Raw genomic sequence first — 72089 nt, 5'->3', positions numbered from 1 at the left:
TTACACTCTTAATTAATTCCATCAACCCTCAACTAGTTACCAGTTAGACACTGACACTGACACTGGGGATGGGTAGAGGAGGGAGGGGGGTCTTGGCATCTGAGGGAGGAAGTGGTGCAAACAGTTCACAGCCTAATTTGGTGGCATTTTACAGCAGCTGTGATTGGGTAATTGGGAATACACATTCATTTTTGACATGACAGTAACTGCAAGAATTAAGAGCAAACACACATGTTGTTCCCATTGGGTGATCAGTTTGGTTTAGGTGTCTCATGTATATATAGGAGTTTAATTAGCTACTAAAGTCGTGTGTGTGTGTGGAATTCTTTTACATCACTTTAATACTTTGTTAATATAATCTTGAAATAGAAATATTTAAGAGTGTTTTGCTACATAACATCAGAGACCATATAATATATTATATGGTCTCTGATAACATCAAGGTGAGATGAATATATTACATGTTACCTACTAGTGTGTTAATACCGCCAACCATGCACAGTACATTTTCACCACACAAAATGACTGTATTACCTAAATTTACTAACATTAGGGAATATACGTTTCATCCGGCGGCCATATGAACAACGTTTGAAATCTACGTATCATCTGGCTGTCAGATTTACACACGTTTAAAGGGGTGTTAAAATAAATGAACACTCAAGTCTGTATTTACTTGTATTTCACAGTTGTGTAAATCTGGCCATTATTTACATGTGTTTTCTAGCATATGTAACGTATGTAAATGCTGTGATTGTAGGACATGCATTTCAATACCTTTGAAATCTCGTATGACCAGGGTTAGGTTTGTCATATATTTAGTACACGCGTAAATGGTTGGTAATGGGTAAATATAGTGTTACAAGATTGACACGACTTTAACATGTATTTCAATGGTTCTGTAATGTAACTGTCACATCGGGTTCGTTAGCGCGTCGGACCACGCCATAATGCACGGAGATCATTAGAAACACATGGCGAAGTGATAGCCATGACTGAGCAACACTATTAACGTGCCTGCCTTTCTTGACATACACATGATGTCTGTTTAAAAGGTTACAATATTGGGTCTATGGGCCGGAGCGATATGCATGTTAGGGAGTGTGTGTGTGCATGTGTGTGAGAGGGAGAGGGTGTAGGATGGGGTAGGCCTAGGGTGGGGTGGTGGCGGTGGGGTACTGATAAGCCTTTCTGATCAGTAGGTAATACCGTTTATACTTTTTTGTAATGGAAATTACATTATACTTTAAATAATTTACCTTAGGTACACTTCTTATATATGACATACAAGGAGAGACAGCTTATTGCAATAAAACACAGACAGGTGTGTTCACATAGCTGCACAAATTTCATTATCTATTCTTTCGAAAAAGATGATTACAATGTATTACTGATGTGAAGAGCTGTGCTTCGTAGTCTAAGTGGAGAGACGATACATCCTGATACCAGTTTAATGAGGCGAGACGATATATCATGAGTGAGTGAGTGAGTTAAAGTTTACAGTCTCAGTGGCAGTATTTCAGCCATATCGTGACTACAAATAGTAATAAATTCATTAAAACCTGTGTTACTATCACACACACACACTTAAAGAGCTGTTGATCTCATAAAATTTCAGCATTTCATGTTGAAGAAGGTACAGTCAAACATGTTCAGCACACCTTAAAATACATTTGAAACTGAAGTTTCCTTTGGGAAGTTGTGTTTCCACACCAATTCTTTCACAAACAATTCAATGTAATTTATATCAGAATTCAGAATCACTGAAAAAACTATTTAAGTCTGTTGTCTAAATTGTATCTTATCTTTGTTCTCTTTCTTAACAAAGCTAAGACATCATTCATAGTTGTGAATAAATGGTGTTATTTGTCAAACAACTAAAACATATTTCAATTGCTTGAAGACAAGTATTGTACAGTTCACAGAGTTTGAAAAATGTTCACACTCTATCACTTCTACACCAACTGCTTTGTTCATGTAACAGATACAAACAAATATTCCTACTGTCCAACCAACATTAGAATGAGGTGCGCGAAAGACGCGTTTGTTAAAGGAGAGCTGGGAGTGTGTCGTGAACTGATCCACTACCTACTCGAAGGGGGAACAGGTGTGAAAACTTCGGGCACGTGATTTTTGTTATCCTTGCAGTAATCACTCTCTGCGCAATGATTCGGAAATGCCGTGTTTCTGCTCGAGCATGTGTATACTAGTATGTTGTAAAGTGGACTGTTAAAAGAGTATCAAACTCTGCAGGTATTTGAAACTTATCATGTCGCACTCTAAATTGGGTAAACGGGGTCAAGTCATTCCTTCACAAACACGTGAGGTTGCCTACAATGTCATTCAGTACATGTGTACTATTTCCGACAGCACACACAGTGCACTCAAAAAAGCCAGCGATGCTACTGGTATATCTGTCAGTACCTTGCGCAAAATAAAGGACGAAGGTAAACAGGGGCGTAGCTACCATTATGAAAAAAAGCCCGGGCTCACACATGATTTTGAAAAGTTGGGCAAGCTCTCAACACTAACTAAATACTAGTATAAAGCTTTGCAACCTACCGGGCTTACACGAAAAAAAATTAAAATTCTTTCTTTCTTTATTTTTCTTTCCTTTCTTTACACATCGATGTATTAGTTTGAACACTTCGATGTATTAGTTTGAACACTTCGATGTATTAGTTTGAACACTTCGAACACTTTGATTTGAACACTTCGATGTATTAGTTTGAGAAAAACATTGTCAACGTGCGATGTGTGCACATGATACTTAACACTGACGTAGTTTCGTAGGGGTCGTGTTGAACATTATTTTGGTCTGTGTACCTCAATGATAACTGTGCTGAGCTATGACACATCTGTGAACTGTTAATCAGTGTAATGGCATGTTATGGCTTTGCCGGGTTTAAAAGAAACCAAGTCAGAATCTCGCTGCTGGAATCAAGAGAGCTACGTGCTGTTGTAAGACCATACCCCTCTTTTTATACCTGAACTGGTATACATTTTCTGGACAAAGAGCTAAGTCATATTCAAGGTTGCGGTAATTCTTCTCATAGCTACATGCACAATTGTCCTAAAGGTGCCTCCACATGACGAATGTGAACCTTGCTCTCTCCTCTCGGTGTTCATATAGTACATTTGTTTGTCACAGGTGCAGTAGTTAAGCTGTCGAATGGTGTTTACAGGTTATTCATTGAAGACAAAAGATGTTTACCAGTCGTTGTCAAGTTAAGATGATATGTGCTCAGTGTAGGTATTTATGCAATATGGAAATCCGTAATGAATGGTGAATGCAGTGACATAATGGCTATATTGCACCCGCAAGCAGGACCATATGAGTGTAAATAGTATCAACAGGGCACACAAAGGGTCCTGTGTAAACTCAACTGACACCTTTCACACCAAAGTGTGACGAAGGTGGGTTACTTAGAAATACTAAGCTGTATACATGGTATACTTTGCTGTACATAACCAACGCATGCATACAAAACATCTGGAGTGACAAAAGACTTAGTGAGTGAATACGTAAATATTGCTTAAAGGTGAGTCAGCAGTATTGCAAGTATTTGCAGCTAAGTTTGTAAGAATATATGGCGAAACACTTAATTGTGTATGATTATATCAAAAGTGTGATATTTATTATCCAAAATGTCTTCTGGTGGAACTACGAAAACATAGACGACCCACTCTACTAAAATTCATTGTGTATGTAGAATATTTGTGCATATAATACATTGTGAAGCGGTTGCAATGGTATGTATGTATGTCCGCCCACGTGTTGGAAATAAACCACTCATACACTCACTTGACTTTCTATGGCATGTTTGAACAAACACAGCTGTTAACCTTAATGATCTTGAAGAATATCTCACTTGTAATCGGTGTGATGGTCTGAAACTATAATACGATAATGATCACGTGACCAGCTACCTTAAACTCTTTGTGATTTTTTCATTTGTTCCCATAATTGAATACAAGCATATAAAGTAAAGCAAAAAGTGTACATATGCATGATCAAAGTTCATCAACTGGTAGCATGAAGAAATTATAATGCAATAAAGTTATTCAAGATTGATTACAGATTAAGTCAGAGATTGAAAACTGAGGATAAAGGAAACCATTTCTCTGAAAATTATCAAAATTATTGTTCCTTCTGGATATGAATTTTTCAACCGTGTAAGTGTCTTTAAAAAGTTTTAAGACATTATTAACTTTGGAATTCTATTCTTTAAAGTGCAAGTATATATATATGACTTTTAGCATAAAAGATTATATGATTTAGCAATGGCTTATTACCAAAAAACCAAACCAAACCAAAGTCTTTCTTATTTCAAATTTCTGTTTGTTTTGGATTATCCAGTTTTCAAGTTCTTTCCAGAAGGTTTGGGTTACAACACATTCCCAATATACATGACAATCATACCTTTACAATTATTCAGTTTTGAAAACGTCTTTCATTGAGGACTGCTTACACTGGGTGCCGCTCCTTTGCAACACGACGGACAACATTTTGTCCAGGTTTTCACGGTCGCCATTGTTCTCATAGTAGCCGAGTAGGCCTTCGTAATATTTGCTTATGTTATCAAAGCTTACTTTGGGATTTTGTTCTTTGTAAAGACATATCTCTTTCTTTTCCTTGGCTGTCACTGCGTAGCGCTTGCGTTTAGTAGGTTGACTAGCCAGTTGGTGATCAATTGAAAGACCAACTGACTTGAATATCGACACACTGCACTTTTTTTGCTTTGACTGAATAAACAACTTAACAGTTAGAACTCAATGGTTAACTCAGTGTCAGCTAGGCCTTCTAATCACCACCAATACCTTGATCCGGATTAGCAGACCATGTGTCGTGTCAAAACACGTGGGACTCTCGCGCTTCCCTTCACACGGTTAGCGGTGGATCAAAGCTTCGTGCGGATAGGTGAGTCAATTTTGTGTTGATTTAGCCGGTTTGTTTGTAAAATGTACCGTCCGGAAACGGAAACCGAATATCCGTTATAGACAGTCACTTTTATAACGTAAGAGATTGTTTTTTCTAAAAATTGACCGGAAGGTGAGGTTTCCGGATATCTGGGTTCCGGGTTTCCGAGGTCTCACTGTACATGACATAAAGTTTCACTATCAACATTACAAAAACCATATATGTTCCTCCAATATCAAATTTGAGTTTACATTCAACACTGTTACACAGTAACCAAGACAATGCCAACACTGACAGTTTATCGCTTTACATACCCTTGGCACCTTAATGGTAAAATGGACTGTACCGCTATTCAGATGCACGGGTTCAAATGACAGGTCGGCATTATTCTTAAGTTCGTCTCACAGTACAAGGTTCACTTCAGAAGAATTTCAAAGAGACTCCCTTCCTTTTCATAATGCAATACTCCTTACAACTTTCAGTAGTACTTAAGTAGTATCGGGATATATCTTCTCTTGTGGCGATACATCGATGTATCACAGCCCTTGCGATATTAATATCCTGATGTATTGCCGTATCGCAAGTGTATGCAAACATTACATTGTATTGATGCATTCGTATCGCATAGTTGACTGGATGATTATGATTCACAAAACATCGATACTATCGATTAAGACAATAAATAGTATGCAAAATTATCGTTACCATGACAACCCTGTGACATTTCACCTTGTGTAAGAGAGAAATAAATACAATGCTGGGTATAGCAGTACTACTGCAGATGATAGTGTATGTCGTAAATGTCAATAAGTTGCTGCAGCGCTATCCCTAATCACTGGATATCTATACAATTATATGTGTGATGGAGGAGAACCTGCGTCGCTACTTTTCTCAGTAATCTGAATACATGTATGTAGCGTGAAACAGGCAGATACCTATAGAAGAAAGTGTTTGCCCTACCTGTAACAACCATGTCCCGAGTCTATAAAGGGGGATATAATGTTGGAATGAATGACATGTACTTTTATCTGGGCCCGTTTATGATGATACATATTGCGATCTTTCACAATAATCTCACTGGCTATCAGATTGAGGGTACGTTTCAAACATAACCGGTATTTCTATTATTGTATTTATACAGAAACATTCTTCGAACTTTTTCCATATACGTCCGCCAGATACATTGCACACTACCCCTTTCTCTCTTGATCTTCTCAAACGACTGTTGCAAGTTCGAAGAATCCTGGTCAAAGTAGAAAAGTCTTAAGACTATTCCCTACAAATCTGTAACTTACACATTGTACCATAAATGGGTAGAGCTTCCGTTCGGGGGAATATCAGGAAGACAACGATACCATTATCTCCAATGTTGTAGAAAGCACTCCACGTACTTAGGAAAACAATCAGCCACTGAGATATTGCATTCTTGCCGGAATCAATATTTTCGGCACCTGTCAGATCTGAACTTGAACATGCGAGGTCTGCGTCTATGTCAGGTTAAAGGTCTGCAAGATGTTTAGCAAAACTGGGGCGTAATAGTCATAGGCCTGCTCCAAACAACGGAATATATATCTTGTTAGAAGGACTTCTCCGACATGGAAAATTGCAGCAATGCAACATCACATTTACTTGTGTGACATTTGCTTTCGGACTCTGGGTTTATGGATCGTCAATTTAAACAGGACAATCAAGACAAATTTTACAAAAGGCACAGAGGCCCAACATGCCAATGGTATACTCAGAGAACGCACCCGCCTGTGCCATCCGGACATAATCGCTACACGATAAAAACTATTTTTGTGTGGCGTTATTACAGCAAAGGCTGAGCGGAAGGAGAAATAACATGGTTCAGGCACTGTGAGACTATTAAGAAAGGTCACATGCAGTGCAATAATATTCCAATTATGTACTGCCAAAACTTATTTTACAGTACTGATGCGCGAACTGAAGAGACTTAAGAAATTACGAGTTGGTTCGTGTAGCGTATTTGGCCGTGCTGAAAGAGAGATAGACTAATGCTTAGTCTCTGAATATATATAATTTTGATAGTAACAAACAAGCCCATTTAAATGGAAAGGTGCCCCAGGGAGACTAGAGATTCAGAACCTGTGGAAATCTAGACTTGCTTTATTTAGGGCTTTAGCACTGCAGAGAGGGCTTGGCAGCAGGGAAAATAATGTGGTTCAGGGACTGTGAGACAGACTACAAGAGAGATAAAGTGCTATTCTGTTGGGACAGCTAGGGACACTTGCAAGGACGAAGGGGCAGCTCATCGCCCTTTGTTCACCACTCACAAAATTTGCCAACACCGCAGACAAAGCGTAACTGATACTGGCAACAAGTGCGAGCGCAGCTTAATAAGCCATGTTAGCTTGCGTAATACCACTTTCTTAGTCAGGCTCTTTTGATGATAAGAATAATGAGGTCACGTGAACGTTGATTTCAAACGTACTAAAATGTGTGAAAATGAAATTACATGAACCAAGTAATTCACATGATGGAAACAAATGATCATCTTGCTTGAGCACAGGTAACATGAAGGTGTATGAACCGTTCATATACATACCCTGAAATCCGGTATGATACATAAATATCTAAGGTGTGTAAACATTTGCACATGTGAAAATTTACAAGTGTTTCCCCACCTAAGTAAATTTACATGTTTCCAACCTGGGTAAACTTAGAACGAAATCGTAAATTTCAGCACCCATTGAAATTCAAAGGAATGCATCAGAAATACTGTATGATCATGTATTTACTGGGGTATCTGTTTTGCAATTCATGTTTGGAAATACCTGACAATCCGGTCATGGCATACATGAACGAGGTTCTTATACAGTGCATACGAAAATGTACGATGAGCATGATGTTTCAAAGGTATAGATTCATATGAAATATATGCCCGAAGTTAGGAAATATCTGAAAACATACGTAAATCCGGTCATGGCATGTATTTCCTACTGTATTTACGTTTATTTCAATGGTTTACTATCCGGTTTTGGTCTATTGTGCACAGGGACAGGTGGGACAAATGTTATTCCATCTTAATGCAGTGAAAATGTATAGCTTTTTCCAAGATATGGCATGTTTTGGTATATAATGCACAATGTCATAATAATTAATGAAACATTAGCAGACCAGCATTTGTGTATTTATTGCTTACTATATTTAAGTTATTCTTTTTGAAAATGTCAGATCCCTACAAGGCTAAATATATTTGGGTATGACATGAAGCAGCATAGTGGCACATATGTTACTGATATTGAATATCTTAAGATATTCGGTAAAAGTGTAGGTCCTGGATGTGATTTTAATTGTTTCTCTTGCAATATAGAAATCTATAAATTGTGAAAGAATAGTGATAATGAGTAGTTTGGACTGCTTGGTATTCTTCAATAAAATATTTGTTATGCAGATCAGGAGCAGGTATGTGGAAATATATGAGATAACCAACTTATATCCAGTGCAAATCATCAACCATAGGAATGTTCAGTAATAGACGGTAGAAAAACGCCTATAAATGGGTTCGGTCATAGAAATACCAGCACGTATATATATGTCTAAAGTGAAATGGCGTGTGAGCATGCCCTTATGATTAAGGCACTTAAGAAGAAGAGCGAGTGAGTGAGTGAGTATGGTTTTATGTTACTTTTAGCAATATTCCAGCAATATCACAGCGAACCAGGGTCTTGGGTCTTCGGAGCCTTAACCACTAGGATACCCCACCTCGCCAGAAGAAGAAGAAATTATTTTCTCAAAGTGTCACATGCTGTGGTACAAATTGTATAGACATAGTATGATACATTAAAAAGAGCACCCAGCCAGTTGGCCTACGAGACACTAATTACTTGATGGTACAAATAAAATATAAAAGTGAATAAGATAGTTATAACCACACACGCACGCACGCACGCACGCACGCACGCACGCACGCACGCACACACACACACAGTAGGTAGGTTGTGTCAAACACCGATAAATGTTTTAAGCAGCTATGAAGATATATGTGACCTGCATCTGCATACATAATGCAGCATATCCAATACAACAAAGAAACCATTCTCTTCCCCGCCCCCACCCATCCCACACCCAATTCACGGGGTCATTTTGTAAATATTTCACTCTCTCTGACTTGTTAAGTTATAATAAACCCATGCCATGCCGATATTATCTTATTCTCATCTATTTTTGCAATCTTTTGCTCAGTTTCTACATTCAAATTTCGGGCTAGTGAATTATTTTGTGGGCTAGTAACTTTCAGGCATAGGTAGCCCGACTGGGTAACAAAATTTGGAAACCAGTTCGCACACTGACTTGTAATATACTCATGCCAATAATGGTTGTCCCCCCCCTTCAATTTTTTTAATTGGAGAGAGGGTGTGGGGTGTTGGTGTGATGTGTGTGGGGGGTTGGGGTGGGGAGGGAAGGGGGGTGACAACCATTATTGGCATGAGTATATATTAAACATGCTATGCACACCCTCCCTCACCTTCAGTCTGAATGAATAGAACATAGCCGGTGTACAACCTCTCCCGTCTTTCATTCTGTGGGGGTTAGTTTTATCTCCGATATACCCTTCCCGTCTTTCATTCTGTGTGGTGTAAGTTATATATCCGATATACCCTTCCCGTCTTTCATTCTGTGTGGCTTAGTTTTTTTATCCGATATACCGTTCCCGTCTTTCATTCTGTGGGGGTTAGTTTTATATCCGATAGACCCTTCCCGTCTTTCATTCTGTGTGGTGTGAGTTATATATCCGATATACCCTTCCCACCTTTTATTCTGTGAGGTGTAAGTTATATATCCGATATAGCCTTCCCACCTTTTATTCTGTGAGGTGTAAGTTATATATCCGATAGACCCTTCCCGCTTTTCATCCTGTGAGGTGTAAGTTATATATCCGATATACCCTTCCCGCCTTTATTCTGTGAGGTGTAAGTTATATATCCGATATACCGTTCCCGCCTTTTATTCTGTGAGGTGTAAGTTATATATCCGATATACCCTTCCCGTCTCTCATTCTGTGTGGGTTAGTTTTATATCCGATTTACCCTTCCCGCGTTTCATTCCATGTTGTGTAAATTATATATCCGATATATACCCTTCCCGCCTTTATTCTGTGAGGTGTAAGTTATATATCCGATATATACCCTTCCCGACTTTCATTCTGTGAGGTGTAAGTTATATATCCGATATAGCCTTCCCGCCTTTCATTCTGTGTGGTGTAAGTTATATATCCGATATATACCCTTCCCGACTTTCATTCTTTGAGATGTCGTATGATGACAATCAATGACTGTTTACCAACAACATCGCACACCTGTAATACTGCTGAAACAAATACATGCTCATGATATAGTCAGAATTGTACATTCGACTCTGCTTTTAGTAGAAATTACTTATCGACGTGGAAAAAGTTTGGCCTCTTCTATTAATATATCCGATATACGCCCTTCCCTCCTTTTATTCTCTGTGATGGAAGTTATATATCCGACACATAACCCCCCTTGCCTTTCAGGTTGAATGATAATTACAATATTTTGTTTTCAACACTTTTATCTAAGGGATAGTTCATAATTGATGGGTTGTGAAGCTGATCTTTATGGAGAAGCATGTGCAACGTGAATGACCCACCCCCCTTACAATTTATTTACAAAGTAAGTGACATCCCTCATGCAGCATGTAAAGTACAAAATCAATGACCGCTAACCCCGGCCCACACTATTCCCATAATGTTTAAGCATCGTTTTTAAAATTTGTCACGTACAGAATTTCTCTTTCTTTCTGTCTCTCTCTCTGTCTCTCTCTCTCTCTCTCTCTCTCTGTCTCTCTCTCTCTCTCTCTCTCTCTCTCTCTCTCTCTCTCTCTCTCTCTCTCTCTCTCACACACACACACACACACACACAACCCCTAGTATTTGTGTACAAAATTGATGTCCCTTCTACCTCCCCAGAACAAAGTGGGTGACCCCCCTAAAATCATCATCACCACCCCAGCCATAAATTATGAACGGTCCCAAATGTGATTTGTTTGGCTTCAGCTTTGAGCCGTACCCAATACAGCTGAACTATGCAACCAATTTAAAGTAAAGGATTATGTATAAATGCAGCAAATTCGGTCACAAACACCTGAATACACAATGGGGTGTTTGAACTATTTCCATTTCGATTATATGATATTTATTACGTGATGTAAATTGATGCTTGCATTACAAAACAACACAGTTAATGAAAATGAAACGTCGTACACCATGAGAGGTTTGCTTGAGTGGGAATTGCCACACGATATAAACGATTGAATAACTGACGAGTACAAAAATAATTAGAAACTCTTAAGGTGCTTCCAACCTATATTGGAAAATTAAATGTTAGCTACATATTTGCAGAGGAATATGGAAATATGTAACTGATAATTTTCAGTGTCTCCTCACAAAAACATTAACTAAATCATATTCCGCGCATAGATCGCCTTAAGTTTTAGAGTTAATCGGGAGCAGTACTGCAGTAAATAGGGTTTTACGAAATTGTGAACTGTTTATCCCAGTTCTGGTCGTATCCCAGTTCTGGTCGCTACACACGAGAAGTATGAAGAAACCAATTGTGCATTTTCCATAACTGAATTTGTGGAAATGATGATGAAAACTGTCAATTCCAACATTCTTATAGCTTGCAAATTTATGTAAGAAATTGAATAACTCACTACTAATGAACTGAGTGAACTAAACTCACTCACTAAACCTGCTGGTTCACATGTCAACCCGCTGGTACAAAAGTCATATTTCGTTTCCTGAGTGGAGACATTTTACATTTTGTAGAAAACCAGTGTATTGATCCCTTAAAACAACACCGTTTTACCAACATCAAACATCAACTAAATTTGACAGAATTGTTTACTTAAGGTGTTCTGGCACTAACCCCTCGATTAGTTTACTTAAATAAGTAGTAATGTTGAACATGAAATCAGTGATTAGAGATCAATAGCAGTACAACTGCATCACAAAAGGTTATTCCCCGATTTTCCAATATAACCATTTCTAAACACGACGTCGCCCGCGACGTCGTAGGCGACGTCGGCCTCGACGTCGTGGGTGACGTCGCCATCGACGTCGTGGACGACGTCGATTTTGTATTTTTGTCGTAGATCATTCTTGTGTATTTCTGCACGACGTCGTGAACGACGTCGTACACGACGTCGTGGTCGACGTAGTCTTTTTTTTATGCGACGTCGTGGGCGACGTCGCCCACGACGTAGTTCTTTTTTTTTACGCGCCACGCGATGGCAATTATAGGACACCATAAATTTGTGTATTGCATATTGCCATTAGCAGACAGGCAGGCAGACAAATAGGTGTCAATAAAACAGACATTGAGTTTTGTCTGTGACAGAGGCACATCTATATCACAGTTAGACATTCTGACAATGCTAAATATTGACGTTGCTTTAAGTATCGAACTGAGAAGTGACTCGGTAAGAAGAACATGTGGTGAAATAGTCAAATGAAATTATATAAACAGTTAAATCAGTAATCTACTGCCATAACATATAAAAAGCTCGCGCCTCTGAAATATCAACAAAACGTTAGAAAAATAGCTCACATCAAAGCCTACTCCGAGTATTCACCGCCAGTCAATGTTTTCCGTCTTGAAATGTCGCTTCCAAGCTGCGCGAACTTATTCACTGCGCATGCGCCATGAGCGCAGTGCAGCGCAGCACAGCTGTTGAAACCACTTTTCACCCCAGCTGGGGAGAATTTAGTGAATCGTTTGAACTCAGATTTCGCGGGTGTTTTTCATCGCGTTATGTTTCAACTTTATAAGTTGAATTTGCATTTTTGATAATTTGTTACTGTAAGTCCATACCGAAAGGTATCAGAATCTGCAAAGTTGTGTTTTACGTTCCATGTGACTTTTAATAATAATATCAGAGAAACTCAACCATTTATAGACACTAATTGCAATATTCGGGATTTGACTTACAATCTAATGAAGAACTCTGTACCTCTGACTTTCATGAGCTTTCCTCAGACACTGAGGGCGCAGATGGATAGCCTAGTGGTTAAAGCGTTCGCTCGTCACGCCGAAGACCCGGGTTCGATTCCCAACATGGGCACATGTGTGAAGCCCTTTTCTGGTGTCCCTCGCCGTGATATTGCTGGAATATTGCAAAAAACGGCGTAAACCACACTCACTCACTCACCCCATTATTTTATTATACGAACAATTTAGCTGACGAAGTAACTAATTCTCGCTCGGTTGAGAATTTAAATCCCGAAATAACCGTTCTTATAAATACCCTAGACTTACAATACGATTGTCTCGTGAAGATCCGGCTTACAACTGATCTTCAGCAACCCATGCTTGTCGTAAGAGGCGAGTATCGGGATGGGTGGTCAGTTTCCTGACTTGGTTGACACATATCATTGCTGAGTGCGGCGTAAAACTAAACTCACTCACAATCTAAAATATGATTCAAGATTCTGCCAAATTGTGCACTCTTACAAGGCTGCAGCGACTCACATGCTGACAAGTTTAGGCGACATGCACGTGCTGGTATCCCTTGGAGAATGCAACTCATTTGTTTCTTCACCTGTAAAAATACCACAATATCCGGAAGACATGTTTTCCACCAGGTAACGACTTCAATGTCAAAAGCAAACGATTTTAACAATTTAAATACAATGTATTATACATACAGGAATGTTAGCTACACTATCGATTTTACAGACGCCATTAACTGCAGTATGATGTCTTCCCATATTATTTTATTTGTGCACTGTATACATATTATTCATCGCTGACTTGTGTGAAACCAGCTGTTGGGAATTTAGGGCCTGAAGAGATATTTACATATGCACGTTTTGATAGAAATATGTTTGGATATTTAAATTGTGAAGAGTTTAGCATTTCATTTATTTAATAGCTGCTATGAAAGGATTGATCGATTGATTGGGACACGATGACATGTGACAATCAAGTCAGCAAGCCTGACCACCCGAAATCGTTGGGGAAACGAACACTAGCTGGTCTTCAGCGAGACGAGCGGACGCTTTGACCCTACAGCCCCCTCAACAATTACGTTGATCGATGTTCATGCTGTTCATCACAGTATTGTCTTTTCCATACTTGATTATTACAGACCGCCGCCATATAACTGGAATATTGCTGTGTATGGCGTTAAACAAACAAACAAACAAACAATACTATGAGAGTACATTGACACGTATAACCAAACAAATCCATATCTACAAAGCATCCATGTACCGTATCAACCAGGTAATAATACAGAGATTATATTGTTTGATAAATGGATCGTCAACCAATCTAATGCCAATCTGTTACCGATGTCTCTACTGAGTCACGTGACAACGTATAAAAGCAAGGCCATGTGACACAATTCAGACTCTCTCCCGAGAGCACAGTCAGACAGGGATAGCAACGAGGGTGTTTACATGGACTAACAGATCTGTATTGTGAATCAGATAACAGGTACGTTTACCGGTTAAGAACACTATTTGACCGCGAACGTTATAGGTCAACTGGCGAAAGATCCGTTGGTAGTATTCAGTATATATATGCAGAGGAGAATGTCCGAGCAACTGTTTAAAAATGAGGAGTAATGAGGATGTGTCCCTCTTTAAAACACATCCTTACTTTTACTAACATCTTCTGAAAGAAAAATGAAAAATAGATCTTCATTGGCCATAATTTTATAATTTGTAAAGTAGGTCGGCTTTGCGTGGTGTTTGTGGAATGTGTTTTCACTACCTCTGCCTATATTCAAATATTCAACACACGTTAAGCAGACGGTTTGGCTATTAGTTAAATTTACCATTTTTTCCGGTGATAATTCAAATTTTGGTGGATACTCACCTACGTGGAGCTCCGTGGCGTCATGATCATTACAATGCATTTTACACGTGTCTTTACACTTCAGTGGAGCCCTAAACGAGTATTTTAGCGTAAAGCCATACTCACTGCTCAAAGTCGTAAACGACCAAAGTCATATCTACCCAAGCTGACACGACTGACATACACGTCTTAACGATGGGATACCCCTATAATTTGATAGTTGTTTGTTTTTATCCTACATCCTCACGAACCCTCCGAGTTGGAATTAGTCTTCAACTATCATTGCGTGTTGTGAGAAACAGCAAAAACACCCCGAGGCTAGAAACAGCAGGTTTGCCAATGCTAGAAACAGCGCAGCTTTGCCAATGCTAGAAACAGAGCAGGTTTGCCAATGCTAGAAACGGAGCAGGTTTGCCAATACTACAGTGACAAGTACTCCGAGTTGAAAATGTGATTCTCCGAACGATATCAGAAAATAATCACCAATCCATAGGCCGTATCCACGATGGCAAATGTTTCAGAGAAATGCCATTGGCTCAGATTTTATGGCAATAACCTTTGCGAACAGATATTGGATGTCCTTTGCTACTATGTACGTGTACAGGCAAATGATACAAGTGCTTGTGTTATGACGAGTATCTTTGTGTATGTAAATGTGACATCCCATAATTAAGAACAGAGCCCCGGGGTGACTGGGGTTTCACAATCCATGTGAATGGTTGCTGAAGGTTTACTGACATAGTTGATACAAATCACTGCATCCCGGTTGAGTAGATCGACGATGACAGTTGAGTAGATCGACGATGACAGTTGAGTAGATCGACGATGACAGTTGAGTAGATCGACGATGACAGTTGAGTAGGCAGTTGAGTAGATCGACAATGACAGTTGAGTAGATCGACGATGACAGTTGAGTAGATCGACGATGACAGTTGAGTAGACAGTTGAGTAGATCGACGATGACAGTTGAGTAGATCGACGATGACAGTTGAGTAGATCGACGATGACAGTTGAGTAGACGGTTGAGTAGATCGACGATGACAGTTGAGTGGATCGACGATGACAGTTGAGTAGATCGACGATCGACGATGACAGTTGAGTAGATCGACGATGACAGTTGAGATCGAGATCGACGATGACAGTTGAGTAGATCGACGATGACAGTTGAGTAGATCGACGATGACAGTTGAGTAGACAGTTGAGTAGATCGACGATGACAGTTGAGTAGATCGACGATGACAGTTGAGTAGACAGTTGAGTAGATCGACGATGACAGTTGAGTAGATCGACGATGACAGTTGAGTAGATCGACGATGACATTTGAGTAGACAGTTGAGTAGATCGACGATGACAGTTGAGTAGATCGACGATGACAGTTGAGTGACGACAGTTGAGTAGATGGACGACGATGACAGTTGAGTAGATCGACGATGACGATGACAGTTGAGTTGAGATCGACGATGACAGTTGAGTAGATCGACGATGACATTTGAGTAGATCGACGATGACAGTTGAGTCGAGATGACAGCTGAGTAAGATCGACAGTTGGTAGACATCGACGATGACAGTTGAGTAGATCGACGATGACAGTTGAATAGAGATCGACGATGACAGTTGAGTAGATCGACGATGACAGTTGAATAGACAGTTGAGTAGATCGACGATGACAGTTGAGTAGATCGACGATGACAGTTGAGTTGAGTAAATCGACGATGACAGTTGAGTAGATCGACGATGACAGTTGAGTAGATCGACGATGACAGTTGAGTAGATCGACGATGACAGTTGAATAGACAGTTGAGTAGATCGACGATGACAGTTGAGTAGATCGACGATGACATTTGAGAAGACAGTTGAGTAAATCGACGATGACAGTTGAGTAGATCGACGATGACAGTTGAGTAGATCGACGATGACAGTTGAGTAGATCGACGATGACATTTGAGAAGACAGTTGAGAAGATCGACGATGACAGTTGAGTAGATCGACGATGACAGTTGAGTAGATCGACGATGACAGTTGAGTAGACAGTTGAGTAGATCGACGATGACAGTTGAGTAGATCGACGATGACAGTTGAGTAGATCGACGATGACAGTTGAGTAGATCGACGATGATGACACTGAACTGTCTGGTCCAGAGTCTGGACTCCAGACTAGACAATTTACAGACCGCAGTCATATACAGACCGCTAGGATATTCTGAAATATAATTTAGTCATGACAGGCCACAGCATTTAATAGCAAGTTCGTTCGTGAAGCGACAGTTGAGTGTTGTGATTATCATGTGATAATCATGTTAGTCACGGTCGTGTAACGTGATGTGCATCAGCGTGTTAAGCTCACAGACACTCATATAACAACGTACCTATTAAATGTGTGACTGGTTGTATCTACTGTTGCGGTAAATACTTTGCCGTGACAGCCGCTATATAGCTGGAATATTGCTGAGTGCGGGGTAAAACTAAACTCACTCACTCACTCACTCACTTTGCCGTGACAAAAGTCCCCTTTAAACCAGCAAAATATAACACAGACAAGTGTAAAATATTCAATAATATACTTAGGGAAACAAATAATAAGGGAACACATGAAAGCACAAGTGTTCCTTTATTTCTTTCCAGATTAATTAATAAACTTTGTATCGCACTGTGTGTGAAGAAATTTGGAAAAAATAAAGGAACACTTGTGCTTTTACGTGTTCCCTTATTTGTTTCCCAAAGTATATATTGAATAAACAATGAGCAAGTTACAATGAATGGCAGTACAGATTTCTAATACCATGTAATTGAGTCACAAATCTAAAATATTTTGGCTCACTAGAGTCTTGACATTCACAGTGAGAACAGATGTATTGACCGAAGGTTGTTGACAATGAAAGCAGTTGAAAAGACAGGCACGGTCTGTCTTGAAACGTTGATAAACTCGATGATGGCAGACTGATGTGTATAAATCCGAAGTCCCGTAAGACAACTCAACAATCATCCTTCATATAGCTCTTGCACAGTTCTCGAGCATTATAGCAAAGCTAGGCTACATCACTACCCTCTGAGAACGTTATAGAATGCCATAGAAAACACAAGACACCACGAGAACATCACCAGAAGTCAAAACAAACAATCCAGCCAAGGGCAGGTAACTCCAAAGCGCTATCTCAAAAGGCGTACCGCTAAAACCCACACTCAAAAACTTTAAACTTTGTGACCCATAATAACTATCAGTTAATCAATGTGATATTACAACTTACCAAAACACACTCTCATAACACTACTTACAACTACATATCATAAGCCCTACTTTCAGTCATGGTGATTAGTCGTAGTGAATGCGTAAACGGTACCAACTCTACGTAAGTCTGCATGACAAGTTAGTAACGATTTTTATCATTTTATCCATGACTGTTATCCACGAGCTGTGAAGGTTATGTCTACCTTATCGTAGATAGTGATGTATTAGGTGTGGTGTTAGACATTCATGATGACATTCATAACTCATCTGTAATGAACACAGACAGATTTATTAAATAATAATTAACTAATATGCCACTTGCGCGAGCGGTAATGGTTATGCCTACCTTATCGTATCTGACCAGCAAACGGAACGCAATTCAAGAAATCAAAACAATTGTATTAAAGTATCAAATCCAAACTCATGCTGAAAAAGTATAATTTTCATGAATTTTGTGTTGCGTTCTTATTGCTGGTCAGTATAGATAGTGACGATGCTTTCTGTGTGGTGTCAGACATTCATGATGACATTCATAACTCATCTGTAATGAACACAGACATATTTATTAAATAATAATATTAAATAATATCCCACTTGCACGAGCTGTGATGGTTATGTCTACCTTATCGAAGATAGTGACGATGCATTCTGTGTGGTGTTAGACATTCATGATGACAGGTATAACTCATCTGTAATGGTCACAGACAGATTCATTAAATACTATGCCACTTGCGTCAAATACAGACAGTTTACCAGTCATACGCTTTTTACAAATATGTTTTGTATCTAAAAACATCTTGATGAATAAACATCAATGTAAAATATTGAATATTGCAATATGTGAAATAGTCCTTAATATCTAGAACTGAGTCAACAACAATTGTTAAAGACGTTTATGAAGATATATTTAAATTTTATATCCACATGTCTGAGATATTAAAATATTTTTCAGTATGACATAATGTTATTATTATTTATTGCAAGGACAACCCTACCAAACGGATTAGCAAAAGCCTCATCTACTTTCAGGTATTAATGTATTGCGCAAAATCATCTTAAAACAGCGTCAGGTGACGCGTGACAATTAAATTATTATTATATATTAGCATTATCAAAAGCATTCTTTCCCCTCGGCCATAACCCTGAAAGGTTATTGCGGCTCCATGGGGCGTTATGGGTAGATTCAAGGTCCTCGTTGATGCCGCTTTATGGGTCACCGATATGAAACCGGGTTATCATGACCCCGCTGAGGCCACAGAGGAACACAGTGTTCTACTTACCGTTGGTAACATTGTATAATGGCGTTCTATTAAACCTGATTGTTGAAGAGGTCAACAGGTGTATCATATTTCTAATTGCGAATAGGGCATATATATATATTTGTATAATGTGCGTAGCACGTGTGACGTGCGCGTTTACCATTTTATCGCTGATACAATAAACACTGTGTCTATTCTGCTGATCTCATTGGCACAATACATCCGCAACCGCCATTATTGACGTCCACCGGAATCCTGCTTACTATTCATTTCTAGTGTGATCATTCTTAAAAATGATATTTATCCCAACAGAAAAGGGGAGATGGGGTAGCCTAGTGGTTAAAGTGTCCGCTCGTCACGCCGAAGACCCGGGTTCGATTCCCCACATGGGCGCAATGTGTGAAACCCATTTCTGGTGTCCCCCGCCGTGATATTGATGGAATATTGCTAAAGGCAATATATCAAACTCACTCACTCACACTCGTTATTTCAAAACTACATGCACCTGCCAAACTGATGGTTCTAATACTTACAGTAGGTCTAGTTTATATGAGAACCACTTGTGTCATGCATTAATATAGTTATGCATACTTTATTACTTTACTTTTAATATAGACTATATATACTTCAATGATATGGTACCCGTGAAGGTTCGGGTTAGAATATTGATCTTCAGTAACCCATGCTTGTCGTAAGAGGCGACTAACGGGATCGGGCCGACCAGGTCGACACATGTCATCGGTTCCGAATTGCGCAGATCGATGCTCATGATGTTGATCACTGGGTTGTCTGGTCCAGACTCGATTATTTACAGACCGCCGCCATATAGCTATAATATTGCTGAGTGCGGCGTACAACTTAACTCACTCACTCATTCAATGATATGGCCCCAAAAAGGGACGCATGTTGACTTAATCATCAGGTCACCAATCTAAGTTTCTGACGAAGATAAATGAAAGATTATCAAAGTATTGACCTGGCTTTCGTGAGATTATACCATAAGTACACTTCATAGCCTATCTTTACCCGTGGAAAGGTATCATAAGGTTACAGAAATAAAATACCTATTTGTGATTGGCACGGTTGGGCAAACTCTATGAACATGTACATTCTTTTAAATATTGCTCAGTGATTGGATAAAATACTTGCAAATACTGTTACCGAGACCAGTGTGAATGAGTGAGTGAGTCAGTCTGTCAGTCAGTATTGGGACCAGATAAATATGTTAAAACAATAAAGTTAAAAAGCCATTGTTTTGAAATATGTTGGAGAATGTATCGCGTGGTAGGTTAGTCAGTCATAATCGCATTCTCTTGTTATGCTAAGATGCTGTTTGATGCGATGTCGACCTGTAATCTTGTGATTGATTTTATATTCTATCGATATCTTGCTAACACAGATTCTGAAGCAGCAAATATGAAGATCCATTTGCTGACGTGTATAAACAGATTACATCGCCAAACCAACTAGCGATTTTCGTCAGATCTAAGAATTTGGGAAACATTTGCCGAGAAATATTTGTTCTATCTGGCAGCAGCAAATGAGCAAACACTTTATAGTATTAGGCCGCCTCCGTGGTGTAGTGGTTAGAGCGTCCGCCCGGAGAGCGGAAGGTCGCGGGTTCGATCCAAGACCGCGTCATCCCAAAAAACGTTAAAATATGGTACTTGTTGGTCCCTGCCTGGCGCTCGGCATTAATAGGTACAACATGGACTGTATAATGTGTCTGAGTGGGGTATTCATGCTTAACTGCGGCATGGTATCTCAGTGGGCTAGCACTGTAAAACCAGCTTAAGTCTGGGCTAATACCAGCAGCCACACATACACACACATGCACGTCGTCATATGAGCGGAATATTCTTAAGTACGACGTTAAACCCCCATTTCACCTCACCTGTATAATATTAGCGATCTACTTGACAAATAACATGTAGAAGTCCTTTTCCTCCTGTCTGGTGCCAAAAATAAATATGAAATTTATTAACAAAATGATCCAGAGTGTAATCTTTTCATTGAGAATCCTCCCATTTTATAACATAGCCCAGACATTATCGACAGCAAATAAATTGAGTTGAAGGTCCACTGGCTGTTGCATTACTTAATTATATACAAGACATAAAGATCAAGAAAGGCATCACCTGATATTGATCAGATGACGGTTATGGTATGAAATGATAGATCACTGAAACAGAAGGAAGAAATATTAAAGTGCTTTGTGATACTCGTGGTTCCTGGATATTGGTTGGTTGGAGATCATCTACTGAAGGGAGGAATTGGGTTTAGCAAATAAAGATGCATAAAAAGAGGCATAAAAGATAATGATCGATAAATGAATTAAACATGTCAAAATTTAATTCTGGACTCGAATAAGCCCAGAAACTCTCCGCACTATGGCCCCTTTCTGATAAAGGATTTGACAAGATTAAACATGCAGTTGTTATGAATATATGAATAGAAAAAAGAATAATAGAAACATGAAAAAGTTTGTTTTCGAAAACTTGAAATATAAACTCGTTCGCCCATGGGCCGGCCAATGGGCGAGAATGTTTAGTTTAGCTCAAAATTCATGTTTTGGAGTTTGTAAATGAATGCAAGTATGTTTATAAGTATCATGACAGAAAATTCAACTCATTTTGACTTAATTTGGCTAATTTAGAGTGATATTAAAATATCTCGCCCATAGGCGAGAATATTTACTTTAACTCAAAATACATGTTTTCCCATGTTTTGGAGGTTATAAATGAATGAATAACAACTGCATGTTTAATTTTGGCAAATCCCTTGTCAGAAAGTGGCCACAGGGCTGAGAGCTTTTGGACCTTTGTGAGTCCAGAATTAGATTGTGACGTGTTATTAGCTTTTTATCATGAATACCTATACCTGTTCGTAAGCAGGGAACTAGGATACAATATGAACATGACTGACATAAGTTGTAGGTTGACAGACATAACAGTACACAAATACAAACATGTATACCACCTTATGAAGCCTTCATAAGAAACCTCCATTTGCGATTACAGTCAGAGAGACCTTCCTAGCAAAGTAGAATGGGTCACAGGGAAGAGGTTACAGATGAATTGATCTTCTTCGTCAATGGTCTTAAAGTAAGTATAATTTGAGATAAGTATGCTGCAAATATTTAAAATCGTAATTGTCCATCTACTCAGCCGATAACGATTCTCTAAGAAATACTGAATTAATACGTTGTCTTGTACACAGTTTACACATTTTATTCAATGTCGAGTAGACCACCTATTTCTTCGTTGTTGTCACATTGGTCCCTTGAGCAAAAAATTGTCCACTAATTCACCCTGTGGATTTTTATCATTGTCAACTTCATATGTTTACAGATCGTTGAACAGAATCCCGATCCTCGTGTCACACTCCTACAGTATTTGAGAAATAGACGTAAGTTCAGCCATGCACAATGTTTACTTTAATCCGAGAGAAAAGATGTGCTCAAGTTTTCTACGATAAAAGGCTAAACATTCAAAGCCTAATCTACCTAAGGAGGTTGTTCAGTCCACTCGTAACAGTTTGCATCTGATAGGCTGCATTTAAACAAATTCATAACTCTAACATACAAGTGACTAGGTATCCTCTGTTGAATATAAATGGTCCTAATTTGCTATGGTGCTGTCAACAAATATCTCCAGCTGAAAGGACATACAAGTGAACAATCACCCATACGGATATGTTGTCAAACTTTCCAGTGTTAAGGGCAGACAGAGGTGTTTAAGAGGGGAATAGAGAACCTCGATGATGCTCCAAGACCAGGATGTCTTTCTACTGTCACCTGTTTCGGAAAAGGTTGATAAAATACAAGACATGATTATGCATGATCCACGACTCACCACAAGCAACATTGCCAATGTCGTGTGCATCTTTCATGAGAGGAATGAACTGGATATGACAAAGCTTACAGCTCGCTGGGCGCCAGTGCTTTTCGCTTCTGATCAGAAACGCACCAGGGTCATCATCTCTTGTGAGAATATTTCGTCCATTTGTGGCCCACCCAGATGATTTTGCCAAGCGATCTGTAACAATGGGTCAATATTGGTTCGCGAATATCAGCCATTTTAACGACTCCTTTTCCGAGGAAGGCAAAGTCAGTTTCGTCAGCTTGCATGGATATGGGTGAGGTTTTCTTTGATTCCAGAGGATACCAAATTGTTGACCACACTCGGAATAACAAGGCTAAATGTCGTGGAAAACGTACAGTGTTGTAGCACCTGGACAATGCACATGTTCTCGAGGCTGTCATTGCTATATCTGCAGTCGATAACTGTTGCCCATCCCAACAAAACTTGTCAATACTTTTAGGGAAGCTCTTCCAAAAAACCTTCTGCCTAGCATTGTGCGAAGGATGGCGCCATTTCCTCGTGGAACGATTTATAACGCTACTAAGAAATCGAAATCATTCTGAACCAGGCACATTAGCTTTGTTGGTAGAAGTGTTTGGAACGTGGAAGTAGTGTGTGTAATGTTGATAATTACCATACATATCCATCGAAGAAGTCCATTGCATTTCGGCTCATGGCGTTTTCGCCATCATTTATACACCCGAATTGATAATGTTGACGAAGACCCCGATCATCATAGGTCAGCTATGATTTTCACCCATTCACCATGTTTATCAGTGATGGCATTTGGTGGATCATATGGTGTAATTGCCTCCAAGGCACCAATGGCTGAGTGAGTTTGACCATTATCAGTACAAACGCATATTTCGAAATGTGTCAGCAAATGCAAGTAGCTTATTGTTACACGTGTGCCTTGTAGGACAAGCAATTACATGATACTATTTTCGATTAAATAACATACTTCCCTACATCCTTCCAGTTACGTGTATTCTATATGTATCTGCTAACTTGTTTTTGTTGTTGAAATCATAATTATTGTACATGCTACAGTACGTCTGACGGGCAGCAAGCTAGGATGTGGCGAGGGCGGATGTGGGGCATGCACTGTGATGGTGTCCCGATACAACAGTCACACCGACACTATATCGTATCCTTTGAAGTGGAAATACTTCTACAACAACACCGGTACACCGTGTATACATATTGGCTATTATAAGCTGTATATAGGGATGTAACTTAGTGAAGAATGTTCAGAAGTCCCGAAAGCTTCAATGACCTTAACAAAACAGCCATTACTCAGTGAATGCGTGCCTGGCTCCCGTCTGTTCTCTCCATGGCCTGGCTGTCACTACAGTAGAGGGTGTATAGGCAGCACCAAGACCAGGCTACACCCAGTACAGGTAAGTCTGTTCTCTCCACGGTCTGGCTGTCACTGCAGTAGAGGGTACAGGCAGCACCAAGACCAGGCTACACCCAGTACAGGTAAGTCTGTTCTCTCCATGGTTTGGCTGTCACTACAGTAGAGGGTACAGGCAGCACCAAGACCAGGCTACACCCAGTACAGGTAAGTCTGTTCTCTCCATGGTCTGGCTGTCACTGCAGTAGAGGGTATAGGCAGCACCAAGACCAGGCTACACCCAGTACAGGTAAGTCTGTTCTCTCCATGGTTTGGCTGTCACTACAGTAGAGGGTACAGGCAGCACCAAGACCAGGCTACACCCAGTACAGGTCAGTCTGTTCTCTCCATGGTCTGGCTGTCACTACAGTAGAGGGTATAGGCAGCACCAAGACCAGCACACCCAGTACAGACCAGGCTACACCCAGTACACCAGGCTAAGTCTGTTCTGTTCTCCCATGGTCTGGCTGTCACTACAGTAGAGGGTATAGGCAGCACCAAGACCAGGCTACACCCAGTACAGGTAAGTCTGTTCTCTCCATGGTTTGGCTGTTACTACAGTAGAGGGTAGAGGCAGCACCAAGACCAGGCTACACCCAGTACAGGTAAGTCTGTTCTCTCCATGGTTTGGCTGTCACTACAGTAGAGGTACAGGCAGGCAGCACCAAGACCAGGTTACACCCAGTACAGGTAAGTCTGTTCTCTCCATGGTCTGGCTGTCACTACAGTAGAGGGTATAGGCAGCACCAAGACCAGGCTACACCCAGTACAGGTAAGTCTGTTCTCTCCATGGTCTGGCTGTCACTGCAGTAGGCAGGACCAGGCTACACCCAGGCAGCACCAAGACCAGGCTACACCCAGTACAGGTAAGTCTGTTCTCTCCATGGTTTGGCTGTCACTACAGTAGAGGGTATAGGCAGCACCAAGACCAGGCTACACCCAGTACAGGTAAGTCTGTTCTCTCCATGGTCTGGCTGTCACTGCAGTAGAGGGTACAGGCAGCACCAAGACCAGGCTACACCCAGTACAGGTAAGTCTGTTCTCTCCATGGTCTGGCTGTCACTGCAGTAGAGGGTATAGGCAGCACCAAGACCAGGCTACACCCAGTACAGGTAAGTCTGTTCTCTCCATGGTCTGGCTGTCACTACAGTAGAGGGTACAGGCAGCACCAAGACCAGGCTACACCCAGTACAGGTAAGTCTGTTCTCTCCACCACTACAGTACAGGCAAGACAAGGTTACACCCAGTACAGGTAAGTCTGTTCTCTCCATGGTCTGGCTGTCACTACAGTAGAGGGTACAGGCAGCACCAAGACCAGGCTACACCCAGTACAGGTAAGTCTGTTCTCTCCATGGTTTGGCTGTCACTACAGTAGAGGGTATAGGCAGCACCAAGACCAGGCTTACACCCAGTACAGGTAAGTCTGTTCTCTCCATGGTCTGGCTGTCACTACAGTAGAGGGTATAGGCAGCACCAAGACCAGGCTACAGAAGTACAGGTAAATCTGTTCTCTCCATGGTCTGGCTGTCACCACCGTCAAGGGTTTGGGAAGCAGGAAGACCAGACAACACCCAGTACAACTAATATTTCCTCTGAAAGTCAATATTTCAATTAACCTTCTTAAAATGTATGCAAGACCGTGTTCATGTGACATGACAATGAGTCCCATTTGTTTCCAGGAACGCCTAGCTAAAGCCCACGGCTCTCAATGTGGATTCTGCACCCCAGGCATCGTCATGTCCATGTACACTCTGCTCAGAAACAACCCACAACCCACCCAACAACAGATAGAAGACAACTTTGACGGTATTACCAGGTTATGAGGGTTCCAAGCCTCACACTGTACAAGTGGTACCTGTATTTTGTATCGATCTCCTGTAACAGAATCGCTTCCCGCAATAATTTCATCGCAATACTCATCGAGGCTTAAGGTCAGGGCAAAACCAAAATATCCCGATGAAAAATAATTGATGGGTACGACTTCATCCATTTTCTGTCAATGCGTTCATGAATTTGGTATTTCTCTTTCCTATTTTTGTTTTAGTAAAAACGTGATACTGATAAACTTATTGGTAAGGAGTGGTTATGAATGTCTTGATGGTATTTTTCACTCATTGACAGGAAACCTGTGTCGATGTACAGGATATAGGCCAATTCTGCAAGGATTCGAGTCATTTACCAAGGTTGGCATAACTGTGTTTAGGAAAAAGTACTCTCTGAACAAATCCTCGCTTATAAATTAATTGAGTGAAAGATTAGTCAATAAATTTTTATTTGAATGTTCTGTAATTGACAAACATACTGGTCCTATTTCTATTATTTCTGTACGAAACACTGTTATATTGGCATTTCATAAATGCTGATGTAAAACAGTTTCCTACTTTATTTAAACTGATAATTTTGTTTTCGGTTAGGGTGTTTGTGGCATGGGCGAGGCGTGCTGCAGGAATAGAAATGGATCAACTCTCAACGGAACGCATGTACGTATTTCATAGCTGTATAATGTATACATTTGACGAGATTTGTGAACAGGTTTAGAAAAAATGATCGTGTGAATAATGATGAAAGTGATGATCAAGTTGTTTAAGATGTGTTTTAAATAACCAATGTCATTTTTCCTTCAAGAGTAATGCAAGCAGTAACGGATTCACTACCAATTCAGCTAACGGCGTTAATACACTGCCATACGACCCGTCTCAAGAACCAATCTTCCCTCCAGAACTCAAGGTAAGCTTTCTGTATTAATTTACACCTGCAACTTAGCATGTTGTTTGAAACTGAAAACCTTATAGAGACATAAGCGAGTTTTGTTCGTCTTCTACATCTGTTGTAGACGAGATCCAGATCTTTTGAAACCTCATTATGCTACAAAACTGACGGAATGACGTGGTACCGGCCAGTATGTTTGGAGGAGATGTATGATCTCAAAGCCAAGTTTCCTCAGGCTAAAATGGTTATTGGTAACACGGAAGTGGGTGAGTGTCTTGTTATGAACACTTCTGCTGATGTTACTATTTTTTTACATTCCGTGGGGAAGGCTAAACATGTGGCTGCTAAATCGTTCGCTCAACCTGACGAAGACCCGGGTTCGATTTCCCAAATGGGTACAATCTGTGATGCCAATTTCTGGTGGCATTCCCCATGGCGTTGCTGGAATATTGACAAGAGCGGTGTAAAAAACACTCACGCATTATTCTGAATCTGTTTTTTTTTCTGGAAGTAGAATAACCTGCCCCGAAAGTTTTAATTTCCATCCTTCATCTCATTGCGTTATATGTTTAATATTCAGACATATGCTAACTGAAGTATAACACTTGTTTTAGTTTAGGTATGACCTCGCTCTATTCGTCGTCAGACAAGTTCTGAATAGGGAATGTTCTTCTGCGTATATGTGCTAATGGACGCTAATTCTACAGTTAATATGATATTATATATGTAATACAAGACATGTCCAAGGAGTTAAGCAAACGCGTTTTGTCTCCTTCGTCAGGTATTGAACTAAAGTTCAAGAAGATGGACTATCCCGTGCTGATAGCGGCTACTCACATACAAGAGCTGATGGACATTCGGGTCACGGACACAGGGTTGGTGTTCGGTGCCTCGGTCACTCTCTCATCCCTGGAGTCAGCCTTGAGGACGGCTGTAGCCGAAAGACCAGGTGAAAGAAGAACTCATCGATAGAATCAGTTCAAATTCTGAAGAAATATAAGCATGTGTTATCGTTTGTGATGTATTGGTTTTATATGTGTCTTCACCTTCTCAAATATATCTTAACAAATGATACCAAAAAAGGTTAATTCAGTAAATAATAATTTCGCTCTTCAAACAGATTTAACACAATGTCTTCAAAACTGTTTTGCATTCTTGCACCATTCTACTTTTACCATGTTCTCACTTCTACACTTTTGATTATTACTGTGAATTTTCGATACCCCGGATGTTTTCCTTATTAAATTTGGTACCATGAAAGCTAAAGCCTACGTATTTTCAGAACATCAATAATTTATCCAAAGAATATATTTGTTTGAACCTGACGTTTTGATTGTGTGGTAATCTTATGTTTTAGGTGAATTTGTATTTCAAACCCAGGTGTATTTAACAAAATGAGTTGTTGATCTATGTCGGTCAGTGGGCTCTGTGGTCCAAGTTCGAGTATTAATTTTGAATAAAAAATAGAAAAATATATGAATAAATAAAATCAATAAGCTGAGTTATTCTTTTCAAACAAATAAAACTTGCTGATGTATCTATACTTGTTTGTCTCTCCAGAGTCTCAAACTCGTGTCTTCGCGTCTATCCTTGAAATGCTGCGATGGTTCGCTGGTCATCAAATCAGAAACGTAGCGGTGAGCGCTTTATCATGAACATCAAACATTCATTCATCGCAGTGTAGTGGTATGGTATTTACTTTCAACACTCAAGCTGTGTGAATACATTTAGAGCATGATAACAAATTTGCCCACAGGCTACACTGACTGAAACACTGACTGACTGAGTTTGATTTTACGCCGCTTTTAGCAATATTCAAGCAACATCACGGCGGGGGACACCAGAAATAGGCTTCACGAATTGTACCCATGTGGGGATTCGAACCCGGGTGTTTGGCGTGACGAGCCAACGCTTTAACTACTAGGCTACCCCACCGCGCCCTGACTGAAACAAGGCTTGTTTACTTCAGAGTATTGGCGGAAACATCATGACCGCCAGTCCCATCTCTGATCTCAATCCGCTCTTCGTCGCAGCTGGGGTACAGCTTACCGTTGGATCTAAAGGTACTGTGCACGACTTGGAGTGTGTGTTGCAATCTGATGAAGAATTTGAAATGAACAGGTCCCAATTCCCAAGCAATGATGAAAGAGTCAATAAACGGTTTAACACTTTAAGTGACCCGTGACCTGATCCAAAAAACGTTCGTAGCGCTGCGTCATTTGCAACCTTACGATAAACTATAGAGTTACGACAGGTCGTAACGTTATGAACGCTCTATGGATCGGGACCATGTCTCATAGTTGTACCGCTGTGATGGTGTAAACTCCCATGCTGAAAGTATGCTTGCGATAAGCCGGACCTGGCTAATCCTGAGTCGAATTCAACATGCATGATGCTTCTGATGTTCGCGGTGTTAAGATAACAAGATGTTGTAATATAGATGGAATATTGCAGGCTCTGACGAGCCAAACATTCCTTCTTTCACAGGTATTGTAACCTAACAGCCAGTAATTTTGTCAGTGTGGTATTCGTAGGATTGTAGACGCATTTCGTTATACATGCACGTTTAACATCTAAGGAAACTATGTTTTCTTTTAGCAAAAGGAACCCGTGTGGTTAAAATGGATAAACACTTCTTCATCGGATATCGAAAAACAGCTATATCTGCAGATGAAGTTCTTATTTCTGTCCATCTACCGTATACTTCTGAAGTAAGTTTTGGATGTCGTATTCTTCTGGGTCATCTAGGTATATAACATGATAATCATTTTAGATTTATGCTTAATTTATAATTATTAAGTACGGAATCGGGTGGTCAGGCTTGCTGACTTGGTTGACACATGTCATCGTATTTCAATTGCGTAGATCGATGCTCATGCTGTTGATCACTGGATTGTCTGCTCCAGACTCGATTATTTACAGACCACCGCCATATAGCTGGAATACTGTTGAGTGCAGCGTAAAACTAAACTAACTCATTATCAAGTAACGTCAATGCTGCCTTCATTAGACTATTTTTCCCGATAAAATACATAACTTTGTTAAAAATACTTCTAAAGAATGCTTCTAAAGTTTCGAAAACAAACGTCGTTTCAACACCCTATCCAATTTCATTACACAGAAACAAAAATAGTAAATTACGGTTATAACGAACGTAAAGGGACCACATATTTCAGTTCGATATAACCGCATTTCAAATATCAGTGCTCTGGACAAAGAAATCCATCAGTTCGTCATTAGCGTGTTCGTTTTAAACGTAGTTTACTTTACTACACAATCCGTTTCGCCTTCAGAACGAGTACTTCAGCGGCTTCAAACAGGCACATCGCAAGGATGACGACATCTCCATAGTAAACGCTGGCATGAGGGTAGAGTTTTTGGAAAGGACAAACGTCGTAAGGGAGATAACTCTTGCATATGGTGGCATGGCCCAAACAACAATTCTCGCCCCGAAGACGATGGAGGCTCTAGTGGGATGGTATGTGCACATGGTAACGTATTTTTAAATTGCCAAGTTAACTTTCAGGTATCGTGAATGGAAACTGTAATTTGTAACCATGCCTATTTCATTATTCTTGAAATTTGTCCATGTTGATAAGTCTCTTTCAGTGCCTGGAATGATGAGCTTGTAGACAAGGCTTGTCGAACTCTGGAGAGTGATCTCCCCCTTGGAACCCGGCTCACCAGGTGGCATGGTAGAATACCGCCGTACACTCACAACCAGCTTCTTCTTCAAGTTTTATCTGTCTGTCTCGAAGAGACTTATTGAGAAGGTACTTGTATAATGCTTTTATTCACTTTATAATTGCGCAGGGCAAACGTCGATACTACTTACTAAAGCCCAAACACTTGTCAATATTGACATATTTTCTTTCTTTGGTATAACAGCTGTATACGTAAACGGGGGGCGGTGGGGTAGCCCGGTGGTTAAAGCGTTGGCTCGTCACGCCGAAGACCCGGGTTCGAATCCCCACATGGGAACAATGTGTGAAGCCCATTTCTGGTGTCCCCCGCCGCGATGTTGCTGGCATATTGCTAAAAGCGGCGTAAAACCAAACTCAGTCAGTCAGTCAGTATAAGTAAACGGGTTGTGTCCTTCCTTTCTCACACTTAAAGGGGGCGGTGGGGTAGCCTAATGTTTAAAGCGTTGGCTCTTCACGTCGAATACCCGGGTTCGATCCTCCACATGGGCACAATGTGTGAAGCCCATTTCTGGTTTCCCCCGCCGTGATATTGCTGGAATATTGCTAAAAGCGACGTAAAACCCAACTCACTCAACTCACTCACTCACTCACTCACACTTAAAGGCTAATGCCATTGTAACCTGTGTTGTTACTTTCTAAACACAAATATCCAAGATACAGGTTTGAATGAGTTATGGTATATTTTAAAGAAGATTGTGTGAATAGCTTTTAGTTCAGATATTCACAATTGGTTTCCATAATATATGAGGTGTTTTAGTGTGTTTACTCGCACTCAGCAATATTCCAGCTATATGGCGGTTTAGGTCTTTTAGTTAACCTGAAACAATTGATTGAGTTAACTTTAGTTTTAGCAATATTCCAGCTATATGGCGGCGGTCTGTAAATAATCGAGTTTGGACCAGACAATCAAGTGATCAACAGCATGAGCATCGATCTATGCAATTGGGATACGATGACATGTGTCAACCAAGTCGGCAAGCCTGACCACCCGATCCCGGTAGTCGCCACTTACGACAGGCATGGGTTACTGAAGATCAATTCAAACCCGGATCTTCACAGGTCAACCTGAAAGAAAGAATCACATACGGAGGGAATTCGAAAAAACCCAATGGTGTTCCCATTTGAACTGGTGTATGCGTGCGTGCTGGTGCCCGTCCTTAGCGCTAAGACTACCTTAAGTCTATGTTTTGGTATAGGAGTTCCTGTCACCTTAGCGGACACCTAGATGTACATACCAGTTGAGCGTATCTTTAATGCTTAACAATGAAGGATTATAATGCTGAAAACTGATGAAATTAAACATACTAGTATTTCATAAATTTGTAGGGACATCACGCAAACAACAAAGTTGTCTCAGAGATTGTGTCGGGTAATGGCGGCATCTCCCGGGCGGTCAGTGAGGGGATCCAGGTGTTCGAGCCAGTACCGGACGGGCAGTCGCTTGATGACGCTGTAGGGAGGCCGCTCGTACATGTTTCTGCCCTACAACAGACGACAGGTGAAGCTGTGTATGTTGATGATCTCCCGAAGCACGAAGGTAAGTAGGTTCAGGTCAACTATAATGAGTGGTGCAGAGAGAAAGGAGTATGTTTTGCCAAGGTTTTGACTGGTAATGGCAGTGTATGAAATAAGCTAAAATCCCAGCAAGACATCAGGGCTGGTAACTTGAAAATGTTATCAGCGCAAAATGGATTTAACCAGACCAGACACCAAGATTGGTGAATTTACTCAGATGTATGGAACATCTAAACATTTTCCCAGACCATCGGGCTGGCTAACTGTAAACTTAGACTGCCTGTCAGAAATCTAGCCCGTCGCGGTCGGTCGGACGGACTTTATTTCATACACTAGTAATGGTCCATAGTTGCGTTGGTAGGTTTATTCATCTGACGAAAGAGAATTTTGAAAATCACCGCAGCAAGACTCCATTTTATTGTGAGAAATAACGCTGGTGACAGAATTTAAGCTGGAGCTGAAACTGAGAATGAGATACAGGACGGGCAAGGCATTTTAACGTTGCCCACATCACAATTGCTTGACATTGCCGTGGGCGTGATGTCGGCAATATGCAATGCATCACCACAGACATGCCAACATTCAGAAGACCGGCATCAACATAGCAGCGCTGGATTGCTTCATCAATGTGTCAAAAGTATTGCCCATATTTTAACGTTTTGTCCAAATAATGTTCTATAATCGTATCTTTCAGATGAACTCTACCTTTCCATGGTGATCAGTACCAAACCCCACGCCCGCCTTGTGACAGTGGACCCTTCAGAAGCACTGAGTCTGCCCGGTGTAGTCGACTATATAGACTACAGAGACATCACTGGTAATAAAAGATGGGGAGCCACCGGATCCTATGAAGAAGAGATCTTTGCAGAAAATGAGGTGAATAAAATACGAACTTTTTCTAAATAAATTTGATTAATTCAAACAATGTGAATTCATAAAAGATGCAAACCAAAGAACCATTTCCCTGACACCCATACCAGTACATGTGCACCTATCATCAAGAGATCCAATGCCGATTTATCTATGATTATAATTAGATAAGACACATCTCTATGTTGTCAATATACTGTTACGATCAATAAAGGTTTAAAAAGGATTTTACACCTTTAGTTTCTAGTAATAATTGCTATCTTACAACCGTCAGTGAAGTATGACAGTTGAGGTTATGACCGCCAACGATCTTGAAGGGCCATAAGACCACGGTAATACCGCCACAATTTGACAAATACTTATTAACTCGTCGAGGCATACTGCGTATGAATCTCGCATGGACGAATTCAGGGTTTCCTTCCTACTCCTCTTGAAGAGCCTGACCAAGTTCAGTCGTGGTGGTCGGCGGCCTAAGATGTTGCCGCACAGGTTTCGCTTCTATTACGCAGACATGTTCAATGGGGAAATAATATGCGATTTTCGGGTCATGTCATTCTACGGAGCTTGTAATGCTGATGTCATCGTCGCCCTCAAAGACAAAACATCTTTCTCAAACCCAACAACAGAGACTTTCAACATGTTATTCCCGACAGTACTTTAAAGTGATCCTTATATGCCCATTGGGTTTCGTTCTGTCGTAGTTATGCCAGATCATACCATACTCGATTTACCGCCAAATATCGAGGAATGGAGTAAATCAAATTGTTTGATAAGTAGAATCCACAAGAGTTGATGAATATTGTATCATTTTGAACTTAGTTTGAGTTATATTATTTCCAGGGAAAGGATTTGATCCTCGGGGTGGGAGATTTATCCTGAACGGAATATTCTTCATGCAACGATATTTGGTACTTCAGAGTGTTTCAGCTCAATGCAATTCGAAGTGATTCTGTCCTCTAACAGAATCGCTGAGAAATTTGAAGAGGTGATACGATCCAGCCACACTTGTAGCAAATTTGGCTCACTGCATATTCAGAATGTATTGCTATTTTTGATTCATCAGAAGATAATTTCTGTTCCAATTGTAGGTTCTTTGTCAAGGGCAGATAATTGGCGCCGTGGTTGCCGACACACAAGAGCGGGCTCGTTGTGGTGCAGATAAGGTGAAGATTGTGTACGAAGAACACAAACCGATCATCACAATAAAGGTATATGATCACAACAAAACAGAAATGGTTATCCAAAGATATCAAACGAGAGAATTGACAAATTTCTTTTCTTTCTGACAACAGTTCACGCATTCGTGAACATTTGCGTAACCTCATCCTTCTTAAGAATAGACCTTGCATGTTGGCATAAGTAATAATGGTGAAATACATAATGTCATGTTTCTACATTTCACCTCCAGGAAGCCGAAGCAGCCAAGTCCTTCTTCGATAAAGTGATCAGTTTGTCACGTGGTGACCTTGAAGTCGGTTTCAGCCAATCAGATCACTTCCTGGAAGGGGAGATTGAGATCGGATCTCAGGAACACTTCTACCTGGAAACACAAGCAGCTGCAGCTATTCCCAGTAGGGAAGAGGGTGTCATGGAAGTGTACACTAACTCACAGTTCCCGTCTCATATACAGGTATATTTGTAAATACACTCATCGGAATGTAACTATCTCTTTCCATGTCTCATTCATTATCTCGATGCCATGAAAATCTGGCTCAGAATTATACGTATACTAATTACATAGATAGATATGGAATATAGATTGAGTACGTGGGATCGAATCAGTGTTCGGTACCGATCCATACCATGCACGGTTCGCCAAGCTCACAAGAGGTTTCCAAAATTGACAAACGTCTAAAATCTGTGCCATTTTGAGCTTTCCTTTCACACGAACCCGCGTAGATCCGGGTTACATTTGATTTTCAGCAACCCATGCTTGTCGTAAGAGGCGACTAACGGGATCGGGTAGGCAGGCTCGCTGACATGGTTGACAAATGTCATTCTGTTGCTATTACGTAGATCGATGCTCATACCGTTGGTCACTGGATCGCCTGGTCTCGACTCGATGAATGACGTTTTGTCCAAGGTCATTATTTAAGTATGACCGATCGTAAGTTTCAGACACACCAAGAAGACAAATGTTGCATGACTAATACCGGCGCTTTAGTTAACTGGTCCACCCTAACCAATCATGTGTCTTAAAGCAGTATACAGTGAATTACTGTGATATGTATCAGGAATATGCATGATTTAGTCAGAAACAAAACACCCACGATTAACAAAAGTAAGACCAACGTTTTAGCCTGATAACGTTGAGGTGAAGATATGTAAAATTTGTATGTAAATGTGAAAGTGTTGCATAGCTACTTGGCATAATTATTATGAACATGTACATATATAAAAAGTTGGTATATTAACCCTTCTAGATTTAAGCAGTGCCTTTGATACCATCGGCTATGACAAACTCATCCATCGTCTCAGGGGTGATTTCTCCATTGACGGAACGGCTCTTACTTGGTTCCAGTCGTATCTATCGGGTCGTGTTCAGACCGTCATAATGGATGGTCATTACTCTGACTCGGCCAGCATCAAGTATGGTGTTCCACAGGGGTCGGTCCTAGGACCAGTCCTGTTCACATTGTATATAACAGAGCTCGGAAGCGTAATTGATGAGTACCGTATGAATCGTCATCACTATGCAGATGATGCACAGGTTTACAGATGCTTCACTCCTGACAAGGACCAAACAGATATTGCCTCGAGAGACATGTCCCAATGCTGTGTCAGTATCAAATCCTTGATGCTAGTAAATAAACTTGAATAGCAGCAAGACCGAATCTATTCTCCTGGGTCCAGTGAAACGGAGGGATCTGTGTGCTATTGATTCCTTCGAGTTCGACAACTCATATATTCCTTTCGCAGATCAAGTCAGAGATCTTGGTGTAATCCTAGACTCCAATTTGTCACTTGACAATCATGTCTCTAATCTAGTTAAGACCTGCTTCATCTCACTCCGGAACATTGGCAATATCCGTCAATACCTGACAACTGAAACAGCAACAACTCTTGTTCTATCCCTTGTCATGAGCAGACTTGACTATTGCAACTGTCTGTTGAACGTGCAACCAAGTCTCAGATACGAAAGCTACAAAGAGTCCAGAATGTAGCAACACGCATTGTGACAAGATCCAGGAAAATGATCATATCACTCCTCTTCCATACTTTCTACACTGGCTGCCCGTGGATTTCAGAATTGAGTTTAAACTTCTCTGCCTTGTCTTTATTTATCCAGTCTTCTTTCTCTGTACAAGCCTTCTCGTTCGCTCCGTTCACAAGATAAAAGTTTTCTTCTTGTCCCTAAAACTAAAACAGTGCAGTATTCAAACATATCCTTTGCCTATGCAGCACCAGTGGCCTGGAACAGACTTCCACAGAATCTCAGGGACTGTACTGACTTTGTCACTTTCAAATCCCAGTTAAAAACACAATTGTTCAGGACAGCCTTTTCAACTATAACTCTGTAATTTGTTATATTCTATCTGCGCTTTGAGCATGGACTGCATGGATACCAGCGCATTACAAATGTGTTATGATGATGATGATGATGATGATGATATACACGTGTTAGTGATCTTTAATATGTTGCAGCACGCAGTAGCAGAAACACTGGGAGTGAGAGCCAACAGAGTGATTTCTCGTGTTAAAAGAATAGGTAGGTTGCAATACCGGGTTGTCCCATTGAGAATCGCTGGTTAGAAGAGATCCCGAGGAGATCTATGCTGTTGTAAGACGTGACCATAGGGATCTGTCTGTTAGGCTCGGTGATTTGATTGCCGACAGAGTTGATTGTTCACAATTTAAATCACAGGATTGTCTGGTCCAGATTCGACTGTGTACTCGATGGTTTTATACACGGTACATGAGTGAGGGCGACGTTAAACAGCAAAACGTGAAACAATAACAATATGGGTAGAAAACCTAAGTGACGATGGTCATTGACGTTTAAGATATATTGTTTGTTCAGTAAATGATTTTCTGTAAATACAATACCCTGTTAAATGACCTCTTGTTCATTGTGTTCTATACATTAGGTGATATAACCTTTTAAGTGACTTTTCTTGTTTTATTTTTCGACAGGAGGAGGATTCGGGGAAAACAAAGTCGAACTGTCTCAATAGCGCTACCAGTAGCAGTCGCAGCGCACAAGTACGTAATTAGCCTTCTTTAAATATTGAAGGTTAACGATCTTTGTCTTTTATCTGGGTAGTTTGCATATATGCAGAATATCAAATTCGTTTAAGAATTATGTTCACTCTTTGCAATCAGTATCTGTGGTAGATGAAAGGTGAACATATGTACATGTCTGTCTTTTTTGGGGCACCTATAAAAGCAAAATTACCGGGGCAGTCAAGATTACACTTTGTACCGTTTCATGACATATGTTTCGTCCGAAGGACTTGCGAAAGAAATGACAGAAATGAACCTATATTAGACATTCCTGTCATATGATATGTATACATTGAAGTGAATTGGCAGTTGCGAGTTGCTCTATTGAAATGGCATGATTAAATTATGCATACATTGTCAGATCTCAGAATCATAAACAAAATGCATCCAGACCAGTGAAGATCCGGGTTAGAATTCGTCTTCAGTAACCGTTGTTTGTGGTAAGAATCGACTAACGGCTTTGAGTGGTCAGGGTTGCTGACTTGCTTGACACATGTCATCGTATCCCAATTCCGTAGATCGATGCTCATGCTGTTGATCACTGGGTTGTCCGGTCCAGACTCGATTATTTACGGACTGCCACCATATAGCTGGAATATTGCTGAGCACGGTGTAAAACTAAACTCACTCACTCACTCAAAATGCATCCCGTTAATTAGCCACGCTTGGTACGATTTGTATCAGTAATAACGCCTTTAATTCTCCACGTCATGACATTCCAGACTTGGCCGACCGGTCCGCTGTATGCTGGACAGGGATGAGGACATGGTTATAACAGGAACACGCCACGCCTTCATCGGAAGATATAAGGTAGAACTGCGCGCATGTCAGTTGGGAAGTGATGTGCGTACGGGTTGTTTTTAACAACTCAGCTATTTTTGGAATATACGGATGTCGCCTATTTAGAATCTGTCTACGAGTAAATTCTTGTTTAGTGATGCAACTGTTGAGTTAGGTGCATTCGAAAGGTTGAATTGGATGAGAGAGAAGGGGGATGTGGTGGACATCGAACCCTATTCTCAGTGGTGGATGGAATGGTCATCAGTGCAGTAACCCAATCTCCATCAAAACCCACTTTACAGCAACCTCAGGGTATAGTTGGCTTTACTTATGATCATAATTAGTGTCTGCCCTTAACCCTGAAAACTGCAGGGCCTAAGGACCCAGAACCATAAAAAGTTGTGGGTCCTGATCAGAATGTGTGGGCCCTATATGTTGCTACTGTATAAGTAATTCCAAGCAAACAAGGCCATACGGGCATGCAGAAAAGAAAAGCTGTGGGTCCGAGTGGTATTCATTCGGCTTCGGGCCTGAGGACCGACGTTAATTTCGAACGCTGATCATAATACAGTACGTTAATTGGGCGGAGGTTAGTGCTTGAAGTGTACGCTCACTCCAAAGACCCAGGGTCGATTCCCCGCAATGGTACAGCGTGTAAAGGCCATTTACGGTCTGCACCGCCGTTATGTTGATGGCATGTTGCAGGGTTAATGGTAACTTTGTATCCGTTGTTTTCTAAATATGTGTTTATCTTACGGATAGTTGGACGTAAAACATGCTGTTATTTAAATGGATATGAAACATGTTTTTTGTTATTTTATTGATCACTGGCAAACTAGTAATAATAAACTGTGTTTGGGCCAACAGGTTGGGTTTACATCTTCGGGAAGAATTATGGCGTACGATGTGAAACTCTTCTCGAACTCAGGTTCCACCGTTGATCTTTCACCAGAGGTAATTAAATTGAAACCTTTCATATGTTATCAACTTCGTTCGATATAATGACAACATATTATTTAAATATGTATCGAAAGGTTCATAACTGAAGGGGCAGTGGGGTAGTCTTGTGGCTAAAGTGTTCGCTCATCACGCCGAAGACCCGGGTTCGATTCCCCACATGGGTACAGTGTGTGAAGCCCATTTCTTGTGTACCCTGCAGTGATATTGCTGGAATATTGCTAAAATAGGCTTAAAACCCTGCACACTCACTCACTCAATTGGAAGTTCGTCGTCGTCTTGAATCCAGATGGATTTCACATAGACTCTTTTACCCAGGTGATGACGAAGGCCGTGTCTGGTGTTGACAACGCCTACTTCATTCCCCACATCACCGTCGTCGGCCGGATGTGTAAGACAAACATCCCATCAGCAACTGCGTTCCGTGGATTCGGAGCACCACAAGGCATGTTTATGACCGAATCGGTCATCGACAAGATGGCCGACTTCCTCAATATACCTGGAGAAATGGTAAGGGGTGGACACTAACATAGAAAACCATGTTTCTGTCAGTAAACTGATTGCTTGTAACATGTTAGAATTCAGGGAGCCGATAGGGTAGCCTAGTGGTTAAAGTGTCCGCTGAAGACCCGGTTCGATTGCCCACATCTTGTGTTCTCACCGTATTGTTGCTGGAATATTGCTAAAAGCGGCGTAGAATTCTGGCATCGTTGTATTGATTTATATATGAAGCTGCAACATATGAATCATTGAATCATTATATCTTGTACATGTTGTGTTGCTGAGAGAATCTGACATTCCGTCTTCTTGAATTCAAAATTCGTATATTGTATATCATTTTTCAGTTCTACTTTATGGCATACAAAGTTATAAGGGCGGTGGGGTAACCATAGTGGTTAAAGCGTTCGCTCGTCACGCTGAAGACCAGGGTTCGATTCCCCACATTGGGTACATTGTGTGAACCCATTTCTGGTGTCCCCTGCCATGATATTGCTGGAATATTGCTAAAAGCGGCGTAAAACCAAACTCACTCACTCACAGATATAAACTGTACAATGCGTGTGAAATATATTTTTTTCAGATACGAAGTCAGAACCTGTACAAGGAAGGGGAGTTAACCCATTTTAACCAGGCTGTCACTGACGCGAACCTACCACGACTGTGGTCGGAATGTGTGTCACAAAGCTGTTTTACACAGAGACGTAAAGAAGTAGACAAGTTCAACAAGTACATTTCTCTTATTTATATAATATTATGTATGACCTGTTTGTTCTATCGTTTACACAGCTCGTGCATGCGATCAAAGAGGCCTAAACTGATCTACCTACTATTATGTGCCCAACAGAACACACATTTTAGAGTGAGTTTATAAATTTATAGTCACAGCGGCAGTATTTTAGCCATATCGTGACTAAAACAAGTTATTCATTCAAGACAAAATAGTTAAATTATAAAATCCTGTTGATAAAAGGACAGTCAAAACAACTGGAATGACACAGAAATAATTGACGTGATAGATCAGGCGGGCACTGGTTCGTTGACGTGCTCGATCGTACCACTGTGACATGGGATGTTGCCCAAAATCTCAAACACAAGTTGTATGGCAGAGACTGGAATCAAGTTTCAATGAGAGTGTTACAGTGACACAGAACTAAACAAACAAATTTGATATCGTCCACACAACATATTCATATTGGTAATACTTTAAAATGCATCAAGTGATCGTAGATAACCATGAAACGAGGTGACGACGTATGGGCTGTTCTGTTGCATGGGTTTTTAAAACTGCTTGACCATGTATTGTATACTAGACAGTGACAAGGGACAACACAGGACGTCCAGGTGGACTTTTAGCACATTATACAAGAAATGAAACAAACACTTGACGTCACTTCCGGTGTTGGTCACTGGACCCACAACAAAATAAAACTAATCCTTCAAATTCAAGAACCCATTAATACAAACAGTTTGAAATATGGTAATAATATATTACAGTGGAAGCCGATGGAAGAAGCGCGGTTTGTGCGTGATTCCAACAAAGTTCGGCCTGTCGTATGAGGCTCCGTCTAGGTTCCTCAACCAGGCTTGTGCCTTGGTGACGCTGTACCTGGACGGGTCTGTGTTGGTGTCTCACTGCGGGACTGAGATGGGACAAGGTCTTCACACGAAGATGATCCAGGTACTTCCTAACTTAGAGTATACAGGATCACATTTGATTGAATGATGTTACTATTATACTGAAGATGTGTAACAGTGAACTACGGTTATAGCGATTTCAAAGGGATCACTAATTTTAGTTTGTGAGTGAGTGAGTGAGTTAATATTTAACGTCACATCGGCAATATAATTTTAGTTTGTGATAAGCATAGTTCGTTGTAGGACTTCCGACTAAAATATGCACTGGGTGGTTGGGACAAAACAAGCACGTACTTTAAATCTGTCACTTCGTAATATAAGTGTGTTCGATATAAACGTAGTTTACTGTATGTCCACATTCCCTTCATCCATATAGTCTGAGACCTTGTGCTCATGCTACATGCTTGCAATATTCCTTCTATATATATGGCGGTGTTCTCTAAATAATCGAGTTTGAACCAGACAATCCAGTGAGCAACGATGCATGGTTGTATTTCTCTGAATCATAATACCATGCTCAGCATGTAACAAACTGCAAACCGTTTACACTCTGTATTGGTGATACACACTTAACGTGTAGTAACTCACTGAATTTACGATTATACCGATAATAATTGCATGACGGATAATTCCATATGTCAGGCAAGTTCATTTAAATACACAATGGTTTCAAAGATGATGTATGATTTCCAGTAATTGTTGTATTTGACAGGTGACCAGTCGAGCTTTAGGTGTTCCTGTATCTGACGTCTTCATCAACGATACTTCAACAGATAAAATCCCCCTCACCAGCCCCACCGCCGCCAGCGCAGGGTCAGATCTCAATGGAGGGGCCGTGCAGGTGCGTGGGTATATCCAGATGGTCACAGTGACAGAATGGCGTATTTACGTAATTCGTCTCATCGGGTTTACCATCCTGTTTTTGCCTGCCTGATTAACTATTGTCCATCAAGCTCTGAATAGAAACTGCCCATAAAAGGATTAAAAGGCATCAAGAGATTAAACAGTATGTTCATGTAATACTCTTGAGTCCTTCGCGTCGAAGAATGAGATCATACATTACGATCACCCCTTTTTAATCGAACTGTTTTAGGCCGATCATCGGACTACTTCTTGACCTAACGCTTGGGTTAAAACATGAAATAGATTTAAAAAACAATGTTTCTTACTACCTAATAAATGATACTATTATTAGTTTGTAACGAAAGTGCTACGGTGAGAAATTATCTTAACTTGGACAAGATGCAGACTAACACAAACTAAATGAATAAAGTTATAATCCCTTAATAACATAAAGAATAATTTTATCACATCAAACGAAAATCGATATTTGTGGAAAAAACGTCCTTAATAACCCAGGGTAATTTCGGAGTCAACGTTAGGACGTATTGTGTGGCTGTAAGTCCATTCATAGCATATTTGATGGGACATGATCATGAAAATGTATTAAAGAAGACAAAGTGGGTTCTTTGAATTGTTTGTTAAAATCCATTTCAGAATGCTTGTGAAATACTGAGAGGGCGTCTTGAACCTTACATAAAAGCCAACCCAAAGGGAAAGTTGTCCGACTGGGTAAGTGCTTTCCTAGTGCTATCCTAATGTTTCCTAGTGTTATCCTAATGTTTCCTAGTGTTATCCTAATGTTTCCTAGTGTTATCCTAATGTTTCCCATTGTTATCCTAATGTTTCCTATTGTTATCCTAATGTTTCCTAGTGTTATCCTAATGTTTCCTATTGTTATCCTAATGTGTCCTATTGTTATCAGCTAATCTAAAAGTGAGACTTTGTTCCTATTTAAATTGTGATAAGGAAGCTTCTCGGCTGTTAACGACAGAAACAATGAAATTGAAAACAGTCCTTGCTCAATCTAAATGAATATTGCACAGTGAAATGACATCAATGTTTGTTCTGATTCCTAGGTTAACAGCGCGTACATCGATTGCGTTCCATTGTCAGCCTCAGGTTCGTTCTTGTAAGTAGTTTAATACCTCATCTGGTGCGACATATAGGTTCAGGTCAAACATGCAGCGTAAAATATGTAGTAGTACACAGAGCAGTATAATGAATGAATGAAGCTCGTGGCGGTGGACAAGGTTAACTTCTGAAACAGTGACTATTGACAGAGCCACCTTCACCTTTCAGCACAAAGGGACTGGACTACGACGAGAAACTAAACAAAGGCACGTTCTTCAACTATTTCACGTGCGGCGTGGCCTGCACAGAGGTGGAGATAGATTGTCTCACAGGAGACCACCAGGTGGGTTGCTCTCTTTGATTCATTGCTAAATATGATGATGAGTATGCAGTTTTATTAGATTTTCATGAATTATGGAAATTTTCCTCATTGACTATAGTAGAACACATTCTTCTGTGTGTGTGTGTGTGTGTGTGTGTGCGTGCGTGCGTGCGTGCGTGCGTGTGTTTGTACGAACATACAGATGGTCGGATGCATATGTCGCTGAAATATGTTTCAGGTTTTACGGACCGATATTGTGATGGACGTTGGCAGAAGCCTGAACCCTTCGATTGACATTGGCCAGATTGAGGGTGCTTTCATGCAGGTAAATAGGTTCCTCCCCTACCGCAGTGTTGGAAGCGCGGCCGTTCTGGCGTCCTAACACAAAACCCTCCCACTGTAAATCCTTCCACGACAAACCATTTTTGATAAAGGTACAACTCAATGCTTCTTAGCGTCCAAAGTGACGTCAAGGTGATTAGTTTAATTTATTGATTTATCAAATTAGCATTATATTGAAAATAGGTGACTGGGTATTAATAGGATACATGTAAATGATATCTGATATTTGTCGGGAAAACTTAACGTTGTATGTTTGGTGTTAGAATCAATAATAACTCAATATCAATAATAACATAATTTTTGTCAAGTGCGTGTTATGTTGTACTTCCTTCTCGTTTAATGCACTGAACATAACATAAACATTTGCTAACCTTTTGCATCTGTACAATGACGTTCGTGTTTCTCCTTCTCTACTATAGTTTTTTGTGTTATTTCTAAGGTTGTATTTTATTAACTAGTGATGTCAGATTGACTCTTGACAACTCTGCCAGAAATGCGCTCTCCTAGGTTGACGCCGTTTAATCAAGTTTCAATTTGCGAATTATCGAACCCGTACAGCACCCCACCCGTAAACGTTCATGTCATGGCTATGGACAATATATACCCAATCCTGTTCGATGTTCTCTTTGGATCAATCTTTGAAATCATAGGAAGCCAAATAAATAAAGGTTACATTATTTAAGGCAGTAATTTATTTTAATGGAATATGACATATAAGCATTGTTTTTCCTCAGGGATATGGGTTATTCTGTCTCGAGCAGCAGAAGATCTCACCGGCAGGAGTTGTCCTTACTCGAGGCCCGGGGACATACAAGATACCAAGCTTTAAGAACATCCCGGTCAAACTGAACGTCACCTTGCTGAAGGACAGCGTCAATAAACGTGCAGTATACTCTTCCAAGGTAAGCGTGAGCAATTTGGTGATGACAGTGATGGTATGATATGTGCCACAATGGGTGTAGTTCCCATCAGGATCTCCCGATAAGAGTGAGTGAGTATGGTTTTACGCCGCCTTTAGCAATATTCAAGCAACATCAAGGCGCGGGAGACACCAGAAATGGACTTCAGACATTACCAATGTGGGGGAATCGAACCCGGGTCTTCGGCGCCGCCGCTCCTCTCCCGATAAGAAATCCAATCCATGAATATTGATAGCAATGATATATTGTTTCGCCAGGGTTTGTAAATGTGACTTTGCTGATTGTCATCCTAGAAAACATTGAACGTTGCTCATCCTGTCAATTACTGTTTTTAAATATTTACACAGGATTCCTGAACATATTTCGCCTGTTACTGAATTTGACATTTACCCACGCCTATCACAGGACTGCTCGTACTTGTCCATGTTTATTTATACATTTATTTCAATTTGCCATCAAAAATATGTCCCAAGATATGTTATGCATTTCATTTGGGTGGAAAATTAACCAGTTTAATTTTTTGTGTGCTCAAGATTTTTTATTGTACAGGAAAACGATGAAAAAAATATTTTAGAGTTAATAAATGTAACACGTCACAATTTGATTCTGCAAACCCAGGATGCCAGTTTCTGACAAAGGATTTGTCTAAATTCAGCATGAAGTTATCATGAATATATGCTCAGGATGAAAAAAAGACTTTTCGAAAAGTCAAAATTTAAACTACCTCGCCCATGGGCGATAATATTTACTTTTACTCAAAATACGGTTTTTTTTATGTTTTGGATATTTTCAAAGATGATCTAAATGTGTTAAAGGGTATCGGTGAACCGCCTCTGTTCCTGGCATCGTCGGCGTTTTTTGCCGTTAAGGACGCCATCAAGTCGGCGCGAGAGGACGCTGGGGAGAGCCGTGAGTTCCGCCTGGACAGTCCAGCCACGCCCGAGAGGATCCGGATGGCGTGTCGGGATCAGTTTACCAAACAGGTGAAACAACATGGAATACGGGTTAAAATTAGATGTACCTCATTAACTGTTAATAACAACCTCAATAACGCCACCCTAGCTACAGCTACTAATGTAAAGCAAACAGACTGAAATGGAAAATATTGAAGACAATGTGTTTCTACTGCAGGATCTTGATACTTCTTTCATGACCACGACTAAGGTTGTCGTGTTGTCCCGACAGGTCTTACTGACAACCAACCGCCTCCGTGGTGTAGTGGTTAGAGCGTCCGCCCGGAGAGCGGAAGGTCGCGGGTTCGATCCCCGACCGCGTCATACCAAAAGACGTTAAAATATGGTACTTGTTGGTCCCTGCCTGGCGCTCGGCATTAATGGGTACAACAAGGACTGGTCGGCTCGGAGTCAGTATAATGTGTCTGAGTGGGGTATTCATGCTTCACTGCGGCATGGTATCTCAGTGGGCTTGCACCAAAAACCAGCTTAAGTCTGGGCTAGTACAAGCAGCCGCACATACACATACACACGCATGCACGTCGTCATATGAGCGAAATATTCTCAAGCACGACGTAAAACCCAATTTCACCTCACCTCACCTACTGACAACCACTGTAGCTGTTGCGTCTCTTTGGTGTTTTGACACTTCTGACAACAATTATGGCCTATGTGTTTCGGTGGTTTCGTGACTGACAACCATTTTGGCTGATGTGTTTCCGTGGTGTCGTGACTGACAACCATTATGGCTTATGTGTTTCCATGGTGTTGTGACTGACAACCATTATGGCTTATGTGTTTCTGTGGTGTCGTGACTGACAACCATTATGGCCTATGTGTTTCCGTGGTGTCGTGGCTGACAACCATTATGGCTTATGTGTTTCTGTGGTGTCGTGACTGATAACCATTATGGCCTATGTGTTTCTGTGGTGTCGTGACTGACAACCATTATGGCTTATGTGTTTCCATGGTGTCGTGACTGACAACCATTATGACTTATGTGTTTCCATGGTGTCGTGACTGACAACCATTATGACTTATGTGTTTCCATGGTGTCGTGACTGACAACCATTATGACTTATGTGTTTCCATGGTGTCGTGACTGACAACCATTATGGCCTATGTGTTTTCGTGTTGTCGTGCCTGACAACCATTATGGCTTATGTGTTTCCGTGGTGTCGTGCCTGACAACCATTATGGCTTATGTGTTTTCGTGTTGTCGTGCCTGACAACCATTATGGCTTATGTGTTTCCGTGGTGTCGTGGCTGACAACCATTATAGTTATGATTATGAACCCTTATAGTGCTTCTTCCTTCCTGACTACAGCGCCAGGCTAGTGATCCAGCGAGCTTGAGGTGACGGGATCGAGCCCACCTGTGACCGGGTGTAAAATCCTTGGAGTCAACTTTGTGTGCAGACTCTTCAGTGTTGTCACAACCCTTAGTGTACAGTACACAACCCTGTGCACTTATAAGAACCCACGAATCCATTGGTATATGACCAGATGATGGCCACATGAATACGTGCAAGCACCCAGTTGCGGGTACAGCAACGTGCAGCAAACTTGGACAAAGTACTGTGACTATGTGTCCCAGTCCACTCAGCTGTGAATGGGTACCTCGTAAGGATGGGGATGCCACAATAACTCGGTGCGCCTAGTAGTGAAATGCCAAACATAACATATGTTACACTTTCTAAATGGATTGTGTATTCATAGGATTGTGTATTCATAGGATTGTGTATTGATAAAAGCGACCCACTAACCCACCTTCCCATCTCACCTACTACCTCATTAACTCAGTTCGCATAGTAATTTTATCAGTGAACTGGTAATAGTACATTGTTGACAAGTCCTAGATCTATTATTTCTGCAACATTTTCCCGACGACTACAGATAGTATTTGGTTTTTTTCAGTTTCCCGAACCTGCAGAAGGGACTTACAGGCCATGGTTTGTGGACCTGTAAGGCGGACCTGAAGGAACATTTGTCATTTTCATAGATATTTTACACTCATAATTGGACTGGAGCGTATTTTGGAAGAATCATGTGATTTTGATTTTTAAGCAAATATCTAGTCTTGACACGTTACCTTAAAAGCGGATTGTGTGCTTTGTACCTCAGTTCACGTGTAGATCACCTTCGATGATGCAGTGTGTTGGCGGCTGACGTGTCCAGGGTGTTTATCGCTGTTTGTAGGTATTAGTACATAGTAGTGAGGAAGAGGACCAGTCTCGGTGATGATGACTGTTATGTGCTAAGAACGAATACTTGTGCTAAGACCGAATACTTGTCGGTATCGTATCGAAATATGGGAGATATATCGGAGTAAAATAAATGTTGATATGATAATAAATAAAAAATGAATGTTTTGAGAGTGCATCACCATTTGCACTTCCTTATTGCCATAGTTGTTTGTACAGTAATCGCTCTTGAAAGATGATTGGTGTATGACGTGAACTTGCATGTGTACGATTTTCGTTTCCCAAAACCAAAAACCAGGCTAGAAACAAACTGTGTGATGCAATATGATTGTCTACAGTTATCGACCTTCTTGAAAACTGTCAAAATGAAGAATGACACCCCATGCACGTGTGTGGGGCTACTGCGTTGTCGACATGCATCCCGTGCGTTGTGTTTAGGGGAGGTGATAAAGAGAAATGGTGGTGCGTTCATAAGATATATGTCTTCAAAAAGTGTGTTAACGCTTATACTTCCTATCCAAATTGAAACTTAAGGTACTCCTACTTTTTTAAAGTCTATATACCACTCAATATTTTGCTGTTCAAGACATAACACAAACTTGATCCTGCCAGAATGACTGAAATATGTGATGATATGATTCGAGGTACTTGTTGAAGTAGATACATGAATTTTCATTAACCATGTCACTCCCCACCGTAAGTACATGTAGACATTGACTAGAGCTACGCTCAATTACGGGTCGCTACTGAGTGAATGGCTGCTCTGGACTTGCCCAATGTAATCACGAATATGTGGTAATCTATAGCCCGAATGTCATAATTAAAGTGAATGAGTACGAGTGAACGCCGCCTTTTAGCAATATTCCACCAATATTACGTGAGTGAGTGAGGTTAGTTTTACGCCGCACTCAGCAATATTCCAGTTATATGGCGGCAGTCTATAAATAATCGAGTCTGGACCAGACAATCCGATCATCAACAGCATGAGCACCGATCTGCGCAATTGGGAACCGATGCCATGTGTCAATCAAGTCAGCAAGCCTGACCACCCGATCCCGTTAATCGCCTCTTACGACAAGCATGGGTTACTGAAGATCAATATTCTAACCCGGACCTTCACGGGTACAGCAATACCACAACGGAGGACACCAGAAATAGGCTTCCCACATTGTACCCATATACAGAATGGACTTTGGCGTGACGAGCGAATACTTTAACCATTAGACTACCCTCGTCGCTCCTTTTAATTCTAATTAATCGAGATGAGATATAATCAATCCAGTAAATACAAGTACATGACTTAGTTACTGAAGGGGATGTTGTCCATGGGGTATTATGCCATGTCAATGTTTGGCCTTACAGATCGTTTGGAAGTTTTTTGTTGTTTAACGCCGTACTCAGCAATATCCAGCGATATGGCAGCGGTCTGTAAATAAACGAGTCTGGATCAGACAATCCATTCATCAACAGCATGAGCATCGATCTACGCAACTGGGATATGATGACATGTTTCAACCAAGTCAGCGAGGCTGACCACCCGATCCCGTTAATCGCCTTTAACGACAAGCATGGGTTGCTGAAGACCAATTCTAACCCGGACCAATTCTCCACGGGACCGTTTAGAAGTAATAAAAGTTTCGAAATAATTGGGCAAAGTCTTTATGAGCTAAGTGTGCACATCATTACTCTACAGTGTCCACGGAATGCGTATACCAAATGAGAAAAAATAACATAAATATTCAAAAGTTATTTTTTAGATTACGTCTTTTTATTCAATGTGTCTTTATCACTGCCAAATAAACAATTGAAGATTTACGTCTTGTTTTTCACAATGTAGTTAAAAAACGAACTTTACGAATACTTGCATGCATAGGCCTTAAACGTATCTAGAGGCACAGTGGTTCCAAACTTTAACCATGGTAGTGATCGATTCGTGAGTTCGAATCCTAGTTCCGTCCCGATTTCAATAAACAGACTATGTCAACACTACCTGCGTAGTATCCGTTGCTGCTCCTTATTAACAAGTGTGTCAAGAATTCAAATTCAAGAATTTCTACGATGACTTTTTGTTTTTCCAAGACACATACGAAAGTTCAAAGACGAGTGAAACGAGAGCAAGCGCCGCTCCTGTTCCAATGATATAGAATGCACTTTGTATATCCACGAGGCTTATCGGCACACCCTTGCGCTGCTTAGACTCACATTTGGATTGTGTGGGCCACCATTTGTTTTTCCACAAATCAATCAGACCAGCCTCATAGAAAGACAGCATCCTGTATCAAATAAAAATAAATATAACAATATCGACAGTATCTTTTAAATTTGGTTATGGAATACTACTACTCGAAAATGTTTAAATGTTAAAAATAAATGAAAATGTGTGTTTTATGTGTCACCCCCCAGATATACATACAATGTTATAAACAAAACTATACTGAAGAAGCACGTTATTTAAATACTACAATTAAACTGGTTAAAGCAAATGCTACTTTTTAAAATTTCAGAGTAGTAGAGCAACACTTAGGTTCCACTTATCAGGACCAAAAAAAATATACCCGTGAAGATCCGGGTTAGAATTGATCTTCAGTAACCCATGCTTGTCGTAAGAGGCGACTAACGGTGTCGGTTGGTCAGGCTCGCTGACCGGGTTGACACATGTCATCGTATCCCAATTACGTAGACCGATGTTCCTTCTGTTGATCCCTAGATTGTCTGGTCAAGACTCGATTATTTACAGACCGCCGCCATATTGCTGGAAAATTGCTGAGTGCGGCGTAAAACTAAACTCACTCACAAAAAACTAAATATTAAGTGTACTCACCAACACTGAAAACGCACCACTTACAAAGGTTCCGATTACGAAAAACACGTGTAAGGAATTGACATTTTTTAGTGGATAATAGCAGATGGACGTCTGACAAAAACAACAACACAGAAAAGACGCTCATTCAGAATGGATCAAACACACTATGGGTCAAATCGAAAAGTCAATATCGCGTGTGACCGCCATTTGCATTGACACATGCAGTGCAACGCCTTCTCATTGAGTCAGGGGCAGTGGGGTAGCCTAGTGGTTAAAGCGTTTGCTCGTTACGCTGAAGATCCGGGTTCGATTCCCCACATGGATACAATGTGTGAAGCCCATTTCTGGTGTCCTCCGCCGTAATATTCCTGCAATATTGCTAAAATCGGCGTAAAACTAAACACACTCACTCTCATTGAGTCAATAAGCGTCCTCCGAGTTCTGGAGGATGGCAGTCCACTTCTACAGTAGTGGTTGAAATGTATGGACATCTTGGTGGTGATTGAAGAATCATACGACGTGTTTCTTACGAATCTGGTCACGGCAGTAAAGGGCTTTAACTTTCCCTTGACAGACATGAAGGCAGTCCTCTGATTGTAGCTTATTCCACCCCAGACCATGACACCCCACCACCCCAACGGTCTGTCTGAACCACACACTCATCAGCATAACGTTCACCACGTCTACGCCAAACAGGTAATCGGCCGTCAGCATTACGTAGATGAAGACGTGACTCGTCAGTGACTACCACACCATGCCATTGTTGTAACCTTTACTGAACGTGTCTGTTACGCCATTGCATAGCATGTAGACGTCGTCTCATGGTGTCAGCGCTGATGACCCCACGTCGACCTTGAACTAGTGCAGCAGTCCTGGCAGTCGGCAGTATTCGAACACGGATATGGTCAAGGTCAATATGGCGATCCTGACGGGGCGTCGTGACACGTTGTTGCCAAGGTCGTGGAAGGTCACGGGCGCTGCCTGTCTGCTGATGTCGTCTATGAAGCCTAACGATGGTTGAGTGGCCAAGTTGTCGAGCAATATGCCTGCTGCTGGTGTCAACCTGAATCATGCCTAGTGCACGTTCTCTTTCGTGAGGTGTTAACCTCGGCATCTGTGTCCTCGTTTCACAATCGTTAGTGAAGCAATGAGAATCGCATCTCATACATCTGTTCTTAATGTCACAGTCAGTATGATTTCAGAATGAAATTCGCGCTTTTTTCATGGCGTGGCTGCATGTTGACGCGTTTTGGAATTAAGAGTCATACTATGAACAGGTATTATGTTTCTAAAACATTTTTCAACTAGCCATGCACTTCGACTTCATGTTAGTTATATTCATTGATCATTGTCATGCTGAAATCCGTCTTGATGAAAATATGGACAATTTTAGAGTGGTGCGTTTTCAGTGTTGGATTGTATATTTCAGTCCTGATAAGATATCGTGAAAATGACGTATAACTTGACTGTATACTCACGCATCGGCGAATATCTTTGTTAGTTCTGAGTGTTTTGGCAGAGCAATGCTTGTGAATGTTGGAATAATGTTCTCTTTCATGACTGTCAGATCGCAGTTATCAACCATCCAAAGGCCGAACAAGATCCGGGAACTAATAAATGCATACGACCCGGCCTTGACCTTTCGTAAATGCACATCAATGTCTTTGCTCAGATGTGATGGATCAGTTTGGGCGAATTCCTTTACCCGCTTACCCATCTTTCTATACAGAGGTATTGTCGTGCCCTATGAAGAAAGGAACTGGGAACATCTAATAGATCACATTTCAAGTATAAATTTAAAAAAAAATTGGTTTGTTAATGAATTGACGGAGGGAACACAAATGTGTAATGAATTGATATGGCGCCTGGTATCCAACTCGAAGCCGTTCAACGGCACATCACAAAGTCTATCCCGGATAATCCAAGCAGCCTCTGAGGCGCTGGAAGCTTAATGGTCGCATGACTTATCTTACCGGGTACCCACTTTCTGCTGGGTGAACAGAGGCAATTTTGAACAAACTCACTTGCCTAAGGTGAGACCATATGTGTCATATGTGCATTTTTTGTGGGGCAGGACTGAAGTCCTAGACACTCTCAGACTGAAGTCCAAGACACGGTCATCCAAGGAGTCTACGCGCCCAACTGATTTGTGACCTGAGCTCTATGCACAGGATCACATACCACCACGGATGTAAGTTACTGCTTGATGTCAACGACTTTTATTAAATCAAGTCATCATTTTTTATTATTGTATTGAATTTGGTTTTCGAGCTCCAGACAAACGGACACACTTACTTAACTGTTTTGGAACATTGTAAGATGAAATGTCATGGGTCATTATATGAGATTTCAACTAAAGTAAGGAAACTTCAAAACCTCATTGAAAATAAAATTCACACGCAAAGTAAAACAAGTTCACATCCTAATCCTCATCTTCATCCTCATCAGTTCAGCAAAGTGTTTCCTCACCTCAAAGAAAGTATCATACGAACTGCCTCCAACATAGCCATATGTGTAGTCGCTGTTACTGACCAAGTCCTCCAGTCCGTCCAGCGGTGGATGTTCAATGCTGAAGGTTAAAAACGCTGTCAGGTTCCCACAGTACACAGACGCCATGATGAAGGTGAAGAGCCACCAGAACGACATCATCACGTGGCCAGGGAGGGAGCTCGGAGGGGCATCACCACCTGGGGTAATAATATATCTGTAAATGTTTACAACCTGTCACAGAATGATGACAGTCACTACTGGACACTATTCCACGGTTCGTATCATTCAAACTATACTACTCACACTTTGCTAAGGATCACAAAAATTCACAACTTTTCTTAAACATCGATTTATAATTTGAAATTGTATCCACTTAAAACTGGATAAATAATAATATGGTAACCCTTCTTTAGGCAAACAGCCACTTTAATCTAATCTTTTGCACTTGATACATGAGTAACCATTTCATGGCACCAATCAACCATTTTGCAAATCATGGAACGAGTCACTGACAAGTACACAGCACCTGTCAATAGCAGGTATGGGATCCACAAAATGCAGTGATATACTGAAACCAAGGATCCATGCTTAGAATAAGCTTAGATATTTAGACCAAATTAGACCCCACTTTAGTTTTCTGTTGAATCAATGATCTGATCCTTAGCAAAGCGTGAATAGTATATATATTTATTTGTTTTTTTAACGCTGCACACATAAATATTCCAGCTATAGGACGAATAATAATCTGGACCAGGCAATAAAGTGATTCAAATCAGGAACGTCGATCTATGCAATTGGGTTATGATGACGTGTGTCAAGCAAGTCGGTGAACCTGACCACCCAATCCCGTTAGTCGCCTCTTTCGACAAACACGGTTTGCTGAAGACCAATTGCAACTCGTTTCTTCACGGGGATACAACTATAGCAATGTGGTCTGCAAATGAGAGTCAGACCCTGAAGAGACAAAATATTGGTTCTAAATATATGCTACGCTCCAATTCGTTATATTACCTAGTCAACGAAGTCCTTGATGGTAACCAACCGATCAGGTTAAGTCGCTCATTATGACCAGCAAGACAGTGAAGGATATCAATAATTGGACGTCCATTTACGAAAAATAAAAATAAATTTAATATCCGAAAATACAATACTCTCTAACTTGTGTTTTTTCATCGTTGATTAGGAAAGATCCCCTGTTTGCATCATATACTAATGATGTTGATGAAATCTATCCTAAATACTAATGATGTTGATGAAATCTATCACAACCGTTTGTGTTGGAATGACACATGTAACATAGAATTAACATTGTTTTGATAAATGCATGGCATGGGTATATCAAGTGAATGAAATGTCAACTCCACAGTGAAAGACTGTAATGTTTCTGTGGTCTGTCCTATGTATTTCATGACCAACTAAGTGTTTCAAGCCAATGGCTAACTGCTCGAGTAGGACAGACTCTAAGAGATCAAAACTGGAGATCTGACATCGAGAGAAACCCTTTGGGCATTATCTCCTTCTGCCCAAACAAATATATTATTCTCTCCTGAAATAAAGAACTTGTAACCATAATCTGTCTGTCGAAGTTGGCCGTTGGTTTGGTAAATAGAGAGAATTTAAGACATGTAGACTGTGTATGTCGCCAAGTATAGCCGATGAATTCCACTACCTGTTTAAATGTGAAGCTTTTGATGAATACAGATCCAACTTTATTCCAAATAAATATATACAGTTCCCAAATTTAATCAAGTTCAAGAAATTGGTGAGTAGTTGAAGTGTGAAAGAAATCAAGAACCTTGCACAATTCATCTGTATAATAGATAAGTACCTTCGAGTGCGATTGTATACATGTGTGCCGGATTGCTACAGCGGATTATATATTTATCGGTTCATATTTAAATATTCGTAATTGTTTTCAATCACAATGTCTTAATGTCGCCATTTATTTGTACAATATAACCGATATCTTGTCAAGTACAAATTATTGCTATGTTAGGAAAACATTTCTTCTGTACTACCGTGGGTGGTTCTTTTTTGAGAATAAATGAATTGAATTGAATTGAATTGAATATACGATGCAGAGTTACCTTGAGCAAACAGGGAGCCAATCATGTGCCAGGACATGTCCTGTAGTGACTTGCTGGACATTCGACGAGACCCCAGGGTACGTGGGCTGTAGCTTTCGAGCACGGTCAGCATGATGGTAGCAAGGACGACACTCAGGCCAATCAGGCCGTATACGGGCCGGCTGAATGGCTGAAGAAACGTCATCCACTTTTCGGTCCGGGAGTCATTCTTTGTGAATAGGACTGTGATGAAGTCGTTGCTCATGGGATAGGTGAAGTCAACCACTGCTTGACGCTCACTTGTTGGGTTGAGAGGGGCCATTGCAATGTCTACTTCCTGTTTTGTGGAATAAACCAGTATTGCTTTTAATAAACTATTATTTGACCAAGACTTAACTCATTCATAAGCTTCTCTGGATTCGTACGGATTGTGTGAGCCAGCACATAACTATCAACATCGGCGTTTATCAACAAGGGGATTTTTCATTTTCTACGTTAAACATATTTTGTTGATCAAGTGAGTGAGTGAGTGAATTAGGTTTACGCCGCACTCAGCAATATTCCAGCAATATGGCGGCGGTCTGTAAATAATCGAGTCTGGATCAGACAATCCAGTGATCAACAGCATGAACATCGATCTGCGCAGTTGGGAACCGATGACATGTGTCAACCAAGTCAGCAAGCCTGACCACTCGATCCCGTTAGTCGCCTCTTACGACAAGCATGGGTTACTGAAGGTTAATTCTAACCCGGATCTTCACGGGTATTGTTGATCAAGAGGAAACCAAGGTGTTCGCTCATCACAAAAGATCATGATTTCACACACCAGTATATGCAAGCCATTTATGTGTCCCGTTTCTGGGCCTAGATTTTTTGAAGCTCTCTTAGCGCTAAGATAGTCATAAATTAATGTTAATGTATGGCACTTATAACTAATTTAACTATCTCAGCGCTAAGAGAGCTTCGAAAATCTAGGCCCTGGAGACTTTGTAGATATCACAACTCTGCTGCTGCAAACAATTTCAATATCTCTCTCCGATTGTAAATTGACGTCCAAAAGGCACCATACCCCAACTCTCAGAAAAAACTGACCAACCCCTCGATTAACAGCATATAATAGTTTAGCAGTTTAAAGTTGGCAGTAAACCCTGGATTAGAACGAGTGTGCCAGTTTGGTGCAATAATGGACGCCACAAAACGTCGCCGCCTAAATAACGTCAAGCGCTGTATCACGTTAGCAGGAGTCTGTTCCCAGTCGTAAAAAGAGCTCGCTCCAAGTCTTGATACTTGTTTTCTCTTATTTATTTTTCCTATCCAGATAATCCCACAGTTATTTCCATGTTTAAATATCAGGAGAACATTAAGGTCATGCCAACGCAGGAATGTTTGTATTGTTAAGGAAGTCCTGTCTGACGCTTGTAGAATGAGGTTCAGTTGCTCATCTTCGTGGTATCATCTGGCTGCTGTCGTAGAACTTTCGCAAAACTGGTTGGTTGGTTGTTTAAAGATTCACTTAGCAATATGGCGTGGGTACAATCTGTGAAGCCCATTTCTGGTATCCCCCGCCGTGATATTACTGGAATATTGCTAAAAGCGGCGTAAAACCATACCCACTCACTCACTCACTATATGGCGGCGGTATGTCAATTATTCTAGTCTGGACCAGACAATCTAGTGCTCAACAGCATGAGCATCGATCTACGCAACTGAGACACGATGACATGTTTCATCCAAGTCAGCAAGCCTTACCACCCGATCCCGCTAGTCGCCCCTTACGTCAAGCATGTACTACTGAAGACCAGTTCTAACCCGGATCTTCATGGGTGATATGAAGTGAGTAACCACGGTGATATAATGGAGCAACGAATGTGACTTACGTTCCTGATCAGCATTTGAATCATGCCTGTCCAGTTGCCATCGACGACCCGTCCCCATTCATCATCTGCTGGCTCCCTGAATTTGTATCTGAATATTGGCAAAACCAAAAAGGAAAAACTTTTATACAACTTTCAATTGTATGAAAAATTTAACAAAGTTTACAAATCAAGACACATTACTGCAGAGTAAGCACATTGGCAGTACACAAAATAGTGGCAGAACAAAATTCAATAGCAGTGTGGAAAAATACCAGAAAAGTTAGTGATAATTATACTAGCCAAGCAGCAAGAGTTGTCATGATCAAGTCTCCAAAATACATCTTGGCTGTATATCCTGTGTGAAAAATATTATCTTCACACAACCACTGGTCTGAATATAAAATGAAATGAGAGAGACGTGCCCATGCCAACTTAAACAGTCTAAGTGCCTTTAAAATTTCAATTCTGCGCTGTTTCAGTCTAGAGCAATTATAGAAGTTTCTCGATAAAACGTGACCCGAAAACATCATTCCACATCACTGTTTTCCTCAGATAACAGTACATTCCTGAAATATAAATGTTATTAAAACGCAATTTAACGAACTGCTCCTGAATCGTAAAAGAAACAGTCAGTTTAAATTACACGTGGCGTCATTGTTAACGAAATATTTAGACTGCCATATAGCAAAAATTTCATGGAATTTCATGAAAGGGAACTTATACGAAAGAATCAGATTCATTAAGCTGGTTAGTTCTATGTTTGAAATATGAATGTTAAACGTCATAAAAGGGTATGGAATTCCCAAATAAATTGTAAAACAATTTGTAATGAGCCACAATGTTTTAATACGAGCACAGCGGAAACATGTAACCTACTGGTAGCCTATAGTAGTTAACCGTTTCTGAAGAAGATGACCAGCTCTTTGAAATCGAATTGGATACTTAAGTATCTTTGATCCATACACTTAAGTAGACACACTGTTTGATTGGTCACTATGGCGACCATAAACAGACTGATAAGGTAGTGCGATGTAGCTGATGAGTCTGCAAGTATAATCAATTATTACTTGCTCTGTCTTTGTGACAGGTGTTGTTGAAACATTTTCCCGAGAGACATGTAAACAATGGCCTATGACACAGACATTTATATATAGATTATCCTAGTTCTGGAAGACATATTTTACAGATATACATACGTAAAATTCAAAACCCTGGATAATTCGACGAGTAAGTCTATAGTGTAGCCGATGTAAGATGAGTTCTGTCCATCACTTTGTCTTGTACGGATGATGAATGGGTTCCACTGGGGAAGATACAAATGAAAACTGATACTGCTCTCATTAGAATATCAACATATTAACACAGAAATAATACGTCAGGCATTGAATACCAACGCCCTTTGAAAAATTCAGCTGTTTCTAGATATCATTTGTGGGGTTACGAAAGATATATCTACACTTAACAGCTTTTGGCTTTTGCGTATGAAGGCGTAAATTTGGAGACCATGTCCTTTCTTGGTAGTCCATTATATGTAATGAATTGATTGTTTTGACGGCATTCTTCGGAATTCATTCTTTAAATATGACACCATGTCATCATTTCACAAACTGACTGACTGACTGAGTTTGGTTTTACGCCGCTTTTAGCAACATCACGGCGGGGGGACACCACAAATGGGCTTCACACATTGTACCCATGTGGGAATTCGAACCCGGGTCTTCGGCGTGACGAGCCAACGCTTTAACCACTAGGCTACCCCACCGCCCCCATTTCACAAACTGTCCCAAGGCATGTCTTTTCTTGAACAATTCACTGCACTGAAGGCAACAATAGTTTGCAAATGAACATCAAGCAAAGGAAATGCACCTTACCGGCAAAGTAGTCATATCAAACGTTTGAAGATTAAATCCGAATTCAGTATTAGGGAAGACATTAATATTTGATGGAATGTCCCCTACAGCATCAAACTGATGCACCATGGCCAGCTCCCTTCCCCGTTGTGTGAACATCAGAGTCATCAAGAACATCTCAGGCTGTGGAAGGAACCAAGAGCCTGTTAAACACCAATGCTTTGTAATAGATAATGGCGTCTTGTAATTAGGAGTGAGGGGGTGAGTATGGTTTTACGACGCTGTTAGCAATATTCCAGCAATATCACGACGGGGGACACCAGAAATGGGCTTTTTTATTTCATAAATGGCTTTAGTCAATTTGATATTCACTTTACACCTTAAAGCAGAAATAAAATATATTGAGTGGACGCAGGTAACAGGATACAATATCGGCTATCAATAACTCTGTATGATCACAATTATTTCAGTGTAATTACATGTGCGTTAATATCCAAATGCACATAATTTAGTAGGAGAAAATAGGTCATGCATTAACATCAGCACATGCAATACCCAAGTTTGTTTGGGCACGTACATGATTAGAAACAGAGATGATTAATACTCATACATTTACTCAAACTGACAACATTATACGTACTGAAATGACGGGGCACAAACCGTTATAACAGCTACATTGTAAAGATTTGATGCCAGACCAATGAAGTTCTTTGTAGGCTCGTTTGTTTCAACCAGCAGCCATCTTGAAAACATGTTCAGAGCAGAGCGTCGTCCCTTGATCACATCAAAATGTCTTGCCTACATTAAGATACAAAGGTCAGTATATCTAGAAATTAGTTGATAGTGTCAGGATGAAGTTACTTGCAAATTGTCGACAAAAAACAATGGCTGGCTAGGTGATCGTAGGGTTTGAGAGTTCGCCCCTGCCCGAAACAGAAGCACGATTCATGTGTCGTATCCTGGTCATGTGACTGTTTGAAACATGCCTCTGTTCACCCAGCAGTGGATGGGTACCAGATAGGTGGAAATGGTTGTATACTCTCGAGGGAACTGAGATTAGTAATCAATGCTGATCTGTTGATCCAATATTTGGGCACGTAACATTGTATAACTCGCTCTTAAAGGCACCTTACTTTTATTGGTATTTTAAATGTTAAATTCTTAGTTTTATGAATCCTGTAATGACTATTTCCATACCATGCCCAGCAAATGGAAACTAAGGTAAATATTTCTTTTGGAATTATTAATTAAAATTTCAATTCATAGTGTTATGAATTCTGTAATGACTATTTCCATACCATGGCTAGCACATCAGCCTGACAATTTTGAGCACAGAAGACGAGGTAGTAGCTCACTGTTCCGGGACTGTAACTTGTGGACAACTGTACATATAGTTCCGTTTCATTGTCTCCCACTTTGAACATGTGCATGTTTACGCCGAGGTCGGATAACTCGTCGGAAATGGAGCTCACCTTACCAGCTGAGGAACCAGTGACCAAGAAAAGATGAATTCAAACCAAGTACAAATATAAAATAAATCACCTGCGCTATAATGTGTTTGATACATACTTTTTCTACCAACTGAGGTACATGAATTTTATTTTCGTCACTATATACTGGTGGAAATAGATGCACGTTAAACGTTAAATTGGTCTTCAGTAACCCATGCTTGTCGTAAGAAGCGGCTAACGGGATCGGGTGGTCAGGCTAGCTGACATGGTTGACGCATGTAATCGTATCCCAATTGCGTAGATCGTTGATCACTGGATTGTGAGATGAGGTGAAATGGAGTTTAACGTCGTACTTAAGAATATTTCGCTCATATGACGACGTGCATGCGTGTGAATGTGCAAATGCTAGTCCGGACTAAAGCTGGTTTTATAGTGCTAGCCCACTGAGATACCATGCCGCAGTGAAGCATAAATACCCCAGACACATTATACTGACTCCGAGCCGACCAGTCCTTGTTATACCCATTAATCCCGAGCGTCAGGCAGGGAACAACAAGTACCATGTTTTAACGTCTTTTGGTATGACGCGCCCAGGGATCGAACCCGCGACCTTCCGCTCTCCGGAGAACAAATTCTGAACAAGAGTCGTATGACGCTCTTTGAAATCTCGATTGTACCTCAAAGATGATGGCTGTTAGAATATTGCTCAACATATCTCCATAACACCAGATTAGTTTAGCAAGCGTCGACACCGGGATTATGCGGTCAGCTAAACCCCTTGCCTCGGGTAAATGACAATCGTTGCGTCCGAATAGATTATGGATATTTATGTGTAACCGAAAAACCTACCTGTATTGTCATCAAAGAATATATTCACAAGAGGCCACTTCAAAACAGTTAATGTCAACAGAACCGCACATTCTGTAGACGTGTGGTTGCGTTTTCTCGTTCTGGTATCTTGTCTACAAGTTGGCCTTCTTGTAGGTTCCCTCAAACCTGGTGGATACTGTACGTAACAATGGGGATCTTCCAGATATTGATCAACAGAAAGCATGCATACGGCCAAATTCCGCACAACAGCACTTATCGCCGGTTGGACAGCAATACTAGTGTCCATGACGTACAGGTCGAAAACATTTTGGGTGATATACACTGAAACATATGATGGTAGACTTGAATTGTAATCCCACGACCAAGAAGCTAAATATGTAAGCCGGAACATCACGATGTGCCCTTATCAACTTCTAGCGTACATGTTATCAATGAGTAATGATACGCTTGTTTTCAACAGAATAATAGCAAAACATTATAACAAAATGAAATCGTGACAGAAAATATCACTAAAATACTAAATCACCAAGTCTAGAAATATTTTATCGCAAATTTCACATTTTCATTGACCAAATTATTTATCACGCTTTCGTGTACCTGACGAGATGCCTCAACGATCTACACTGAGATATATATTATATGCCTGAGAAATGATCACTAGCATTTTCGGCTGAATTTCATTTCTGCATTAACTTCAAGATTTATAGGAAACAGAGTGTTTGATCATTCAACATTTATATCGAAGTGGATATTAGATGGACAATGCCACCAATGCAAACTTACAACTTAACCATCATTCCAAAGAGGCATCAATTCACGTAACCATAATTCACAGACTAAAGCATTGGTACCTGTTCTCCACAGCTGATATGTATTGTTGCTGCTGATGCTGATCACGGAGACAGACTCTCCATTGTTGACGTTAGCAGTTACTGATGACCTGTCGCTGACCAGATATGCTGCAACAGAGTAAGGTATTTAGCTTCAATTTCAACCTGCATTACATCCTTTCTATAGACGATTCTTATCAACAAACATATTATCATTCATCTTACAAAATAAGTTCTGTGCTCATTTTGAAATATGGAACGTTAATGAAATGGTATAAAATGTAGTACATACTGAAAGGTATGTTAAATTGTCATGTGAAGAACATGTGAAGGAGTTGAAATTCTGTTTCTCATTATGGTGTAAATCATTGACTATAATGGAAGTTGTTTCTGCAATTTCTACAAAAAATACCTTCTTTGATTGGCATTCTAGAAGTTGAGCAGATGAAGAATGTGAACACTTTTTACGGATATACAACTTCTTTATTCTGTATAGGCGACGTTTTGTCATAGATTCACCACTTGCTCGACAACGACATTAGAACATATGTCGAAACGTCGCATATACAGAATTAAGGAGTTGTATATGCATAAAAATTGGCCTCATTCTTTAACAAGTACCACACCGGTGCCTGCCTGTCTGATAATCTACAGCAATGTTCATTTTATGAATTTTAAATGAGAAAAAGTGAATATGAAATCTTACCAATATTTAATCCCTCTACAAAAGCAGAGCAAATGGACACATACAGAAGCGTAAATACAGCCATTCTTGTTGAAGGCTTCAATCCAAGCTGAACTAGCCTTGATTTCCGATCACTGTAAACAAGCCTTGTTTTTCGTAAATTGGTGTTGGACGGTATTCCCTCTGAGGAACGTCAATACTTGACACACGAATGTACTGTAAAATGACAATGTCATAGCTCCTCCTTTTCATGATTGACATTGTCAATCAAGCCACCTCGTCTCCTTGTACTTCTCCTTCTCCGATTTCATTAGTCAGCTGTGGGGCGTTAGATTGCATGCCGAGGTTAGACGCAGCGCTGAATTCTGTGATCGTTCTACGATGAGATTTGCTTCATGTGCTGAATTCAATGATTGCTCGACGGTTAAAGATTGTCTGATGTGCTGAATTCAATTATGGTTCTATGAACGCGGATTGTTTAAGGCCTACAAATAGTCCGTTCTGTGCATTTCGGAGATTGTTTACCAGATTTAGTATACTGACTATTTTACAGTGATTCCAAACCACATGATACATCTGTGAAGATCCGGGTTAGAATTGGTATTCAGCAGGCCAGGCTTGTCGTAAGAGGCGACTAACAGGGCTAACGGGTGGTCAGGCTCGCTGACTTGATTGACACATGTCATCGTATCCCAATTGAGTAGATCGAGGCTCATGCTGTTGATCACTGGATTGTCTGGTCCAGACTCGATTATTTACAGCCTACCTTCATATAGCTGTAATATTGCTGAGTGCGGCCTAAAACTAAACCCAATCAATCAAAACATACAAGGGAAGTTGTCTTTGCTCTTGTAATACGGCCTTGTGAAAAGTTTTTTGTCGAAGTTCAAGCCTAGATTTACTATAATTTCGTGGGTACGCTGTGATCTCGCTGGTTTTTGTACCATGTACAGCTGATCTCAATCTGAAATAGTTCACTATGGCACAAGTCAAAATAGGGAATTGCATCGGACATAATTTTGTCATTGATACGCATGGTTGTGATAAATCCTCCACCTTTTTTCTATAAAAGTTTTGAAAGGCCTCGTTTTAAGTTATTTTGAATTTCTGATCAGAAAATAGGTTTAAGGGAATTGGGTTTTTTTATGGTCATTGAACAATATATCATCTATACACCTGAAGCTTACGTTAAACTTCTTCGCCAGGCTGCCTTGTTTTGATTTTAGAAACCTAGAGCAGGGATTCTGATTACATCAAGAAAGAGCTCTATCCGTACAGAGGGGAATTGGTGCCTATGGGGATGCCAACTTCTCGTCTGTATGTTTTCAGCTGACCTGTTACGCAGATGTCAACAATGATGAAGTAGAGCTTTTTGCATATTGTTGTAACAGTTAACTTTAGATGAGGTTTGCTTTCGATTTTGACAAATTGTCATGACCTCTCACGATAGACACGTACGTATATTTATGTTCACCATGTTTATTAACAAATGCCATATGGGTCAAGGAATGGAGTTTTCCCTTAAATTTAGTGGTGTACAACGTTGAAAAAATGAAGAGTTTGACTTAACCGAAACCAAGCTCTGTACAACCGTGCACAAAAGGGACAAGGAATGGAGTCTTCCCTTAAATTTAGTGGTGCACAACGTTGAAAATTCAAAGTTTGACTTAACTGAAACCAGGCTCTATACAATCATGCTCAAAAGGTCAATCGAATTGCTGCGAACGTTCATCAGGCTACTAAAATCCTAGGTGAGACAACAAAGTGAGACGCCTAATTGACAGAATACTTGAACATAGAGACTCTTCTGGGTTTCATCTTTTTTTTATTGTTTGGTACAACGTTTCAGGGCTTGTTCTGGCCCCATCATCAGGTAAAACCAAAGTATAGTAACTGTTAACTCTGCTCGTGACGTCACAATGCTTATGACGTCACAATGCTATGACGACGCAATGCATGTGGAGGTGACAGAATACTTGACGGCGAATTGCGATTCCTAACTGATACAATACTTCACAACGAATTGCAACGCCTAAGAGACACAATACTTCACAGCGAATTGCGATTCATAAGTGACACAATACTCCAATGCCAATTGCGGCGCTTAGGTGGAACTTATTCAAAGTATAGGGACGTTATGACCCGGAGGTGCGATCTGGTCAAGCTCATTACGCTAATTTAACATGCACATGGCCAGAAACCAAGCCTAACGAACTTTCAAATAAACACTCGCAGCGTGTGTTCTTTTAATGATGTTTACAGGGATTTCAGGATCACACAATGTCATCCTCACAAATATTGACAAACAATTTAATTCACCTGTCGATTTCTTTTACCGCACTCGTCCAGTATCGAACGGCTGCAGATACACAGCTAATTGTCAGTAGAAGATTGACTGTCAATATGTCCTAAGCTCTCGCAGCTCAATCAGCATAATTTCTCTGAGACAGTCGATTTTGTTTACTTTCCATTTATTTCCACGACATTTGGTAAAGAAGCGACTTTTTCCAATCCAAAACAGAAAAAACAGTTTTTGCAAACAGACATTGTTTATTGAACGGGCACATTCCAATAATATTTATCTAACATTCTCTTTAAACGACATGGACTATATATAGGGGACCGCAAAACCACTCACAGAACACATGCCACTGCAGCGTTAGACTCAGAACAAATCAAGTTATCAGAAGGGCGTGGTCGTGTTTCTTGTCTTAAATTGCCCTTTCCATTGGTCTTTGTTTGATCGTCTTGTAATATTTCAACATATTTTCTATCACTAAGGCCGTTACTGCAGACACTATCCCGCCACCGAGGACATAGAAAGTGCTCTGAACGTCTCCAAGTGTTATTCCTTCGTGGGATGTCTTGATATCACAATTGGCTTGTTTTGGCCACCATTTCTCCTTCCAAACACCAATAAGTCCAACGTCCTCCATTTCCATCATTCTTCGAATAAAAATGAATTAAAAACAATACATCGCACGGAAACGTTATTTCTGTATTTTAGAATGTTCGAACATTGGTTAATGACCCAAAATCATATGGTAGATTGCTTGTATCTGTTGGTCATGCTTTTAACTATTCATATCCTTGCAATATGAAAATACTGCAATATTCATATCCTTGCAATGGAAAATATGAAAATACTAGTTACATGTAAATACTCATTGATCTAGTAAATGACTGTATGTAAACCGCATGGACTATATAATATAGCCCATGTATTTCTAGTCTGAATCAATCAGTTGAATAATTATGATATACCATTAAATATAAACCTTCAGTGAAAAGGAATACCCAGTCACCAGAAGTAAAGGTAATGTGAAAGACACTACCTGACTATATATAAGTTTGTTTCCTAACATCGGCACAATGATAGATATACTGAAATCCATTAGAAACGCATCACCCTATCATCATTGATCACGGAATATGCAAAACGAATTTTGAACTAAAGTGCTTGAAGTAATCTGTCTATGAAAGATAAACGCGATGAACACAGAGAAGCACGTGCATCCCTGTGTGATCACGTGACCTACCATTTGCTGAAAATCACTTTTTCCACCTGTAGATCACGTGAAAATGCAAGAAACGTGGCGGTTCCACAACACCTTGACATATCATTCAACTGTATACCAAATTCACACCTTAATTTTGAACAGCACTAAATTGTTTAGTGACTTTTAAGACTTTACATAACGCCATGTTAATCAGCTGTTGAGAGAGAAAGAGCTGTTTGATTTCTTGAGACTGGTTTAATTGTCACAATTAAAAAATCGCCAGGTTATCATCGCTTTTTAACGTAAATGGCGTTAGATACGGTACACTTTCATGAGGAGGGTCATGTTATCGATGAGACGAAGATGTGTACCTGTGCTCGACGCTAATTGTTGGCCAAACACGTCACTGACATTGAGTGTATAAAAGTCTTGAGTGCGATATTTCAGCTGGACCTTTGTCATTGCTATCGTTTATTTATGGTTGCACGAAATGATGAATGACTGTATTTTCCTTTATCTTGTGTTTCCCTCTTGATTGACAATTCTAATGGCAGTAAGGACAATATTATATTTTCTTCATTTATCAGGAAGATAAAACGTTTTATTCCGGTGATGCGTTTCCAATGGATTTCAGTATAGTAATGAAATCAACAGGTGACGCATAATATCTAAACAGAGGCAACACATATTATAGGAAATGTAATTCACTTACGCCTTTGAGAAGATTTGTGCAAGGGGCGATCCTTCTGGGAAGGCGGAAGCATAGGAGACGCGGGCGAAGGTTTCTGCTAAAACCTGGACATCGCATGAGTTCCTGGCACACACAGACACCGCATCGAGTTCCGTGAAGAACACATACGATCCTTCTTGCACCATATCACAATGGACGGCTAGGTCGAACGAGGTCACCCTTGGGTCAGTTCGGTTAAACTCTTTTACACCTTCCCATACCTGCTTGAAGACCGGTTCTGTGGCTGTCTGCAGCATAATCAGTGCAACCCATTGGTTTAATATTTCAGTTACAAAATCATTTGTATTATTTTGACCATCATATGTTGATAAGAGACAAGAAATTATTGTTAATATTATGTTTACAGGTTGGAATATAATGCAGTAGATACCATGTCACAGTCAAACTGGCGAGGCTCATCATTAACTGAGTAACCATTGCCACCCTCTACACACAAATAGCGAATGGGATTTCTCACAGAAAACACATCCCAGTCGAACCAAGCAAGAACTTACATTGAATGTGGGGACTCCCAGACAGCTTTCTGCATTACCCAGAGTGTCATAAGTGCTATATCTTCAAAGATCGGGCGGTACCAAAAGGCACCGACAATAATGGGGAGTGAGTGAGTTTAGTTGTACGCCGCACTCAGCAATATTCCAGTTATATGGCGGCGGTCTGTAATAATCGAGTCTGGACCAGACAATCCAGTAATCAACAGCATGAGCATTGATCTGCGCAATTGGGAACCGATGACATGTGTCAACAAAGTCAGCGAGCCTGACCCCCTGATCCTGTTAGTCGGCTCTTACGACAAGCATGGGTTACTGAAGATCAATATTCTAACCCGGACCTTCACGGGTCGACAATAATGGGGAGCCTGACGGCAATGTACATGCAATGCGAGGGAGATATTTCAAAAGCAAGGTCCTAATATTTATGTTTTTCATTAGCATAAATTTTCACTGTTTCACCAGTTGCAGTGGCTTTATAAAAAGGAAAAAATCAGGGTTGTTGGCAGGAATTTGTCTTAGGCGGTATATGTTGAAGGTCGTACCATGGATGGACCTCGGGGTCCAAGCAAAAGACATTGCGAAGAAACGAATAGAAACACCGTTTCGTTTAAGACATGCTGTTTGTGCCAAGAAAGGACATTCACTGACATGGTGTTGAATAGTATTATGTTTTACAGATTAAGATGAAATATGCAGCAGAGAGGGTTCGGGCGATCCTGGCACAGTCAGGCTGGTAAAGGCTCATCATCAGCTCAGGGCCCTTGCCCCTTTGACACACAGCTCAGACAGTCAATAGGACTTCTCCCAGAAAACGCAGCCATGTGGAACCCACCAAGAACTTTCCGGAGAATATGTTGACTGCCAACACTCCAGCCTTATATTGATATTATTACTATTATTGTCTTTGGAAATTTGTAATATCCATAACACTGTTACTTGTATGTATAGATCATAGCGTGCGTATTGTCTTAAATTATGGACTTCTTACCTCAAATCTGTAGTACCAGAGTGAACCTCCAGACGTCCCCCATGTATATTCCGTCTGTTTGATTACATCAGCAATCGTGCTGAAAGGTGGATCGTCTTGGGATTGAGTCAGAATGGCAATGAGGTGGCCACTATACGCTGCGGCGATGATGATGGTGAAAATCCACAGTGAACTTACTAACACTCGGCCAGATCTGGACTCCACAGGCCACTCGACAGCTGCGGTCAAAGGAAGTATTGTCTTGTATGAGGGCTAATAGAAGGTAAATATATGTGTATGGTATGTTTACCAGATATTTGTGAGGCTGTTCTGATACAGCGCAGATTATTGTGTTCTTTCTGAGTTGTTGCTCAGAACCAGTGCAGATTATTGTGTTCTTTCTGAGTGTTTTTCTCTGAACCAGCGCAGATGATTGTGTTCTTTCTGAGTTGTTTGTCTGAACCAGCACAGATGATTGTGTTGTTTCTGAGTTGTTGCCCTGCACCAGCGCAGATTATTGTGTTCTTTCTGAGTTGTTCCTCTGAACCAGCGCAGATGATTGTGTTCTTTCTGAGTTGTTCCTCTGAACCAGCACAGATGATTGTGTTGTTTCTGAGTTGTTGCCCTGCACCAGCGCAGATTATTGTGTTCTTTCTGAGTTGTTTCTCTGAACCAGCGCAGATGATTGTGTTCTTTCTGAGTTGTTGCTCTGCAGCAGCGCAGATGATTGTGTTCTTTAATGAGTTCTTCTGAACCAGCGCATATTATTGTGTTCTTTCTGAATTGTTGTTCTGAACCAGCGCAGATGATTGTGTTCTTTCTGAGTTGTTGCTCTGAACCAGCACAGATGATTGTGTTCTTTCTGAGTTGTTGCCCTGCACCAGCGCAGATTATTGTGTTCTTTCTGAGTTGTTTCTCTGAACCAGCGCAGATGATTGTGTTCTTTCTGAGTTGTTGCTCTGCAGCAGCGCAGATGTTTGTGTGCTTCTATGAGTTCTTCTGAACCAGCGCATATTTGTGTTCTTCTGAATTGTTGTTCAGCGCAGATGATTGTGTTCTTTCTGAGTTGTTGCTCTGAACCAGCACAGATGATTGTGTTCTTTCTGAGTTGTTTATTGTGTCTGTTGTTCTGAACCAGCGCAGATGATTGTGTTGTTCTTTCTGAGTTGTTGTTCTGAACCAGCGCAGATGATTGTGTTCTTTCTGAGTTGTTGCTCTGAACCAGCGCAGATGATTGTGTTCTTTCTGAATTGTTGTTCTGAACCAGCGCAGATGATTGTGTTCTTTAATGAGTTCTTCTGAACCAGCGCAGATTATTGTGTTCTTTCTGAATTGTTTTCTGAACCAGCGCAGATGATTGTGTTCTTCTGAACCTGAGCGCAGATGATTGTGTTCTTTAATGAGTTCTTCTGAACCAGCGCATATTATTGTGTTCTTTCTGAATTGTTGTTCTGAACCAGCGCAGATGATTGTGTTCTTTCTGAGTTGTTTCTCTGAACAAGCGCATATTATTGTGTTCTTTCTGAATTGTTGTTCTGAACCAGCGCAGATGATTGTGTTCTTTCTTCTGAACAAGCGCAGATGATTGTGTTCTTTCTGAATTGTTGTTCTGAACCAGCGCAGATGATTGTGTTCTTTAATTAGTTCTTCTGAACCAGCGCATATTATTGTGTTCTTTCTGAATTGTTGTTCTGAACCAGCGCATATTATTGTGTTCTTTCTGAGTTGTTGCTCTGAACCAGCGCATATTATTGTGTTCTTTCTGAATTGTTGTCTGAACCAGCGCAGATGAACCAGCGCAGATGATTGTGTTCTTTCTGAACCAGCGCAGATGTTGTTTCTTTCTGAACCAGCGCGCAGATGATTGTGTTCTTTAATGAGTTCTTCTGAACCAGCGCAGATGATTGTGTTCTTTCTGAGTTGTTGCTCTGAACCAGCGCAGATGATTGTGTTCTTTCTGAGTTGTTCTTTAATGAGTTCTTCTGAACCAGCGCATATGATTGTGTTCTTTCTGAATTGTTGCTCTGAACCAGCGCAGCGAGTTCTTTCTGAACCAGATATTATTGTGTTCTTTCTGAATTGTTGTTCTGAACCAGCGCAGATGATTGTGTTCTTTCTGACCAGCGCAGATGATGTTCTTCTGAACCAGCGCAGATTATTGTGTTCTTTCTGAGTTGTTTCTCTGAACCAGCGCAGCGCAGATGATTGTGTTCTTTCTGAATTGTTGTTCTGAACCAGCGCAGATGATTGTGTTCTTTAATGAGTTCTTCTGAACCAGCGCATATTATTGTGTTCTTTCTGAATTGTTGTTCTGAACCAGCGCAGATGATTGTGTTCTTTCTGAGTTGTTCCTCTGAACCAGCACAGATGATTGTGTTCTTTCTGAGTTGTTGCCCTGCACCAGCGCAGATTATTGTGTTCTTTCTGAGTTGTTTCTCTGAACCAGCGCAGATGATTGTGTTCTTTAATGAGTTGTTGCTCTGCAGCAGCGCAGATGTTTGTGTTCTTCAATGAGTTCTTCTGAACCAGCGCATATTATTGTGTTCTTTCTGAATTGTTGTTCTTAACCAGCGCAGATGATTGTGTTCTTTCTGAGTTGTTGCTCTGCACCAGCACAGATGATTGTGTTCTTTAATGAGTTCTACTGAACCAGCGCATATTATTGTGTTCTTTCTGAATTGTTGTTCTGAACCAGCGCAGATGATTGTGTTCTTTAATGAGTTCTTCTGAACCAGCGCAGATTATTGTGTTCTTTCTGAATTTTTGTTCTGAACCAGCGCAGATTATTGTGTTCTTTCTGAGTTGTTGCTCTGAACCAGCGCATATTATTGTGTTCTTTCTGAATTGTTGCTCTGAACCAGCGCAGATGATTGTGTTCTTTCTGAATTGTTGTTCTGAACCAGCGCAGATGATTGTGTTCTTTCTGAGTTCTTGCTCTGCACCAGCGCAGATGATTGTGTTCTTTAATGAGTTCTTCTGAACCAGCGCAGATTATTGTGTTCTTTCTGAATTGTTCTTCTGAACCAGCGCAGATGATTGTGTTCTTTCTGAGTTGTTGCTCTGAACCAGCGCAGATGATTGTGTTCTTTAATGAGTTCTTCTGAACCAGCGCATATTATTGTGTTCTTTCTGAATTGTTGTTCTGAACCAGCGCAGATGATTGTGTTCTTTCTGAGTTGTTTCTCTGAACCAGCGCATATTATTGTGTTCTTTCTGAATTGTTGTTCTGAACCAGCGCAGATGATTGTGTTCTTTCTGAATTGTTCTTCTGAACCAGCGCAGATGATTGTGTTCTTTCTGAATTGTTGTTCTGAACCAGCGCATATTATTGTGTTCTTTCTGAATTGTTGTTCTGAACCAGCGCATATGATTGTGTTCTTTCTGAGATGATTGTTTCTTTCTGAGTTGTTCTTCTGAACCAGCGCAGATGATTGTGTTCTTTCTGAGTTGTTG

General features: G+C 40.6%; 2 protein-coding genes across 2 annotated transcripts; one reads left to right on the top strand and one right to left on the bottom strand.

Annotated features, from left to right (window-relative positions):
* Positions 1-22301: 22301 nt before the first annotated feature.
* LOC124280457 (xanthine dehydrogenase/oxidase-like) lies at positions 22302-48122 on the top strand. The gene is given in 35 exon segments (XM_046716395.1): positions 22302-22358; positions 22605-22662; positions 24168-24264; positions 24407-24479; positions 25168-25203; positions 26193-26319; positions 26635-26696; positions 27139-27240; positions 27347-27488; positions 28004-28171; positions 28783-28859; positions 29192-29285; positions 29821-29933; positions 30516-30700; positions 30832-30886; positions 30888-30995; positions 32253-32463; positions 33136-33317; positions 34400-34519; positions 34720-34941; positions 36957-37024; positions 37449-37514; positions 38258-38345; positions 39183-39269; positions 39591-39782; positions 40354-40499; positions 41268-41451; positions 42121-42249; positions 42906-42980; positions 43328-43380; positions 43551-43665; positions 43883-43969; positions 44721-44888; positions 45722-45889; positions 47776-48122. Coding segments are annotated over 35 exon segments (3966 nt in total). The 3' UTR covers positions 47827-48122.
* A 4217-nt stretch (positions 48123-52339) lies between these two features.
* Positions 52340-62667, bottom strand: LOC124280456 (glutamate receptor ionotropic, kainate 4-like). Its single transcript, XM_046716394.1, has 9 exons — positions 62652-62667; positions 62261-62368; positions 60426-60607; positions 59149-59310; positions 58474-58580; positions 57299-57386; positions 55443-55758; positions 53335-53552; positions 52340-52609 (listed from the first exon to the last, which is right to left on the bottom strand). Exons 1-9 carry the CDS (start codon positions 62665-62667, stop codon positions 52340-52342), a joined length of 1467 nt encoding a protein of 488 aa, XP_046572350.1.
* Positions 62668-72089: the final 9422 nt, after the last annotated feature.

This window comes from Haliotis rubra, unplaced genomic scaffold (assembly GCF_003918875.1).
Source record: "Haliotis rubra isolate DU_JTF1 unplaced genomic scaffold, ASM391887v1 Scf268, whole genome shotgun sequence".
Taxonomy (NCBI): Eukaryota; Metazoa; Mollusca; class Gastropoda; order Lepetellida; family Haliotidae; genus Haliotis; species Haliotis rubra.
The sequence above is the reverse complement of the archived record's forward strand: the minus strand, read 5'-3'. Positions and strand labels throughout refer to the sequence as shown.

Excerpts from the sequence above, each read along its gene's own strand:
- LOC124280456 (XM_046716394.1), bottom strand. Across the intron at positions 59,311-60,425 it reads AGGCTGATGTGCTAGCCATG|CCTGAGATGTTCTTGATGAC; the intron begins GTATGGAAATAG and ends TTCCTTCCACAG. Across the intron at positions 58,581-59,148 it reads TTGATATGACTACTTTGCCG|TGGAACCCATTCATCATCCG; the intron begins GTAAGGTGCATT and ends TATCTTCCCCAG.